Here is a 72089-nt window from a genome sequence, read left to right as displayed (position 1 = left end):
ACTCAAGGGAGCAGGGCGCGTGCAAATTTTGGCACCGTTTGGACATTCCAGCAGCTCGTGTCAAACGAAAAACTTTAAAATGTACGCTGTGAGCAGTAAATTCAAAAAACAATAGCAAGAAAATTCAAAAAAATATGAAATTTTTTGGCATCAAAGAGGCTGGGGTGTGCAATTGTTTTTTTGCATTTCGACACTGTAGGAGCTTGAGGAGAAAAAAAAATTGGCGCAGAAAAAAACTTTGAAAAAATGCACTATTTTGCTTTTTTTCTAGAGCACCTCACATGTCATTTGATCACAAAAAATTGCAAGCGCCTTGCGCACCCAAGCCTCTTTGATGCCAAAAAATTCATATTTTTAAAAAAATTCTTGCTATTTTTTTGAATTTACTGTTCACAGCGTATAGATTTAAATTTTTTCCTTTCCCACGAGTTCCTAGAATGTCCAAACAACGCGAAAATTCGCACACACCTTGCGCCCTTAAGTATCTTCGATCCCACAAAATTTCAGATTTTTTTGATTTTTTTGCTATTTTTTCGAATTTACTGTTCCCTATGTTACTATTCACCAGACGGTCAAACCCCTTTGACCGGATGGCAAGGGCATTTCTATAAGGTGAGTTGACAGAAGAGGGGTATTTTTTAGCATACCTGAAAATTAGGGGCAAATGCTAGGTGGTGGCTCAAGTTAGGGGGATAAATGGAATTGTCCCCTAATTTTAGAAGAATTGTTAAAGCACATGTGGAAAAACTCCTTCATATTCAATTCCTTTATTGGAAGAAAAGATGTACTATTAGGTACATTAAAGTGGGGGGAGAAAATACAAAGTTCTTCCATGCAATGGCTGTTGACAGACATAGGAGAAATTCAATTGCAAGTCTGAGGCTGTCTGATGGTACAGTGGTCACTGAACATTCCCAAATGGAGGGAGTGATTTAGAATTGTTTTAAGAACAGAATGGGTGTTTCTAGAGGAAATGTGATGGGGTTTGAACTCTCTGCTCTTATCATTCCTATGGAGGGACTTGATCTGCTCACCAAGCCTTTTGAGAAGGAGGAAATGGATAATGTTGTGAAGCACATGCTAGTTGATAAAGCCCCAGGACCAGATGGTTTCAATGGTCTTTTCTTTAAAAAATGTTGGCATATCATTTCCAAGGATTTTTATGAGCTAGCTTGGGCTTTTTATGATGGTACTGCTGCTCTGGAGAACATTAATGGTTCTTACATTACTCTAGTACCTAAAAAGCTTTCACCAGAGGAAGTGGGAGATTTCAGACCTATTTCTTTGACTGGGATGGGCTTGAAGTTTCTTTCAAAAATGGCAGCTAGCAGATTTCAAGATGTGATCATGGAGTGTATTCATAAGAACCAGTAAGGTTTTATCAAAAGCAGAACAATTCAGGACTGCATTGGTTGGACCTTTGAGTATTTGCACCAGTGTCATCACTCTAAGAGGCCCATTGTTATTCTCAAGCTTGATTTTGAGAAGGCTTTTGACTCTCTGGACCTTTGAGTGTGGCTGATGATCAACCAATCGATTCTAGCACCCCTCTGCAGTAGATCCCACTGTCTCCACCTCATGAAGATGAAACCATGCATCAGGCTGGCCGTGTGGAAGTTATTATTCCTACTCCTGCAGTGCATGAAGAAGTTATTGATATCTTCCTCGAGAAAGATGCTGAAGGAATGTTGTGCCAGAGTAGCAAGCCATTGATGATGATATTGATGAAGAGATTAAGGCTGAAAAGACAGACCCATCGCCTCCAAAGAAGGTGCAAGCTGAGCCCTCCGAAGTACATAAGGAGGAGAGTTAAAAGATTGAGGGGGAGCTCAATGCTTACCGAGAGAAAACTACCCCGGTCACATCGTCTGGTGCCCCTACCCAGATGGATGTTGATCCTGCTCATGTTTCCACTGAATCTCAGTTGGAAAAGGAAGAAAAGATACCTGAAGAGCCCATGGATCATGAAGTGATTGCCCCACAAGTTGTGACTCAAGCGTCCGAGCAAGAAGTTCTTGAGCGCCCCACTAAAGAAAATAAAGATAAAGAAAAGGCCCTAGCGCCCGATAGCCAGAAAGCCGCTGAAGGAGTTCCAGCAAGCAAGAAAGATGGTTAGTGCAGTTCATTAGAGAAATCTGCACATAAGTCAAGGAAGCTTCGTGCCCCACTGAAGCCTATAGAATAAAGTGTACAAGCACATGGTTATATTCGGACTAGGAATGTGAGTGTTGAACACGTGAAGAATCCTATGGGAACATTATATTTCCTCTGTTCCCAGCTGAAGATGGTCCAAATGGTCTCGCATTCAATGCGTAGTTTCACCTATCGAAACTCGCATTCTTTGGGACCAGCCCGTATGAAGGAGAGGGAACTTCCCTGTCGCCTAGGTTCTGGACAAAAGAATAGGCATTATATTATGCTCGAATCCTGTATGGAAAGAATCATGTCTTCAAGCACCAGATTCTGAACTTTGCCAAACTCGAAGATATGCCCTGCTTCCACTATCGAGCACATTGAACATGTGTTCCTGAAAGGTTTCCTGTGCTTCAGTGATGGGTGTAAACGAGAAGTAATTCATCAATTCTATGCCACTCTCTATATCAATGGAGATCTTACAGATAGCAGCACCTGGATCCTCGAATGGATGATAGGAGAGCAAAGGATTAAATGATCGGCAGATCAATTCCTGGCACTATTAAATCTTCCTCGGTGCGAGTTCGATGCCAAACATGAACATAGGCTGCACTACTCAGAAGTTTCCGAGGCCCAACTACACATGCTAATGGATCCAGCACTTGTTGGTGATGAATGCATGGAAGTAAATCCAGAGAAGTTGGCCTATGAGAATAAAGTTCTACTCTATATCATGTGCAACTCTCTCACTCCTACTAACAAGCCAGAAACAATCAATGGCATCATGGGAAATGCACTGCTTGCCATTGCTCAGGGTCTTCGCTTTGATGTCCCAGATCTTTTCATTCGAAACTTGGCCTATGTAGCTAATACCCCGCAAGCTCTGAAGCCGTATGCACCATGGATCATGTATGTTGTTGAGCAACTTCTTGAAGAAAAGTTCTTCTGCCCCTATGTCTCGAAAGTTTTCATGCCACCCGTTCGTGAGACTTTGCGAATTATAAAGGACATTGGCAAAGGAAAAATGCCTGTTGATGGTACTGCTATAGCTTCTGCGTCTGCATCTGCTCCGAAGGTGAAGAAAGCCAAGGTTGAAATCCCTCATAATGGAAATCATTCGTTGTACGAGATCTGTCTCCGCACCTAGCAGGCACTGGAAAGCCACATCAAGCTTGATCGCAAAGAGAAGATGGAGATGATGATTGAGATCAATAAGCCCCACAATTATGCTCGCCAAGCCCTTCTCTTCGAAAAGGAACAGTAGAAGCGCTCTTGGACTCTGTTGTGCAAGCATTATTCTCGGAAGCAACTATCTGCTACATGCATTGAGAAGGAATATGACCACCTGGAGCTATTTGAAGTGCCTCACATCCGAAGGCAAACACCTGTGCTGCCTCAGGGTTCTGCTTCAACTCGCCCGCTGTTTGTCGAACCTGATGATATTCTTGAGAACACAGCTGGAACACTCATTTTCAAGCCGGATGCAACTCGCTCTACAAATCCCAAAGCCAATCTCGAAGCCTAAGCTGCAACACCAACTCCTGCTTCAGCCTCAACAATTGCTCGTTTTGCTTCGCCGAACAGTTCGAGCTCTGATTCTGAGGGTTCTTCAGATGAGTAGTTCCTCGCATGCTTTCTCTTCTTTTTGACACTTGTCGACAAAAAGGGGGAGAAGAACAACGAGTGATAGGATAGCAGGTTATCTGCAGGGGTGTTTTCATTCGCCTTCTTATTTTTTCCCTCTGAACAATTTGGTTTCATCGAACTCTTTGCTTGTGGAACTTAAAGCACCGCCTGTGGTGTTGATATACTCGATTGTCATGTAACATTAATAACCCCCATGCAATGCTTTTTTGCTTTCAGCTATTTGTCTGCAGGTTCTACTGAAAACTTATCTTCCTTGAAATACTTATCTATTGTGCAGGGAAAATGAAAGCGTCTCAAGGAGGATTGAAAATCCTACATCTCTGGGAGAGATATTTTACTCCTTGAGACTATCTTGCAGGACATTAATTACAATCTTAGAACTGAGCTCTTGTAAAGGTGGGCGTTCCTATGCTCAAAGCCCATATCTCAGATGCATGCCCATTGGAATAGCTCATCACCAGGATGAACCTTTCCTAGAAGGAAGCTCTTTACTGATAGGCTAGCCTAGGCTTTGATTCGTGGTTTACTTCAACATCGATATCTATCCCTGCAGGAGAAGAGAATTGCTTTAGTTTGAAACTCTCGAGTTTCGAAAGCAAACTCTAACTATCTTTGTCTCAAGTCATTTTTTTCCTCGCACATATACTATACTTCATCCTTGTTGCAGGAAAACTTGTCTGAAGCATATCCATTCCGAGCAAATATATCTGTATTTTCTTGCTCTGATTTTCCTCGAGTATCTAACTTGCAGGGAACTTATATGTCGTGTGGATTCAGACAATGCTCTGAGAAAATACTCATGAATTATCATTCATCACAAATCATTCCAAAGTATTCACTTGATCTGACATCCTTTTCAAAGATTGTGTGACAGGAAACACCTCAGACATTGTCGAGTGTATTGAAAGAAACCATAGATGAGATCATACATCAATATCACTCGTGCGAAGACTCAGCTCGCTACATTTAGTTTATCATGAATGCATTCAATGCATATTTTCAGGGGGAGCGTGATTTATTTTCATGATTATCTCTCATCTTTTATTATCCTTCGCATTTCATTTTCATCTATCTATCCTTCAATGTGTTCTATTTTGTCAATAATCGTCCAAAAAGGGGGAGATTGTTGGTGCAATATTTGCCCTCCTATGTTTTGGAGTTTGTTGACAGAAACATGCATGGACTGATTTGTTTGCTAGTGCACAATAGAGAGAAATAGTCCATGCAGAACCGAAGAGAATGTTGTCTCCGGTATCAAGTTTGATGAACTTCACCGAAGAATATCTGCGATGCAGAGAAAAATGAGCTACAATCTGTTGAAGACATGTAGGCGAGAAGATTGGTAAGAAGGAGTTAACCCCTGTAAGGTTTATTGCTGGCGTGAAGCAATCGGTTCGGAGTTCCGGTTCTATGAAATTGACTACAGCGAATGGAAGTCGAAGACAAAGTGAAGACGTAGTATTCATTTTGTTGTTCTTCTTTCGTTTATTTGAGTCATAGCACCTCCATACTATTAAGAGGGGTATAGGTTCTCGATGCTTAGATCCGCTGTGATGCTTAGTCCAAACCTATGAAAGATGCGGGAGAAATCTCTTCATGCTTCGAATGATTACCTAGCAGCAGTAGACGTTGTTCTTCATGCTGCAGGAGATATCTTTCGTACTGAGGAGTTAGCATTACTTGCTCCGCAAATAATGTTACCATTGTGCTCAAAATCCGACTGTTGGACTCGTGTTATTTGGCCATTGGATGCTCCCGATGTCCAATTTGGTCTTTTCCCTTCAGGGAAGGCTGCGGCTATAAATAGCCACCCCGATCCAACATTGTCCGTTGGCTGCTCCGCTTAAGATTTCTGGGAAGATTGATTGAGCATCCGCTCTCTGAGTGATTTGAGTTTATGATCCACCAAGAGAAAAATCAAGAGCCCAAACTTAGACAATGGTTGAGCACCACAGTAGTTTCGAGTTAGAGTTCTTTTACCTATTACTCTTGAGAGCTACACATTCTCTAGACGGTTAGGTTTCGACTCGAGTGATTGAAGAGTTGTTGTCTTCACCGAGCTAGATCTTCAGCAACCAAGAGTCATTGTGGCTTGCGAAGGTCGTCCGAAGGTTTGGAGATCGCTGATAAGTATCTACCACAAGTGAAATCAACTGGAGTCTGATCAGCTTTGAGTTGAAGGAGAATAGGGCGAAGAGAGTTTATCTTCTGTGTAAAATCACAACCCCTCCAACCAGACGTAGTCCTTTGTCATAAGGGCGAACCGGTCTACCAAATCTCTCTGTCGCCATTGAGCACCACCGGTTCTATCTATTTTACTGCATTATCTTCAGTAGTTCTCATTCGTGCTCTAGGTCGATAGATTACTGTCGTGGGTGTCACGATCACCTATGGGGACATGAGCCCCTTGTGGTTCGGCAAAGGGGGAGATCATGTTGCACAACAAGCAGAAACCATGAGACAACACGACAGTGGTGATGCTGGTGGTTTTTACCCAGGTTCGGGCCGCTGGATAGCATAAAACCCTACTCCTGCTTTGGTGGATCAAGTGGGAGAACACAAACGGGCACGCAACACTAAAGCCCGGCATGGGTGCCTCGGGGATAGCAGCTACGCGCGCACAAGTGTGCGGGGGTTCCAATCCATTTGCTAGGTCGCTTTGGACCTCCTTCTATAGTTCAAGGGGTAACCACAATGGCAAAATAGTCTTTATCTACTGATTATATAGCCAACAGTGCTATAATACCTAACTCTGGCAGTTAGGACAAAGGGAATGAAATGCACTGCTAGGTGTCACGCAGAGGGGGGAGCACGGCAAGCCTGCTGCACCGCTTAATCACCTTTTTCTTATTATCTTGACATGCCTCTGGACAGGTGTCACTGGGAAAAATCTGGTACTCCAACAGGCCGCCACGTGCTTAGCAGAGCTCACTTAATCACTTGGGGGCTTGACACCGCACGGATAAGTGACTTGCGTCGCTGTGCGGTGGAGAGGTGGTGTCTTGGCAAGGAGCCCTGCCCCTGGCGGATCCGGCAAGCTTGTCGGGAGAAATCTTGGACTCGTCCATGGGGCGGCCTCGACCTAGCCAGGCTCTCCTGCCCGACCAGGGAGGCTTTCCCAAGGTGATATTCTTCTGTCTTGGTTATCCTTGGTCTTCTTGATCCGCTTTTTGATCTCACTAAGAGCCGTTTCTCTGGCTTGACCTTGGTTTGGGTGTTGATGCTGAACAAGTGACGCTAGTGCGTCTGTGTGTAAGTTCGGTCAATGATTGTAAATGTTCATTGCATCGACAGGAGCCCCCGTGCCTGGCCCATACGTGCTGCTGAGCATCATTGGGCTGGGCCCAACAATCACACAGGCAAGCACTCGGGCCACAGCATCACGGGTTTTACGTCTCTCCTGACGTTCTCCTTGCTTCTTCATTAACCTGTGATTGAGTCAGTTACTAGTTTTCCCGTGAGTCGTGCGGAACGATGTGGGAGCACCCAAGTAGTAACCCACGCGCTACCCACGTTCATGGGGTGGTAACTGCCATTTTACTCACCCACCACTCCAACCGTTTTCGCCACGTTCGCGGCATGCATTGTACAGGGTTGGTGGTGGACGCGAAGGGCGCGGGAATGAGTGCCATGGCAGAAATCCAGACGTCGTGGATAGGCGCAGGCGGGCGGTTGTCGATTACGGACGCCGTCAGTAGCGCAGAAAGGCAGGATTGGCGAAGTGGGGCGGCTCCCTCCCAAGAGGTGGGGAGCCAGGCCCCGGCCATGTTTCCCTATAAAAGGGGACACGGGCGAGGGGCTCACCCACACACATCTCCTCCTTTCCTGTCTGTTACCCTTCTTCCACCATGGTGAGACGAAGAGGACGCGGTCGACCTCCAATGGTGGCGACGAGAGTTTCTTCTCGACAACACCTCCCTCCTCTCGCCGGGGACGCAAGAGCAGAGTCCAGTGCGCAAGGTGGCGCTGCTGGACGTGGGCCCGGTCATTGCGGCGCTCGGGCTGGGGAGGACGCGGCGGTGCTTTGCTAGCCCCTCCTTCAGCCTTCGAAGTGGAAGGATGCGCGGTCGCGCCGGACTTCTTCTTGGGCGCCATGCACGAAGGCGATGACGACGATGGAGTTGAACACGCTGCTCACGGTTTCTGGTTCGTGCAAGCAATCACCCCCTACGTGGTGCACCAAAGATGTCGTGGGTGTCATGATCACCTATGTGGCCAGGTTCAGCAAAGGGGGAGATCACGTTGCACAAAGAGCAGAAACCATGACACAACACGACAGTGGTGACGCTAGTGGTTTTTACCCAGGTTCGGGCCACTTGATAGCGTAAAACCCTACTCCTACTTTGGTGGATTGAGTGGGAGAACACAAACGGGCACGCAACGCTCAAGCCCGGCAAGGGTGCCTCGGGGAGAGCAGCTACGCGCGTACAAGTGTGCGGGTGTTCCAATCCTTTTGCTAGGTCGCCTTGGACCTCCTTTTATAGTTCAAGGGGTAACCACAATGGCAAAACAATCTTTATCTACTGATTAGATAGCCAAGAGTGCTATCATACCTAACTCTGGCAGTTAGGACAAAGGGCATTAAATGCACTACAAGGTGTCATGCAGAGGGGGGAGCCCGGCAAGCCTGCCGCACCGCTTAATCACCTATTCCTTATTATCTTGACACGCCTCTGGGCGGGTGTCACTTGGACAAATCTGGTACTCCAACAGGACGCCACATGCTTAGCAGAGCTCACTTAATCACTTGGGGGCTTGACACCGCACGGATAAGTGACTTGCGTTGCTGTGCGGTGGAGCGGTGGTGTTTTGGCGAGGAGCCCTGCCCCTGGCGGACCCGACAAGCTTGCCGGGAGAAATCTTGGACTCGTCCATGGGGCGGCCTTGACCTAGCCAGGCTCTCCTGCCCGACCAGGGAGGCTTTCCCAAGGTGATATTCTTCTGTCTTGGTTATCCTTGGTCTTTTTGATCCGCTCTTTGATCGCACTAAGAGCTGTTTTTTTGGCTTGACGTTGGTTTGGGTGTTGATGCAGAACAAGTGACGCTAGTGCGTCTGTGTGTAACTCCGGGCAACGATTGCAAACGTTAGTTGCACCGAAAATTACCTGATCAACTATTGTTTGTCGGATATCATTTGCATTCACCGTATTATTGTTTTCCGTCCATTCTGTTCAATCCTCAACATTATGTTATCTTATTCTTTGTGCTGGTGTCCTAGTTACATATCACTCGTTTCATCTATCATGTGTTTTCTTTCGTAGTGCCTACCCTGTTTTTCCTTCATGTTACTATATCTATTCACATACTGCATCACTATCATTGTTGTCAGACCTGTGATATCCTATGCTCGAACTATCATCACTGCTTTCCTCGATAGATATGTTCCTATCTAGTGTGCACGATTGATAACTTGTCTACCGAACCTTATTTCCGATGCTGTATTTGGGATCAGTTCAAAACATTCGAAAGAATTTTTGAACCTCCCATTCACCCCCACCCCCTCTGGTCGTCTCGGTCCTAACACCCTTCCCCCATTTCTAAATGTTTTCAGAAAAATACAAAAATATTTGCCTTTTTACTTGCCTTCTTTTTGTTTGCCTTTATGTCCTACTTGGTTTGTTTGCTTGGCATAATTGTATGTTTATTCCAAATCAGAAAGCAAAAAGTTTATGGATCCTCATCCACTTGCTAATCTTTTTAAAATATCCAACTATGATGAACCAATTGCTAGTAAGTTGAGTGCACTAGATTATCTTTATGAAGTTTTGCTTGAAATTCATGAATCTAAAAATTGTGATGAAGTGTTAAAAGAAGAAATTTATTAAGTGATTCACGATAGCTCCTTTAATGAAAAGCATGATTGCAATGATGTTATTATAAATTCTATTAACTAGATAATACCCCGCGCGTTGCTGCGGAATATTAGCATGCCAAACTCTACAAATTGATAAGGTGTATTATTATAGGACAACTAAGAGATGAGAAGGAAATCAAATCTAAGAGTTTAGTAGGATATTTTTGCGCTAGCTCACAGAAACTACAGCAGCACAATGTATAAGTAACCGTCATGCTTAAATGATAGTCCTATGTTGTTTCAGTTAATCTTGCAAATAGCAGTAAGCTTATCAAACAAATGAAGCAATTGTAGTAATGCATTCATTCTTCAAAGTTTGAAAACAAGATTCCAACAATAATTAGATGTATGGCTTATGGATAATAAATTAACCTTCGTGGACTAGAACTACTTGGCCATGCAAGTACAATTACAACATGACATGCAGACAATCTGGCTAACTTTAACTACATATATAAACAATGAAATCAGATTATGTATACTTGATATATTTTACAAAGATATATATAGACCCAAATGAAAAAAATCTCTTGCAATGATCAGAAGTTGATTGTACAACCAATGGCAAAATTCAAATAAACTGAATGGGATAACAAAATTCTATACTTACAAATCAATTTAATATGCATAATATTTTGCATGGCAGGATTCACTCCAGATCCTTGGCTGTAAGTATATCTACAACATACAACCAGGACAATAGAAAAAAAAAACTACTGTCCGAGCAGACTGTACATACAAAAAAAACACCATGTTTTGCAAGGCTGCATGCACACTTCAATCTTTGTTCAAAACTGACCTATTATGTTAATGTGAAGGAGATACATGGTACATGTATAGGTTATACAAAAGAGAGATGACCTAGTACATGAACGTAAGAAGAAGATAACCGTAGATTAGCTGGAATAAGACTTAAGGAAGATCGCTGGCCTGCCTTGGTTTTCATCAAACAACTTGTTGATAGACAATGGAAAAAAATCTGCACAATCGACATGTAGATCAATAATAGAAGCATAGATAAAAGATTTTCACAACAACATCAAATAATGTATAGATCACTATTGTGGCGGTACTGACTGTTCAGTCTTAATCTCTGATGGACACTGATTCAAAATCAATAGAAATTTCATCAATACTCAAAATGACCTTCTGACTCAGTAATGTAAAAGGAATAGGGGATTAGGGATCTAAGAGAAACATAGCGGCGAAGGAGAGAGGACTGCAGTGCAATGCTATTGTATGCTAGATTTTAAGCAATTATAATGCTAAAGAAAGATTATGAGTAGCAATGGGAGTGGTGGACGCGTGGATTAGGTGAGAGTAATCCTTTTCTTGTATTAGAACGTGGAGTAGAGTGAGTGGTGTAAAACTTTGTTTTACCACATGGTGGATTTGGCGCTAAGCCCCACCCATCTTTCTATATAATATGATACGCACGCTACGTGTATTCAAGAAAAAGAGTAACAATGGGTCATACCTATCAAGATGAGACACCGGATATTATTACTACACTACTAGATAGATAACTTATAGTCCATAAGATAAATATGGATCATACACTTATTGAACTCATTATGTTCCAAATTGCAAATTATGAATTGCTATATGAGCTAACGATTTTTTTTCGAGGGATATGAACTAATGAACTTGTTATCACTCACTGCAGCAAAGGTTCAGAAAACATATTCAGTAAGCAATGGAGCATAAAGATTACCCGGAATTACTTTCAAACTGCAATTAATCTGCTTCCATTTTACTCGGACCTTGCCAACATATATTAAAAAGTCTGCACAAACAAACATCTAATGAACTTGTTAGCATTGACGCAGCAAAGTTTCAAAAAAACATAGTGTAAACAGTGGAGCATAAACATCACCAAGATTTATTTTCAAATTGTATTTTACTTCCATTTCCATCAGACCTTGCCGACATAGATTAAAAACTGTGCATATTCAAACATCAGAAGGAGACGGTATTACCATCCGCGGCAATATGAGTGGTGTGGCAAACACCCACCCATGCTGACGATCGGAGCACAATGAGGCGAGGCTGAGCAGAGACTTTAAAAGATCGTCCAGCAGTTTCTTGTGGAGAACATGGGGGCAGGAAGTGGAACGCCATCGCGAAGATTAGGAGATGAGTGTCAAACGCCAATTATTTGGTACCTGCAGGCTACACCATATGTTTTTTCTTGTTAGGAGAATCAGGTCGTTCGGCGGCTGTAAACGGCAGGAAGATAAACAGTATGGGACGGTTGGAGCAGGTTGCTGCATAAGGGCTGAAGAGGTGTGGTCTTCATATGGTGGAATACTGTGGTATTTCTTTTATAAGAGACTCGCAAAAAAAATACTGAAGAGAATAGAGTACATGACCTTCAAATTGCAGAAGTCATCGATGTAGTCTGAAACTGGATGTCCTTGCCCGCACGCCCATGACTAACAGAATGATGCACTAAATGACCATGACAGCTTACCCTCATTACAAAAGGTCAGCTTGCAGGAAAATGATCATCTCCATAGCAGAAGGTCGCGGTTGGGGCAAGACAAATTCGTCGTTGATCGACCCAGCACTTATCTGAGCAGTGCCTGTGAACGTCCATGCCATGCCATGCCTGAGGCTCTTACTGGCCAGTTCCTTCCAGACCGAAAAGGAAGATAGCCTCCTGGGCGGGAGCTAGCTTCGACCAGGTGACGACAAAAGGAAAATCAACACTACGGGTGAGGCGGAGCAGAAGTCGTACCTCACTGGGAGAGCAGTGGGAGGCGAGGACACCGGCGGTGGTGCCGAAGGAGCCCACCGGCAAGGGGATCGAAATGGCGAAGAGGAGGAGAGCTGTCAGAGGCGCGTACCCGGATAAGCTGTTGGATCGTTGGTTGTGCTTGATCCGAAGAGCGTCGGAGGTGAGCACACCAGCGGTAGGAGCCGAGGAGCCCCCTGGGGAGATCGCCATCTAGTCGCCACCATCTGGCTGTGGGGAAAAGATTGATTTCAATTCTGTTGATGAGGGGGAGAGGAGTCAATTGGTTTACAGAAAGGTCTCGAGCATTTTCTTTTTTTCAATTTTTTTTCGAGAGAAAGCCATACTACAAACGGAGGCATGACGTGGCTGCATGTGAGTGCATGGCTGGAAACGGATGCACATGTGGATGCATTGCTGAGTTGGAGTAGCTGCATGTTAAGATAAATTGGTTGATGGGGATGAACTTCTTAGGTATATAGGATTCCAATTGTGTTAATGATATGCAAAACCCCATGCTTGGGATGCCAATTTTGCTATGTCCACTACATATTGTAATGATCATGATTGGGGTGATGCATCTTATGATCTTGAATTTTGTTAAAGCCTCATGATGAATATGATATTGATAATAATGTTTGCAATAATATTGAAAGTGGGTTTGAAAGAGTGTCAACTTTAGGTAATAATGATCCCACTAATTTAGAGATTGATCAATCTTATGAATATTTTGATAAAAGTGGGCTTGGAGAAGTCATGCCTTTATTTTTATGATAATCCCACTATTTTGGAAGTGTCAACTTTGTATGCATGTGGAACAATTAGAGAATATGTTATGTGATAGCTATATTGTTGAATCTGAATATGATCCCACATGTAATTATTGTGAGAGAGGGAAATATGGTTGTAAAAAAATTCTTGTTACTAAATTACCTCTCTTCATGTTGAGATTGTCAATGTTTTATTCTTCTTCCTTGCCTATGCTAGTTTTTTCTTGTTTTGATAATTTGTTTGCTTATAAAATGCCTATGCATAGAAAGTATGTTATACTTAAATGTGTTTTTCACATGCTACATGAAGCTCTCTTTCTGTTTCAATTATTATCTTTCTCGTGAGCATCAATAAAATTTCAAGCCTATCTTAATGGCCATAAAGAAAGCGCTTGTTGGGATACAACCCGATATTTTTATTTTCCGTTTATATGTATTTATAACATTATGCTTATGTTATGATTGTGTTTTATTATTTTAATTAGTATTTGTGCCAAGTAAGACCTTTGGGGTGATTTGGAAGATTGTTAATTTGATTCTGTGAAAAAACAGAAACTTTTGCGGCCACTTCTGGAATTTTGTAAATTCGCAAAAACGTGATTTTGCTCTGAATGTTTTACAAAAGATTGATATAAAAATTGCCAACGTTGTCCTAATATTTCAGAATTGTTAGAGTTACAGAAGTATGGTCATTATTTAGATTACTACAAATTGTTCTGTTTTTCACAGATTCTGTTTTCATTGTGTTGTTCACTTATTTTGATGAATCTATAGGTAGTATCGGGGGGGTATGAACCATGGTGAAGTTAGAATACAATATATATAATACAAATATAAAATTTCTATGAGTTTACCTAAAAGTGGTGATTTGCTTTATTATACTAAAAGATCTCAGAAGTTTTCTGTTGAGTTTTGTGTTGTGAAGTTTTCAAGTTTTGAGTGAAGTTTCGATGGGCTAAGGAATAAGGTTTGGCAAGAGCGTAAGCTTGGGGATGCCCATGGCACCCCAAGTTAATATTCAAGGACAACCAAGCGTCTAAGCTTGGGGATGCCCTGGATGGCATCCCCTCTTTTGTCTACGATCCATCGGTAAATTACTTAAGGCTATATTTTTATTCACTACATGATATGTGTTTTGCTTGGAGCGTCGTGTATTATATGAGTCTTTGCTTTATTTGCTTTTTAGTTTGCCACAATCATCCTTGCTGGACACACCTTTTTGAGAGGGACACACATTAATCGTGAATTTATTAGGATACTCTTTGAGCTTCACTTATATGTTTTGAGCTGGGCAGTTGCTCTAGTGCTTCACTTAGATCTTTTAGAGCACGACGGTGGCTATATTATAAAGAAATTGATGAACTCTCATGTTCACTTATATTATTTGAGAGTCTTATAAATAATATGGCACTTTGCTTGGGTTATGAATTTAGTCCTAATATGATGGGTATTCAAGAGGGATATAATAAAAACTTTCAAGAAGATCATTGAATATATGAGAAGTTTGATTCCTTGTTGTTGTGTTGAGATATAAAGATGGTTATATTAGAGTCATGCTAGTAGTAAATTGTGGATTAGTAATAATATTGGTGTTAAGGTTTGTGATTCCCGAAGCATGCACGTATGGTCTCTCGTTATGCTATGATATTGGAGCATGATTTATTATTGATTGTCTTCCTTATGAGTGGCGGTCGGGGACGAGCGATGGTCTTTTGCTACCAATCTATCCCCCTAGGAGCATGCGTAGTAGTACTTTGCTTCAAGGGCTAATAAACTTTTGCAATAAGTATGTGAGTTCTTTATGACTAATGTTGAGTCCATTGATTATAAGCACTCTTCCCTTTCCGCATTTTACTAGCCTCTTCGGTGTCATGCATTGCCCCTTCTCACCTCGAGTTGTGGTACAAACTTCGCCGGTTCATCCAAACCCCGTGATATGATACGCTCAATCACACATAATCCTCCTTATATCTTCCTCAAAACAGCCACCATACCTACCTATTATGGCATTTCCATAGCCATTCCAAGATATATTGCCATGCAAATCCACTGTTCCGTTTTATTATGACACATATCATCAATGTCATAGTGCTTTGCATGATCATATAATTGACATAGCATTTGTGGCTTGGCCACCGTTCATATCTTTTATACATGTCACACTAGATCATTGCACATCCCGGTACACCGCCGGAGGCATTAATCTAGAGTCAAATTTTTGTTCTAGTATTGAGTTGTAAGTAAATAGAAGTGTGATAATCATTATTAATTCTTAGAGCATTTGTCCCATGTGAGGAAAGCATGATGGATACTATGATTCCCCCACAAGTTGGGATGAGACTTCGGACTTAAAAAGAGAGGCCAAAGTGCCCAACAAAAAAAGAGAGAAAAAGAGAGAAGGGACAATGTTACTATCCGTTTCCATAATTGTGCTTCAAAGTGGCACCATGTTCTTCATGATAGGGAGTCTCCTATTTTGTCACTTTCGTATATTACTAGTGGGAATTTTTCATTATAGAACTTGGCTTGTATATTCCAATGATGGGCTTCCTCAAATGCACTAGGTCTTCATGAGGAAGCAAGTTGGATACAACCACTTAGTTTTCTTTTGAGCTTTCATACAGTTATAGCTCTAGTGCATCCGTTGCATGGCAATTCCTAGTCCTCACATTGATATCAATTGATGGGCATCTCCATAGCCCGTTGATTAGCCTTGTCAATGTGAGACTTTTTTTTTCTCCACATAACCTCCAACATTATGTTCTATTCCACCCATAGTGCTATATCTGTGGATCACGCTCATGTATTGCGTGAGAGTTGAAAACCCTAAAGCGCGTTAAAAAGTATGAACCAATTGCTTGGATTGTTAGCAGGGTTATGCATGATAAATACTTTGTGTTAAGAAGATGGAGCATGACAAGACTATATGATTTTGTAAGGATAACTTTCTTTAGCCATGATATTTTGAAAAGACATGATTGCTTTCTAGTATGCTTGAAGTATTATTGTTTTTATGTCAATATTAAACTTTTGTTTTGAATCAAATGGATCTAAGCATTCATGCAACATAAAGAAAGATTACATGATAAACATGTTAGGTAGAATTCCACATCAAAAAATATGTTTTTATCATTTACCTACTCGAGGACGAGCAGGAATTAAGCTTGGGGATGATTGATACGTCTCCAACCTATCTATAATTTTTTATTGTTCCATGGTATTATATTATCAATCTTGAATGTTTTATATGCATTATTATGCTATTTTATATCATTTTTTGGGACTAACCTGTTCACCTATTGCCCAGTGCCAGTTGCTATTTTCCCTTTTTTTGTCTTTATAGAAAATCAATACCAAACGGAGTCCAAATGGAACGAAACTTTTTAACAATTTTTCTTGGACCACAAGATACCCTGGAAGCTTTAGGAGGAGGCCAGAAGAGCCACGATATGGCCACAAACTTGGAGGGCGCGCCCCCCAAGCTTGTGGGCCCCCTGTGGCACTTCCAACCCTAATATTTCTTCTATAAATACCCAAAGATTCCCCGAAGAACAGAGGGCACACAAAAAATAATTTTTTGCCGCCGCAAGCTTGTATCCTCGTGAGTTCCCATCCTGGGGCCTTTTCTGGTACTCCGCCGGAGGGGGATTCTATCACGGAGGGCTTCTACATCAACCTTGCTGCCCTTCTGATGATGTGTGAGTAGTTTACCACAGACCTATGGGTACATAGCTAGTAGCTAGATGGATTCTTTTCTCTCTTTGATCTTCAATACAATGTTCTCCTCGATGTTCTTGGAGATCTATTCAATGTAATCTCCTTTTGCGGTGCATTTGTTGAGATCCGATGAATTGTGTGTTTATGATCAGATTATCTATGAATATTATTTGTGTCTTCTCTGAACTCTTTTATGCATGATTTCTATAGCTTTGTATTTCTCTCCACTCTATTGATTTGGTTCGTCCAAGTAGATTGATTTTTCTTGCAATGGGAGAGGTGCTTTGTAGTGGGTTCAATCTTGCGGTGCTCAATCCCAGTGACAGAGAGGGACATGACACGAATTTTATTGTTGCCATTAAGGATAAAAAGATGGGGTTTGTTCATATTGATTCAAACTATCCCTCTACATCATGTCATCTTGCTTAAGGCGTTACTCCGTTCTTGTTAACTTAATACACTAGATGCATGCTGGATAGCGGTCGATGTATGGAGTATTAGTAGTAGATGCAGGCAGGAGTCGGTCTACTTGTCTCGGACGTGATGCCTATATACATGATCATTGCCGTGGATATCGTCATAACTATGTGCTTTTCTATTAATTTCTCAACAGTAATTTGTTTACCCACCGTATGCTTTCTTTCAAGAGAGAAGCCTCTAGTGAAAACTATGCCCCCCGGGTGTCTATCTTTTATCATATTATATTCAGATCTACAAAACCAAAAGCCAAAAATACTTCGCAGCAATTTATTTACCTTTATATTATTTTGCAGTTTTACTTATCTTTTATATCTATCAATTTCAGATCTCATCCTTGCAAGTAATCGTGAAGGAATTGACAACCCCTTTGTCACGTTGGGTGCAAGTATTTGTTTGTTTGTGTAGGTGCAATTATTGGAGACTTGTGTGTTCCTCCTACTAGATTGATACCTTGGTTTTCAACTGAGGGAAATATTATCTCTACTTTGCTGCATCGCCCTTTCCTCCTCAAGGGAAAAACCAAGGCAAGCTCAAGAAGTAGCAAAGACCTCGAGGCGGCGGGGACCAGGGCCGCGACGCTACGACTCGAAGGGGTTTGTGCAGCTACGGAGCGCGGGTCGGTGCAACCGCGGGGACGACCTCGGGCGGCAGAGACCATGTGCCACGTTTGCTACGGCCCGATGGGGCAATGCAGCAACAGCGCGAGGGTCGGTGCAGCCATGGAGACAACCTGGAACGGACGTCCTCGGGGTCGTGGTAGACCACGGGTTGTGGCACTACAACCCAAAGGGGCGCCGCAGCGGCAGCACGTGGGTCGATGCTTCCGTGGGGAGAACCATGGTGTGACACAGCGGCAACCCGATGCTCGATCGGTGGAGGGGTGCGCTATACTCGGGAAAATCTTCATGAGACCTGCGGAGGCACGCGCAACCAACGGGCCTGATCGGTCGCATGACGCTGGCAGGGCGAATCACGGTGGGGTAAGTGATCACTCCGATTGCGCACGAGATCGTGGATGCCACTCGGTGGAGGCGGGATGGTGGCGGAGTCTGAGTTGAAACTGGTGAGGACATCGGCGTATGATGACGGGCGGACGAGCGCGTCAGTGCCGACGCCTGGGCGGCCAACGCAACGGCGCCCGAGCGGCCAGCCCCGAGCGAAGAATGCAATGCCATGTGGAGGCGGACGTACATATGCGGCAGAGGCAGAGGCGGGATGGTGATCCAGGAATCCTGTTTGGAGTAGGGCGACGACAACCGGCGCACATGAAAACGGGCGCGCAGAGGTGCGAACGACGATCGTGATGGGCCACCTGTCACGCGAGGGCGCCAAGTCAGAGAAGTGTACCGCCGGTCGTGCTGGTGTCGGAGTAGAGGCGCGGGGTCAATGGCGGCGGCGGGCGACGCAAACCGACTGTAGATCGGAAAACCAAAAAGGAAACGCCGATCAAAGCGATCGGCAAGAGAGAAAAACCCGGATGAAGAGATTGCGAAAAAGACTCTCTAGGGAAGTTGGTCAACACGAACGGCGGACGAACCCTAGGTACATGCGGCCCGGCCCCCGGCGGCGGTCATGGAGGCAGATCGCCCCAGGGGCGGCGTGCAGGGCGAAAGCGGCGGGCAGCGGCTAGTGTCTGGATTGGTTAGGCTGATACCATGTTAGTAGGGATTAGAGAGGAATTTTGGAATCGATGTTTATTGCTTGAGCCTCGTGGGCATATATATAGGAGTACATGATCATCTTGGAGTACAAGGCAAGGTGGAATAAATCCTAAGCTATCCTATGTTTCCTAAATAAACATTATACTCAACATATATGAATGCCTCTAGCAGTCTACCAGGATGTGCGGCGTAACATGTATAACAATGATGAACAGTGGCTTTTCCACAAATATCATGTCAGCTCTATATGATCATGCAAAGCAATATGATGATGAACACACATGTCATGAGACAGAATGGTGGAAGTTGCATGGCAATATATCTCGAAATGGCTACGGAAATGTCATGATAGGTAGGTATGGTGTCTGTTTTGAGAAAGATATAAGGAGGCTTTTGTGTGATAGAGTGTACCATATCACGTGGTATGGATGCACCGGCGAAGTTTGCACCAACTCTCGAGGTGAGAAAGGGCAATGCATGGTGTCGAAGAGGCTAGCAATATGCGGAAGGGTAAGTGTGTGTATAATTCATTGACTCACATTAGTTATAAAGAACTCATATACTTATTGTGAAAGTTTATTAGCCCTCGAAGCAAGGTACTACTCGCATGAACCTAGGGAGGAGGTTGGTAGGAGTTAACCATCGCGCACCCCCGATTATGACAGCACTCAAGGATTTCAATCAGACATAAAAATGCTCAAACCTCCCCACCATGCCATGACCAATAGTTAGATGAGAAGTTAATAACAAGATTCAATACCGATATTTCTACTAACCAATGATCATGAAGCAGTACCCTTTCATGTCAATATAATTAAACCATACATTTTGTATTTAGTGATCTACATGAAAGTTTTTATTATATTCCCTTGAATACCTATCATTTTCGGACTAGTCTTATAACGCGTGCATTTTACCACCTACTATTTAAAGGACTCTCAATAAGATTTAAGTGAAGCATGAGAGTGCAATAATTTCTATAAAATATAACCACCGCCATGCTCTAACAAATATAAGTGAAGCACAAGAGCAACTGCCTAACTCAAAACATATAAGTGAAGCACATAGAGTATTCTAACAAATCGTGATAAATGTGTGTCTCTCTCAAAAGGTGTGTCTAGCAAACAATGATTGTGGCAAACTAAAAAGCAAACAAAATCAAAACTATGGTACAAGACGCTCCAACAAAACTCATATCATGTGATGAATCAAAATATTGCTCCAAGTAATATACCGATAGATTGTAGACGAAAGAGGGGATGACATCCGAGGCATCCCCAAGCTTAGATGCTTGGGTATTCCTTGAATATTACCTTGGGCTGCCTTGGGCATCCCCAAGCTTAGGGTCTTGCTGCTCCTTATTCCTTCACCCATCGTGATCTCACCCAAAACAAACTTCACTACACAAACTCAACAGAAATCTCGTGAGATCTGTTAGTATAATAGACAAATCGTAAACTTTAGGTACCGTTGTAAACTCATTCATAATTATTTTTTCATAATACCTACTGCATTCTAACTTCTCCATGACATATACCCCCTGATATAATCCATAGCATCATTGAAATAAGCACAATATGCAATAAAAACAGAATCTGTCTAAAACAGAACAGTGTGTAATGATATGAGCAAAAACTATACTTCTCTAACTCCAAAAATTCTGAAAAATGAGGATAACATGAGAAATTTGTATATCAATCATGTGTAAAAATTTGAGCTCATCACGTTCTAGTGAATAATAGTAATTCCTATCCTGAGAGCAAAAGTTTCTGTTTTTTCATGGAATCAAGTCAACTATCATTCAAATCATCCCAAAGGCTTTACTTGGCACAAACACTAATTAAAATATAAAAACAAAATCATTACAGTAGTAGTAATCATGTCATCACACAACACAAAAAACTATTGGGTTGTCTCCCAACAAGCTCTTCCTTTATAGCCATTAAGATAGGCTTTGAGATTTCAATGATGCTCACATGCAAGATAAGAATTAAAACATAAATAGAGCATCATAAAACATGTGACAAACACATTTAAGTCTAACAAACTTCTTATGCATAGGCATTTTATAAGCAAACAAATTATGAAAAACCTAGCACATGCAAGGAAGAAGAAAGAAACAATAGCAATCACAACATGTAGAGAGGTAATTTATTAACACGGAGATTTCTATTACCATATTTACCTCTCTCATAATAATTACATGTAGTATCATAATCAAACTCAACAATATAGCTATCATATAAAGTATTCTTTCTATGATCCACATACATAAAGTTTTTATTCTCTTCCAAAATAGTGGATCAACATCAACTCAAGTCATGACCTCTCTGAACACACTTTTATAAAAAAATCATAAGATTGAACACTCTTCAAATATGTGGGATTCTTTTTTCCTAAAGTTAACACCCTTACAAACCCACTTTCAATATTATTGCAAACATTATTATCAATATCATATTCATCATGAGCCTTAAATAAATTTTCAAGATCATAAGAAGCATCACCCCAATCATGATCATTACAATGAGTAGTGAGCATAACAAAATTATCATCCCCAAGCTTGTAGCTTTGCATATCATTAGCACAATTGACATTAATAGAATTTATAATAACATTATTACAATCATGCTTTTTATTCAAGGAGCTATCATGAATCACTTTATAAATTTCTTCTTTTAACACTTCATTACAATTTACAGATTCATGATTTTCAAGCTAAACTTAAGATAATCTAGTGCACTCAACCCATTAGCAATTGGCTCATCATAATTCGATATTTTGAAAAGATTAGCAAGTGGATGAGGATCCATATCAATAATTTTTAGCAAGCGAAGATGCAAGCAAATAGAAGGCATATGGCAGCACAAGCAAAGATAGCACACAATTTTTTTTTGGTATTTTTGATTTTTTTAGACAAGTGGATGGAGATGAAAAGAGAGGCAAATAAAAAGTCGAGCAAGTAATTGATCATTTGTCTGAAGGGACCTGTAGGTATTTGATGATGTCTCCCCGGTAACGGCGCCCGAAATTCTTTCTCCTACTTGTGAGTTGCATTGGGATTTTCCTTGAAGAGGAAGGTTGAAGCAATATAGTAGTGGTCAGTATTTCCCTCAGTGAGAACCAATGTTATCGAACCAATAGGAGAACCAAGTAAATCCTAGTAATCAGTACCTCTACACACAAGAGCAAATACTTGCACCCAACGCGGGTAAGAGGGTTGTCAATCCCCTTGAACTCGTTACTTGCAAGGATTAAATTTGGTAGTGACAGATAGATAAATTGAAAAGTAAAATAGAAGGAGTAAATTTGCAGCAAGGTATTTTTTGATTTCAGCAATATGATGAAAGTAGACCCGGGGGCTCCGAGCGGGAGGACGGCGGCTGAGCTCCAGCTAAGTGCAAGCCGCACCATCACGGTTAGGAGGGCGACGGTGGCACCATCATCTGCGCCTGGGTCTTCTTCCCTCGGAAGAGCGATTTTCCGGGGTGTTGGGTGTGGATGCCTCCGCCTCCTCTAGCAGTCTTCCAGCTGGGCCCCGGCAGGCTTCCTCATGGGATCTGGCTTTTGTCTGCCCTGCCGGGTTCTGCTGGTCCTAGCGGCGGTGACCAGGGCATCGCCTAGCCGCTCTCTCCGTCTGTCGTCTTCACCTCCGCCACTCTCGATCTTGTCAGGCTCCATCTCACAGGCCCTGACGGGGTCAGGCTGGGCTTCTGCCCAGGTGCTCCTTTTGCCCTCTTTGTCCCTCCCTATAGATTCTAGGAGGAGAGGGACAAGAAAGGCATTACGGGGCGTTTATCCCGTTCAATCAAAAATATGTAGGCATTTGCCAATCTTTAGTCTAGAAATATGTAGCGCTCTACCCACGCTTGTACCCTGTATGACTTGTACTTGTTTACTAGCGTATTAATGAAAAAGAGAGCTTGCCGGGTACTTTTGTGCATGTGTAATGTCCATGCTGCGGAGTGAATCCTCAATACTTTTAAGTAAACAACGTTCCCCGGCAGCACATCTTGCCGGCTCCTTCCCCTGCTACTACTACGCCTCTATGCTAAGGGTAGGAGCGGGGGTAGGAGCAAGCCCCTTGTCAGCTCTTCACGTCTGTCACTACAACCAACCCCTGATCAAAGGAACTTCGGATCAATAAAAGGTGGGAGCACAGAAGATAGAAGTGACTAGGTTTTCTCACGCCCAATTTTTTCATACAGAAACACGTGATGGGTGATGTCTACTACACAACCTCCTTCTTGTAGACGTTGTTGGGCCTCCAAGTGCAGAGGTTTGTAGGATAGTAGCAAATTTCCCTCAAGTGGATGACCTAAGGTTTATCAATCCATGGGAGGCATAGGATGAAGATGGTCTCTCTCAAACAACCCTGCAACCAAATAACAAAGAGTCTCTTGTGTCCCCAACACACCCAATACAATGGTAAATTGTATAGGTGCACTAGTTCGGCAAAGAGATGGTGATACAAGTGCAATATGGATGGTAGATATAGGTTTTTGTAATATGAAAATAAAAACAGCAAGGTAACTAATGATAAAAGTGAGCACAAACGGTATTGCAATGCTTCGAAACAAGGCCTAGGGTTCATACTTTCACTAGTGCAAGTTCTCTCAACAATAATAACATAATTGGATATATAACAATCCCTCAGCATGCAACAAAGAGTCACTCCAACGTCACTAATAGCGGAGAACAAATGAAGAGATTATTGTAGGGTACGAAACCACCTCAAAGTTATTCTATCCGATCAATCCATTGGGCTATTCCTATAAGTGTCACAAACAGCCCTAGAGTTCGTAGTAAAATAACACCTTAAGACACAAATCAACCAAAACCCTAATGTCACCTAGATACTCCAATGTCACCACAAGTATCCACGGGTATGATTATACGATTTGCATCACAAAATCTTAGATTCATCTATTCAAACCAACACAAAGAACTTCAAAGAGTGCCCCAAAATTTCTACCGGAGATTCAAGACGAAAACGTGTGCTAACCCCTATGCATAGATTCCCAAGGTCACGGAACCCGCAAGTTGATCACGAAAACATACATCAAGTGAATCAATAGAATACCCCATTGTCACCACGGGTATCCCACGCAAGACATACATCAAGTGTTCTCAAATCCTTAAAGACTCAATCCGATAAGATAACTTCAAAGGGAAAACTCAATCCATTACAAGAGATAGAGGGGGAGAAACATCATAAGATCCAACTATAATAGCAAAGCTCGTGATACATCAAGATCGTGTCGAATCAAGAACACAAGAGAGAGGTCAAACACATAGCTACTGGTACATACCCTCAGCCCCGAGGGTGAACTACTCCCTCCTCGTCTTGGAGAGCGTCGATATGATGAAGATGGCCATCGGTGATGGACCCCCCTTCGGCAGGGTGTCGGAACAGGGCCCCGATTGGTTTTTGGTGGCTATAGAGGCTTGCAGCGGCGGAACTCCCGATCTAGGTTTCTTTTCGGTGGTTTCTGTATTTATAGGAATTTTTGGCGTCGGTCTCACGTCAGGGGGGTCTCCGAGTCATCGACGAGGTAGGGGGGCGCGCCTAGGGGGTAGGGCACGCCCTCCACCCTCGTGGATGGCTCGGGACTCTTCTGGCCCAACTCTTTTACTTCAGGGGCTTCTTTTGGTCCATAAAAAATCCACAAAAATTGGCATGTCAATTGGACTCCGTTTGATATTCCTTTTCAGTAAAACTCAAAAACAAGGAAAAACAGAAATTGGCACTGGGCTCTAGGTTAATAGGTTAGTCCCAAAAATCATATAAAATAGCATATAAATGCATATAAAACATCCAAGATGGATAATATAATAGCATGAAACAATCAAAAATTATAGATACATTAAAGACGTATCAATGGGTGGTTGTTCGGACTTAGCTGTGTTTGCTGTTCTTCTTATTTTCCTTGGCAGTAATAGGCTGTCGGAAGATCAATTCACCGGCCTGCCTTTCACTTTTCCCTCTAGGAAGTTCACCTGCGGTGGAAGTTGTGAACCAAAGGAGTACTAGGAAAAACCAACGGTGCGTGATATGTTTGCAAAGGATTAATCAGCTCATGCTAAGCACTATCATAATCCTAACATATGCTCAAGTTAAATATGCATGCAAGTTTTTAGGGCGCCAACGCTTTCTTTATTATCTTTGCACAGGGTCTGCGCTTGGCTTTGTACAAAGGGTTACATGCACGTCGGCAAGGCTTGTCTAGAAGGTGGCTGCCGGGGCTAGGCCCGGCAGCCGTGCCTTATGGGTAGAACTTGCGAAGATGCTCAATGTTCCATGAGTTTTGCACCTTAATGCCATCTTTGGTCTCCAGACGGACTGCGCCAGGTCTGGTGACTCGTACTACCCGGTAAGGGCCTTCCCACTTCGGCGTCAACTTGTTGGAACCCTTGGCGGATTGAACACGCCGAAGGACAAGGTCGCCTTCCTGAAGGCTCCTGGCATGGATCCTGCAGCTATGATAGCGGTGCAAAGCTTGCTGGTAACATGCAGCACGCACAGCGGCCCGGAGATGATCTTCCTTAAGGAGCACGACATCGTCATGCCGGTGCTGCACTTGCTCTACTTCATCGTAGGAAAGTACTCGAGGTAACCCGTATGTGAGTTCCGTGGGGAGCACTGCTTCTGCCCCATATACCAGGGAGGAGTATGGCCGGTGGCTCAATTTGGTGTCATATGGAGGGACCAAAGAACCACCGACAGCTCATTGATCCATTGTCTGCCGCACCTCAACTTATCAAAAGTTCTTGTCTTGAGCCCACGCAACACTTTAGCATTCATCCTCTCAGTCTGTCCGTTGCTCCGGGGATGAGCAACGGAGGTGAAAGAAATTTTACTTCCAAGGTTTTGGACATACTGCATGAAGGCGCTACTTGTGAATTGGGTGCCGTTGTCGGTTATCACTCTGGCGGGTACTCCAAAACGACACACCAATCCTTTCAAGAAATTGATAGCTGATTGTGTGGTCACCTTTCTCAATGGCCCCTTCCTCTTCTCCAGGAAGCCGCCTCCCTTCTTCAGCTCGAGCACATTTGTCCACCAAGGTATACAACTCATTGATGGTCTTGGGCAGTCGGATGTTCGTCTTAGAACGTATCCTTCTGTTGCACACGTTCGAATGGAACGCGGCAATCACAGCTGCCAGGTGTATCTCTGGAATGTTGCGGTGCATTCGACTGAATCTCTGCATATATTTTCGCAAGCTCTCCCCTTCCTTCTATTGGAGGACTTGCAGATTACTGGGCCACCCTGGCTCTTGGTGGCCGCCTGTGAAGGCGCCAACAAACTCATTGCACAGGTCAGCCCATGATGAGATGGAGTTCTCCGACAGGTGCATCAGACACGACCTCGCGTTTGACTTGAGTGCCTAAGGGAAGTAGTTGGCAAATACCTTATCATCCCTGCCCCCGACGGCTTGAACAGCAATCATGTAGATGCTCAAGATCTCTATCGGGTTCAACTTTCCATCATATTTTTCTGGCAATTTTGGCTTAAAAACGTGGGCAGACGACCAACGGACTCGACGCAGCTCACGAGAGAAGGCAGGGCACCCAACCTCGAACGGCAAGTACCCGCCCTCACTGGGCGCGGGTTCGTCGACGTTTGGGCCATTGCGTCTGTCAGATTGACGGCAGGTCTCCTGGCGTCGCTCTATTGTGACGCGCGCATCTTCCCTCCGCCAATCTTCCCGGACATGCCGCTGATCTTGATAGGTTCGAGGATCAGACGAAGCCATCGAGGCTTCTTCGGGCTCATGGTCGCGTTGCTCTTGTTGCAGCCTCTAGGTTTGCTGTCGAGGACGGACTGCACCGTTGGTGCGGCCCTATCAACGCGGCCAGCAGCTTGAGCTGTTGTCGTTGCTTGTGGGTGCTGTGATGGCTCCGCCTGCCATGATCTTCCAGCTTCAGCAAAGCCGATGCTCGGGATGGTGGCCCTCCACTCATCCATCTGATCTGCTGCCAGAGGAAATCTTAGTAGGAGTTGGGCCCACGCCATGGCTTCCGTGGCTGTGCTTGGCATAGCCAACAAGACGGATCGCGACGTTGCCCAGCTCCTGGAAGTACCAGCAGGGGTGTTGCCGCGCTCACGTCGTCGCGGATTATTTTCCAAGGCGGGCTTATGATAAGTGGCCCGCGCTTGGGGATCAGCAACTCCGTTCAGTGCTTCAGCTCGCTCGCCTTGCTCAGGGCGAAGTACGTGTCCAGTGGCCACGCCCGTGGCGGGCACGGACGGAGGGTCATGACTCGCGCCAGAGTGGGCATTATCGCTGCGACTGCGTCCGCTAGTGTGGTGGGGTGGTGGAGGTAGCATGCCTCCCCCGCCCGCAGCTTGTGGATTAAGATTGTCCAGATTTTGTTGTTGCTGTCCTCCTCCGATGCATTCCGCTATGGCTTCGACCACGGGGGATACAATGACAGTGCCGCCTGCGCTGGTCGTGCCGCCCATGGTACCCACCTCACCCAACGCCGCTGCGGCGCCAAGGGCATCCGTGCCACGTGGGAGGGGGCCTTCGAAGTGGAAGGATGCGCGATCGCGCCGGACTTCTTCTTGGGCGCCATGCACGAAGGCGATGATGACGATGGAGTTCAACACGCTGCTCGCGGTTTCTGGTTCGCGCAAGCAATCACCCCCTACGCGGTGTGCCAAAGATGTCGTGGGTGTCACGAACACCTATGTTGCCATGAGCCCCTTGTGGTTCGGCAAAGGGGTCGATCACATTGCACAAAGAGCAGAAACCATGACACAACACGACGGTGGTGACGCTAGTGGTGTTTACCCAGGTTCGGACCACTGGATAGCATAATACCCTACTCCTTCTTTGGTGGATCGAGTGGGAGAACACAAACGGGCACGCAACGCTAAAGCTGGCAAGGGTGCCTCGGGGAGAGCAGCTACGCGCGTATAAGTGTGCGGGGGTTCCGATCCTTTTGCTAGGTTGCCTTGGACCTCCTTTTATAGTTCAAGGGGTAACCACAATGGCAAATCAATCTTTATCTACTGATTAGATAGCCAAGAGTGCTATCATACCTAACTCTAGCAGTTAGGACAAATGGCATTAAATGCACTGCAAGGTGTCATGCAGAGGGCGGAGCCCGGCAAGCCTGCCGCACCGTTTAATCACCTTTTTCTTATTATCTTGACACGCCTCTGGGCGGGTGTCACTTGGACAAATATGGTACTCCAACAGGCCGCCACGTGCTTAGCAGAGCTCACTTAATCACTTGGGGGCTTGACACCGCACGGATAAGTGACTTGCGTCGCTGTGCGGTGGAGCGGTGGTGTCTTGGCGAGGAGCCCTGCCCGTGGCGGACCTGGCACGCTTGCCGGAAGAAATCTTGGACTCGTCCATGGGCGGCCTTGACCTAGCCAGGCTCTCCTGCCCGACCAGGGAGGCTTTCCCAAGGTGATATTCTTCTGTCTTGGTTATCCTTGGTCTTCTTGATCCGCTCTTTGATCTCACTACGAGTTGTTTCTCTGGCTTGACCTTGGTTTGGGTGTTGATGCTCAACAAGTGATGCTAGTGCGTCTGTGTGTAAGTCCGGGCAACGATTGTAAAAGTTCGTTGCACCGACAATTACCTGATCAACTATTGTTTGTTGCATATCGTTTGCATTGACCGTATTACTGTTTTCCGTCCATTCTGTTCAGTCCTCAACATTATGTTATCTTATTCTTTGTGGTGGTGTCCTAGTTACATATCACTCGTTTCATCTATCATGCGTTTTCTTTCGTAGTGCCTACCCTGTTTTTCCTTCATGTTACTATATCTGTTCGCATACTGCATCACTATCATTCTTGTCAGACCTGTGATATCCTATGCTCGAACTATAATCCCAGCTTTCCTAGATAGATATGTTTCTATCTAGTGTGCATGATTGATAACTTGTCTACCGAACCTTATTTCCGCTGCTGTGTTTGGGATCAGTTCAAAACATTCAAAAGATTTTTTGAACCTCCCATTCACCCTCACCCCCCTTTGGTCGATATACTCATTCCTAACACCCTTCCCCCACTTCTAAACGTTTTCAGAAAAATACAAAAATATATGCCTTTTTACTTGTCCTCTTTCTGTTTGCCTTTGCATTTGCCTTTATGCCCGACTTGGTTTGTTTGCTTGTTTGCTTGGCATAATTGTATGTTTATTCCAAATCAGAAAGCAAAAAGTTTATGGATTCTCATCTACTTGCTAATCTTTTTAAAATATCCAACTATGATGAACCAATTGCAAGCGAGTTGAGTGCACTAGATTATCTTTATGAAGTTTTGCTTGAAATTCGTGAATCTAAAAATTGTGATGAAGTGTTAAAAGAAGAAATTTATAAAGTGATTCACGATAGCTCCTTTAATGAAAATCATGATTGCAATGATGTTATTATAAATTATATTAATTCCAATTGTGTTAATATTATGCAAAACCCCAAGCTTGGGGACGCTAATTTTGCTATGTCCACTACATATTGTAATGATCATGATTGGGGTGATGCATCTTATGATCTTGAATTTTGTTTAAACCTCATGATGAATATGATATTGATAATAATGTTTGCAATAATATTGAAAGTGGGTTTGAGAGAGTGTCAACTTTAGGTAATAATGATCCCACTACTTTGGAGATTGATCAATCTTATGATTTTTTTGATAAAAGTGGGCTTTGAGAAGTCATGCCTTTGTTTTATGATAATCCCACTATTTTGGAAGAGTGTCAACTTTGTATGCATGTGGAACAATTAGAGAATATGTTATGTGATACCTATATTGTTGAATTTAAATATGATCCCACATGTAATTATTATGAGAGAGGGAAATATGGTTGTAAAAAAGTTCATGTTACTAAATTACCTCTCTTCATGTTGAGATTGTCGATGTTTTATTTTTCTTCCTTGCCTATGCTAGTTTTTCTTGTTTTGAGAATTTTTTTGCTTATAAAATGCCTATGCATAGGAATTATGTTATACTAAAATGTGTTTTCCACATGCTACATGAAGCTCTCTTTCTGTTTCAATTATTATCTTTCTCGTGAGCATCAATAAAATTTTAAGCCTATCTTAATGGCTATAAAGAAAGCGCTTGTTGGGAGGCAACCCAATATTTTTATTTTCCGTTTATATGTGTTTATAACATTATGCTTATGTTATGATTGTGTTTTAGTATCTTAATTAGTATTTGTGCAAAGTAAGACCTTCGGGGTGATTTGGAAGATTGTTGATTTGATTATGTGAAAAAACAGGAACTTTTGCGCCCACTTCTGGAATTTTGTAAATTCACAGAAACGTGATTTTGCTCTGAATGTTTTACAAAAGATTGGTATAAAAATTTCCAACATTGTCCTGAGTTTTCAGAATTGTTAGAGTTACAGAAGTATAGTCATTATTTAGATTACTACAAATTGTTTTGTTTTTGAAAGATTCTGTTTTCATTTTGTTGTTCGCTTATTTTGATGAATCTATGGGTAGTATCGGGGGGGGGGGGTATGAACCATGGTGAAGTTAGAATACAATATATATAATGCAAATATAAAATTGGAATGAGTTTACCTAAAGTGGTGATTTGCTTTATTATACTAAAGGATCTCAGAAGTTTTCTGTTGAGTTTTGTGTTGTGAAGTTTTCATGTTTTGAGTGAAGTTTCGATGGGCTAAGGAATAAGGTTTGGCAAGAGCCTAAGCTTGGGGATAACCATGGAACCCCAAGCTAATATTCAAGGACAACCAAGCGTCTAAGCTTGCGGATGCCCCGGATGGAATCCCCTCTTTTGTCTACGATCCATCGGTAAATTACTTGAGGCTATATTTTTATTCACTACATGATATGTGTTTTGCTTGGAGCGTCGTGTATTATATGAGTCTTTTCTTTATTTTATTTTTAGTTTGCCATAATCATCCTTGCTGGACACACCTTTTTGAGAGGGACACACATTAATCGTGAATTTATTAGGATACTCTTTGAGCTTCACTTATATCTTTTGAGCTAGGGAGTTGCTCTAGTGCTTCACTTATATCTTTTAGAGCACGATGGTGGCTATATTTTAAAGAAATTGATGAATTCTCATGCTTCACTTATATTATTTTGAGAGTCTTATAAATAGTATGGCACTTTGCTTGGGTTATGAATTTAGTCCTAATATGATGGGTATTCAAGAGGGATATAATAAAAACTTTCAAGAAGATCATTCAATATATGAGAAGTTTGATTCCTTGTTGTTGTTTTGAGATATAAAGATGGTTATATTAGAGTCATGCTAGTAGTAAATTGTGGATTAGTAATAATATTGGTGTTAAGGTTTGTGATTCTTGAAGCATGCACGTATGGTCTCTCGTTATGCTATGAAATTGGAGCATGATATATTATTGATTGTCTTCCTTATGAGTGGCGGTCGGGGACGAGCGATGGTCTTTTCCTATGAACCTATCCCCCTAGGAGCATGCGTAGTAGTACTTTGCTTCGAGGGCTAATAAACTTTTGCAATAACTATGTGAGTTCTTTATGACTAATGTTGAGTCCATGGATTATAGGCACTCTTCCCTTTCCGCATTTTACTAGCCTCTTCGGTGTCGTGCATTACCCCTTCTCACCTCGAGTTGTGGTGCAAACTTCATCGGTGCATCCAAACCCCGTGATATGATACGCTCTACACATAATCCCCCTTATACCTTCCTCAAAACAGCTACCATAACTGCCTATTATGGCATTTCCATAGCCATTCCAAGATATATTGCCATGCAACTTCCACCGTTCCATTTTATTATGACACATATCATCATTGTCATAGTGCTTTGCATGATCATATAGTTGACATTGTATTTGTGGCTTGGCCACCGTTCATATCTTTTATACATGTCACACTAGATCATTGCACATCCCGGTACACCGCCGGAGGCATTAATCTAGAGTCATATTTTTGTTCTAGTATTGAGTTGTAATTTTTGAGTTGTAAGTAAATAGAAGTGTGATGATCATTATTAATTATTAGAGCATTGTCCATGTGAGGAAAGGATGATGGAGACTATGATTCCCCCACAAGTTGGGATGAGACTTCAGACTTAAAAAAGAGAGGTCAATGTGCCCAACAAAAAAAGGAGAGACAATGAGAGAAGGGACAATGTTACTATACTTTTCCACAATTGTGCTTCAAAGTGGCACCATGTTCTTCATGATAGGGAGTCTCCTATTTTATCACTTTCATATATTACTACTAGGAATTTTTCATTATAGAACTTGGCTTGTATATTCCAATGATGGGCTTCCTCAAATGCACTAGGTCTTCATGAGCAAGCAAGTTGGAAACAACCACTTAGTTTTCTTTTGAGCTTTCATACACTTATAGCTCTAGTGCATCTGTTGCATGGCAATTCCTAGTCCTCACGTTGATATCAATTGATGGGCATCTCCATAGCCCGTTGATTAGCCTCGTCAATGTGATACTTTCTTCTTTTTTCTTCTTCTCCACACAACCTCCAACATTATATTCTATTCCACCCATAGTGCTATATCCATGGCCCACGCTCATGTATTGCGTGAGAGTTGAAAAAACTAAAGCACGTTAAAAAGTATGAACCAATTTCTTGGATTGTTAGCGGGGTTGTGCATGATAAATACTTTGTGTTAAGAACATGGAGGATGACAGCACTATATGATTTTGTAAGGATAACTTTCTTTAGCCATGATATTTTGAAAACACATGATTGCTTTCTAGTATTGTTGAAGTATTATTGTTTTTATGTCAATATTAAACCTTTGTTTTGAATCAGATGGATCTGCGCATTCATGCAACATAAACAAATATTACATGATAAACATGTTAGCTAGAATTCCACATCAAAAAATATGTTTCTATCATTTACCTACTCGGGGACGAGCAGGAATTAAGCTTGGGGATGCTTGATACCTCTCCAACCTATCTATAATTTTTTATTGGCCCATGCTATTATATTATCAATATTGGATGTTTTATATGCATTAATATGCTATTTTATATCATTTTTTGGGACTAACCCACCTAGTGCCCAGTGCCAGTTGCTATTTTTTCCTTGTTTTCGTCTTTACAGAAAATCAATACCAAACGGAGTCCAAATGGAACGAAACTTTTTGACAATTATTCTTGGACCACAAGCACCCTGGAAGCTTCGGGAGGAGGCCAGAAGTGCCACGAGATGGCCACAAACTCTAAGGGCGCGCCCCCCAAGCTTGTGGGCCCCCTGTGGCACTTCCAACCCTAATATTTCTTCTATAAATACCCAAATATTCCCCGAAGAACAGAGGGCACACCAAAAATACTTTTTTGCCTCCGCAAGCTTCTATCCTCGTGAGTTCCCATCTTGGGCCTTTTCCGGTACTCCGCCGGAGGGGGATTCTATCACGGAGGGCTTCTACATCAACCTTGCTACCCTTCTGCTGATGTGTGAGTAGTTTACCACAGACCTATGGGTACATATCTAGTAGCTAGATGGATTCTTCTCTCTCTTTGATCTTCAATACAATGTTCTCCTCGATGTTCTTGGAGATCTATTCAATGTAATCTCCGTTTGCGGTGCATTTGTTGAGATCCAATGAATTGTGTGTTTATGATCAGATTATCTATGAATATTATTTGTGTCTTCTCTGAACTCTTTTATGCATGATTTCTATAGCTTTGTATTTCTCTCCACTCTATTGATTTGGTTCGTCCAACTAGATTGATTTTTCTTGCAATGGGAGAGGTGCTTTGTAGTTGGTTCAATCTTGCGGTGCTCAATCCCAGTGACAGAAAGGGACATGACACATATTTGTATTGTTGCCATTAAGGAAAAAAATATGGGGTTTGTTCATATTGATTCAATCTATCCCTCTACATCATGTCATATTGCTTAAGGCGTTACTCCGTTCTTGTTAACTTAATACACTAGATGCATGCTGGATAGCGGTCGATGTGTGGAGTATTAGTAGTAGATGCAGGCAGGAGTCGGTCTACTTGTCTCGTATGTGATGCCTATATACATGATCATTTCCTTGGATATCGTCATAACTAGCGCTTTTCTATGAATTGGTCAACAATAATTTGTTTACCCACCGTATGCTTTCTTTCAAGAGAGAAGCCTCTAGTGAAAACTATGGCCCCCGGGTCTATCTTTTATCATATTATATTCAGATCTACAAAACCAATACCCAAAAATACCTTGCTGCAATTTATTTACCTTTATATTATTTTCCACTTTTACTTATCTTTTATATCTATCAATTTCAGATCTCATCCTTGCAAGTAACCGTGAAGGGATTGACAACCCCTTTATCGCGTTGGGTGCAAGTATTTGTTTGTTTGTGTAGGTGCAATTATTGGAGACTTGTGTGTTCCTCCTACTGGATTGATACCTTGGTTCTCAACTGAGGGAAATATTATCTCTACTTTGCTGCATTGCCCTTTCCTGCTCAAGGGAAAAACCAACGCAAGCTCAAGAAGTAGCAAAGACCTCGAGGCGGCGGGGACCATGGGCCACGACGCTACGGCTCGAAGGGTTGGCACAGCTGCGGAGCGTGGGTCGGTGCAACCGCGGGGACGACCTCGGGCGGCGGAGACCCTGTGCCACGCTCGCTACGGCCCGATGGGGTGATGCAGCGGCAGCGCGAGGGTTAGTGCAGCCACGGAGACGACCTGGAACGGATGTCCTAGGGGTCGCGGTTGACCACGGGCTGCGGCACTACAACCCAAAGGGGCGCCGCAGCGGTAGCACGTGGGTCGATGTTGCCGTGGGGAGAACCATGGTGTGACACAACGGCAGCCCGATGCTCGATCGGTGGAGGGGTGCACTGTACTCGGGAAAATCTTCACGAGACCTACGGAGGCACGCACAACCAACGGGCCTGATCAGTCGCATGGCGCTGGCAGGGCGAATCACGACGCAGGCAAGTGATCACTGGGATCGCGCACGGGATCGTGGATGCTGCTCGGTGGAGGCGGGATGGTGGCGGAGTCCGAGCTGAAACTGGTGACGACGACCGTCGTGTGACGATGGGCGGATGAGCACGTCAGCGCCGGCGCCCGGGCGGCCAACGCAGCAGCGCCCGAGCAGCCAGCCCCGAGCAATGAATGCAACGCCATGTGGAGGCGGACGTACATACGCGGCGGAGGCAGAGGCGGGGTGGTGATCTAGGAATCCTATTTGGGGTAGGGCGACGATAGCTGGCGCATGACAACGGGCGCGCAGTGATGGGACGACGACCGTGACGGGCCGCCTGTCATGCGAGGGCGCCAAGTCAGAGAAGTGTCCCGCCGGTCGTGATGGTGTCAGAGTAGAGGCGCGGGGTCAATGGCGGCGGCGGGCGACGCAAACTGACCCTAGATTGGAAAACCAAAAAGGAAACGCCGATCAAAGCAACCGGCAGGAGAGAAACACCCGGATGAAGAGATTGAGAAAAAGACTCTCTAGGGTAGTTGGTCAACACGAACGGCGGACGAACCGTAGGTATAGGCGGCCCGGCCCCCGGCGGCGGTCATGGAGGCAGACCGCCCCAGGGGCGGCGTGCAGGGCGGATGCGGCGGGCGGCGGCTAGGGTTTGGATCGGTTAGGCTGATACCATGTTAGCAGGGATTAGAGAGTATTGGTGGAATCGATGTTGTTTGCTTGAGCCTCGTGGGCATATATGTAGGAGTACATGATTATCTTGGAGTACAAGGCAAGGTTGAATAAATCCTAAGCTATCCTATGTTTCCTAAATAAACATTATACTCAACATATATGAATGCCTCTAGCAGTCTACCAGGATGTGCGGCGTCACATGTATAACAATGATGAACAGTGGCTTTTCCACAAATATCATGTCAGCTCTATATTATCATGCAAAGCAATATGATGATGAACACAGATGTCATGAGACATAATGGTGGAAGTTGCATGGCAATATATCTCGGAATGGCTATGGAAATGTCATGATAGGTAGGTATGGTGTCTGTTTTGAGGAAGATATAAGGAGGCTTATGTGTGATAGAGTGTATCATATCACGTGGTTTGGATGCACCTGCGAAGTTTGCACCAACTCTCGAGGTGAGAAAGGCACTACAAAAAAATACACTTCCGTGATGATACGTGTTTGTCACAGTAGGTCACGTTTTCTGTCATGCATGTACATCCATGACAATTTTATGACAGAATCAAGATAGTCATACCTATGCTGTCGTAGAAGTATTCCATGACATTACCAAAATTATCATCACAGAAGTGTCCACTTCCATGACGATAAATCGCGCGTCACAGAAGTGCTTTCGTCAAGGGTGACCGACACGTGGTATCCACCGTAACGGAACGCCCTTAAGCTATCTGGTCCGGTTTTGGATCCGATAACCCGTTAACAGCCCCGACCAATGGCGATTTTCCACGTGTAAAATCATCATTGGCTGGAGGGAACACCTGTCGGCTCGCCATTGGGACAGATGTCATCCACTCATTGGACCGAAAGCGCCTATGATAAGTCGACACGTCTAACATCCCAAAATTCTAAATTTTGGAATGTTATAATACATAGATAGATTTGATTGATTGTGTGAAGTTGAGTGAAATTTGAAACTTTTTGAAAGTTAAATGAGAGGGAATAAAAGGACTTCCCCAAACTTTCATATTACTGTTATGATCTCCATGAATTCAAATTCTTTTCACCACAAAACCCTGGAGAGAAGATGACATGACTTCTTCCATTTATTTAAATGACAAGGGGTGTTGAAAATATTTGAATATCATTTGAAAATATTTCCAATTCAGAAACTTCAAGCAACTCAATGACTTTCATGAGAGAAGATAAAATGACTTCTTCAAAACATATGAAATATGAGTTGGGAGTTTCAAAGGATCAAATTTAAAGTTCCATGGAAATTATTTTCAAATTTGGAGTTATTTGGGTTTTATTCAAATTATTTTTCTCCAAAAATAAAATATACAGAAATTAGGGTAACATGATTCTCTAAATAAGAGAAATAAATTTGAAATCATTTTGTTATTTTTAAAATGATTTTTATTGGATTTTAGTAGGGCAGTAGCACTCTTTGAATTATTTGAATTTTTCTCGATTTTAATTGACTTGAGAAAAATGTCCACGTTGAAGAAAATCTTTTTCTGAAAATTTTGATATATTATATGCCTATATAATATTTTAATTTATTTTGTTTTCCTTTATTTTTGTTTGTCTGAAAAAAATGTTAAAAAAAAAACTTTGGACGGGCCGGCCCTGCTCGCCAAGCCACGGCCCAGCCGGCCCACATCCCAGCGCCGCTCGTCCCCGAGCTCCCGCCGCAGTCCCGCTCGGGCACGACGCCCCGCCGACCTCGATGGCCGTGCCGCCTCCGGCCTCCTCCTGCCCCCTCCCCCACGCCTCCCCTCGCCCCTCCTCTTAAAAGGCGACGCCCCGGCTCCTCTCTCCTCTTCCCCCACATCTCGCTGCCCAAGCCGCCGCCGCCGTCGGCGTTTTCGCTCGCCGCCAACGCCGCCCGTTGCCGCGGTAAGCCGCCGCCGCCCCCGTCCGTCCGATCCGGATCGGGCGATCCAGATCCTTTTGTTTTTTTCCTTTTCTAAACGTTTTCCTTTATAGAGGGAACATTCGTTGTCTAAGCCTCCGGAGCGAACGATTTCGTTCTTTAGTTCTGTGCAGCGAACGCTCGCTATTTAGACTTTTCCTTTTATTTTAGTTTTCTGTCAGGGACCTATCTGTGATGATTTATTTTACAGATTAGCCCCTGGTTTTCAAACGATCACAACTCTTCGCTCGTTTGTCCAAATACAACGAAACCAACGCCCACTTCTTCATTATGATCCCCTCTATCCAGTAATCCAACTCAAACATGTTTTTGAAAGTTCTAAAATTTTTAATTCAAACATATTTGTATTTGAATCTTCTTTTGATCGTAACTTGAGTTTCGTAGCTCCGATTTAGTTGATTCTTTTTGCAAATCGAAGCTCTTGACCTAAACTTTCTGATAAGGCCAAATTCATATAATTTTGGTACTTTTAGAAATTATTTTATGTTGCAAGAGTTATTTGCTTGGTTTTGATGTTTTCTGAACTGTCTTCTTCGTTCTTTCTGATCTTTTGAGTGATTGCTTATGTGTGGTTACTATTGCTTGCTCACGATAGATTGAACGGAGTGTGACGAGTAGAACTATCAAGAGTTATGAGTGCGAATCATCTTCATCAACATTGCAGGCAAGTTCACACTTTGATCATATCCCTTCCATACCCAGTTTTTATGCATTAGTTTCACCCTCAAACATTGCATGAGTAGGATTGAAAACATGTGGGTATTGGGAAGTAGTTGATGAGGTAGGAACCTATTGCCCTTCATTCAAACCTTGGGAGTTACTATTACGTTATGCTTATACTGCTATGCTATGCTCGTAGATGTGGATTGGGTTTGAGTGAATTTTCCATGACAGATGTGGGATTGTTAATTAATGGTTCAACTTAAGGTGGCTACTTAAATAAACAACTGGGTGGATTGAGGCACCTGGAGAACCCAGTGTTGCCTGTATTTTTGGATATCCCGGAGTACCCGTGTGATCATCCTATGGACCGCCACCCAGACTCAAAGGGATCATAAGATTATTCATGCTAGAAACTTCCGTGTGCAGCCACAAGCCATTATGGGCTCTGGCATAGTTGAGTAAGTTGTGTGAGCTCTTGAAGAGGTGGACTAGCAGATGTAGGGGGATTGTAGGTGTAACGGTCTGCCCGGAGTAGAGAGTAAATGCTTCTGAAAGACTGTGTCTCGATCATCCGTTTCTCAAACACCAAGTAGTGCGAGAAATCCAACGGAGGAGATCGAGTCTTGTGGGGAAAAGTGCGCAAACCTCTGCAGAGTGTACAAACTAATCATGATTAGCCGTGTCCCCGGTTATGGACATCTTGAGTATCTAGTACTTGGATTATCATGTGAATCTCATCATGTTACTTAATTAATATTTTTGGGTTAATGATGATACTTAATTGGGATTCAGATGCTGTCAACCATCTCAATGTTTCACAACCACCATGATAGTCAAATAAAATTTATTCCTTTGCAGTAGGGAAAAATTGGCTTTTCGCAAAAACATTATAACCATAGAGCTTTTCCACCAGCCATATATGCATGTAGTGATAGCCCTTGTTCATCATTTCTCTATGGTGTGAATTTGCCAGCATATTCCATGTGTTGACCCGTTTTCGGGCTGCAACGTTTCATGTTGCAGGATTCTTACGACGAGTAAGTGATACGTTAGGGTTACGATTTCTACACTCAACTTTGCCGTTGGTGTGGATGGGAATCCACAACCTTGTTACTTCCGCTATTTGGATTGAGGTAATAGTATTTACGTTACTTTATACATGTGATTTACCTCTGTTATAAATCCTCGAGTACTGTGTGTGTCAGCATACCGATCCAGGGATGACACTTAAGCACAGAGACTTGATCCATTCGGGTCAGGTCGCTACAAGATGGTATCAGAGCACATGTTGACTGTAGGACGTGACCCTAGAAACTGGCAAGCCCATAGGAAGGATTTTCCCTAAAACTTTCCTTTTCAAAAAGATCTTTTACCTCTCTCCTTTTCTGAGATTATTCAAATATTCCCTTTAAGTGAGACCATACCCTTTTTCCTTTTGGACCACTCGAAGATTCGACGGATAAGACCACTTCAAGAAGTACAGGATATCGGACAACTAAGACCATTCGGAATGAAGAGGATTTTACCGTGCATTATGATGGAAACTGCAACGGTTGAAGACTCCGAAGACTGGGAGAATTTGAAGGCTCTGAAGAATTGCCAGATGTGTATGACCTAGGAAGGTTACCCTTATGGAACTTGGCAGACTATGGAAGCCGTCAATGCCCGAGATCAAGGTGTATCGGAGAAAGACCGAAACATGGAGAGTTAGAAACTCAAAGTTTTTGTTAAGAAAACCCAAAGACAGGAGATATCAGTTATGGAATGAAAGCTCATGGCAGTAACATGGGCATAAACACGGCTATCCATGATGTTATCGTCCGCTTATGCTATTGTCACCGTGCCGAGTTAAGCATGCATATGCATGGAAGGATTGGATGGTAGAAGGCTGATGGAGCACCCATCAGCAAGATGAAGTTTTAACTTTAGACCGGTGTATCACCAGGATCTGGAGTATTACATCAAGAAGTTTTGACAAAGAAGTGTTTCGTGAAGAACTCAGAACCCAGAAACTGAAAGTAGCCAAGCTGGGAAAGCAAAACCTCGAGATAACGGAGACTCATCAGGAACTGAAGGACAGTAGGACTATGGTTCATGCCAAGGATGTTGAAATCTAGAAGTTTGGAACGCAATTATTAAAGGACGCCACGAGAGACTTCGCGTCAACATAGATGATATGGCAAAAGAGCTTGAGAAGGACAAGCACGATCGGAAGAAGCCATCGGAGACATGAACAAGAATCGAAGAGTTTGGCGACTTTGAAGATTTATTGACCTTTAGAAGACCAAACCCCTGTTATACACTTACGTTAGATGCAACGTTTGTGAGCTGTCATTTGTTTGATGTTTTTCCGACAGCCACAATAAAAATCTGTCTTTTCAAAACTATTGTTTGCATTGTGTGTATCCCTCTTGACCTCTCCTACCCCACCCCAAACCCATGGACCCAATAGAGGATGAATGAAGATGAGCTTATATTTTGTGGACCGATGAGTCAATTGGAGACGGACCGATGGATTCAGAACATGAAGGATCACATGGAGAATAACCTTATAGCCGGAAAGGATATGACCCAACGTACTCTTGAGTGCTTTGAAAGAGGTGCCACTACCTGGTAGAGGATGTACCAAACCATCAATGGATGGCAAGGAGTAACCACTTGGAAGGAATTTAAGTGGACTTTGTTAAAGTCTTGGCTTGTGTTCTAGAAATTGAGGCCTTATGGAAAGGATATGAAGAAACCTTGTGCATACAAGCTTTGTGGAGAAATAGGACACAACCATAAAGAAAACAAGGACAAATACCCTCATAAGCGGAGGATTGCCAAAGGAGTGAGCCGAGGATCTCAGGGAACTTCGGTTGGAGATTGTTCCCAAAGGTTTTGTTGCAGCAATGGAAGTTCAGTCTACATTGTTGGGAAAGATCCGTGAAGCTCAGAAGGATGAAAAAGAGATTGCCGAGATAAAAGTGAGAATGAGCAAAGGAAAGGCCATAGGTTTTCGTAAGGATGAACACAACACCTTATGGTTCGAGGACCGTGTATATGTGCCCAATAATGCAAAGATCAGGAAGTAAATACTTCAGGAGGCTCATGACTCACCATACTCGATTCGCCCTGGAAACACCAAGATGTATTTGGAGTTGAAGGAGCGTTTCTGGTGGACTGGTATGAAGAAGGATATTGCGGAGTATGTAGTCGTAGGTGATGTATGCCAGAGAGTAAAGGCAGAGTATCAGAAGCCAGCCGGATTACTACAGCCTATTGCCGATACCCGACTGGAAGTAGGATAAGCTTGGCATGGATTCCATTACCGGATTTCCCAGAACCCGATCGGGATATGATTCTATCTGGGTAGTAGTTGATTTGCTTGACCAAAGTGGCTCCCTTTATCCCAGTGAAAACCACCTATACAAGTGCGAAGTTGGCCAAGATATATTTGACCAGGATCGTATGTCTGCATGGAGTTCCGAGGACCATCGTATCAGATAGAGGAACACAGGTTACCTCAATGTTTTGGAATCAGCTGCACCACACTTTGGGTATTAGGCTAGAGTTAGTACAGCCTTTCATCCGCAGACAGATGGATAGACCGAGAGAGTCAATCAGATTCTGGAGGACATATAGAGAGCGTGTGCGCTAGTTTATGGATCTAGTAGGGATGATAATCTACCTTACGCGGAGTTCTCATACAACAACAGTTACCAAGCCAGTTTGAAGATGGCCCCTTTTGAAGCTTTGTATGGGAGAAGGAGCCAGACACCGTTGATGTGGGATGAAGTTGGAGACCGTCAGTTGTTTGGACCAAATATGATCAAGGAGTCAGAAGAGAATGTTAAGTTGATTCAAGATAGCCTGAAGGTAGCTCAGTCCAGGGAGAAGAGTTATGCAGACTAAAAATGCAAGGTGGTAGTCTATGAAATTGGAGACAGAGCATGTCTTCGTGTGTTCCCTCTGCGAGGAGTTAAAATATTTGGATTAAGGGAAAGTTAGCCCCGAGATTTGTAGGACCATACCGAGTTTTGGAGCGTATGGGAGAAGTGGCCAACAAGTTGGAGTCACCCGAAGGACTATCAGGAGTTCATGATGTGTTTCATGTTTCCCAGTTGAAGAAGTGCCATGCAGAGATGGCCAATATTCCCATGTAAGGACGCTTGACCCTAGAAAGGATAATGATGTTCCACGAAGTGGAGTATGGACTTCATAAGTATAATTTTTTTATCTCGGTATGTGGGATATCCCCCGAGGATGAAGAGATGAATTACTATTGGATATAAAGGAGGTATGATGTTGGAAATATGGATCAATAGAATTCGATGATGAGTCTGAGTAATCATGTCCTAGTGGTGCCAATAGAAGGAAGGAAGACAGTACAATTGGATGGATTTAAGAAATACTAGGAAGTTGGAAGTTGGAATAATGATCAGTTGCCCGATGGTAAGTTCAAGGACTACAAGTGATGAGATGGGCCATAACCCACAGGCCCCAGGACCTGCCAAGAAGCAAGCACATTCTTGCTGAAGGAAAAACCCTGGAAGAAGTTACGATTTTATCGACAGACGATTTTATAGGAGTTTACGCAAAAACCTGAGAGTTGTGAAGGAACGATAGATGTTTGTTTGGCTTGCAGAATCCATGGATTTATCCGAACTTGGTTCGTCAACAAGAGAAATTCTGCAATGCTTGTGAGGATGACCGAGTGTTAGAATGCGAGATTCGCTAAACCATATACAAGGTAATGATTTGGGTGCGGGATGGGTTGATCACCATACCGACTTACTCTTATTGTTCACCTTGTTATACGGGATGGTAAATCTGAGTGACTTGCCTATAGTAGAGAGACAACGAGCAAAACCTTGTTTGAACCTTAGAATGGTGTAAGTATTTTTCCCCTTGTACAAGGCAGCTCTTGCCAATCGTAGGTTATACGGTAAGGATCAACCCAGACCCATTTCCTGCAGGAGAAACCATAATTGGAAGACCACCATGAGATATCGATAGTTGTTTAGTATTGGCGCCTGACCTGTCAGCTAAGAAGACCCAGTCTCTGAAGGACCATACCAAGACAAAGGGACAGAAGAATTGAGAAAAAGGTTATGCCACTACCTGAAGAGCCAGAGAAGGAATTATCTCGAGAATTTGAGAAGACCGGCCCCGTCAAGAATAAGGATGGAGTATATGAGTACTGATGGGACCATGACAATGTTTCTAAGGGTGGTAGCACCCGAGACCCCCTGTGATGATTGATGGATTTTGAGAAGACCCCAAACCTAACCTATTTCTTTCTAGCCTCTCCGAATCTCGAGGACGAGATTCATTTTAAGGGTGGTAGGTTTGTAACATCCCAAAATTCTAAATTTTGGAATGTTATAATAAATAGATAGATTTGATTGATTGTTTGATTGATTGTGTGAAGTTGAGTGAAATTCGAAACTTTTTGAAAGTTAAATGAGAGGGAATCAAAGGACTTTCCCAAACTTTCATATTACTGTTATGATCTCCATGAATTCAAATTCTTTTCACCACAAAACCCTGGAGAGAAGATGACATGACTTCTTCCATTTATTTAAATGACAAGGGGTGTTGAAAATATTTGAATATCATTTGAAAATATTTCCAATTCAGAAACTTCAAGCAACTCAATGACTTTCATGAGAGAAGATAAAATGACTTCTTCAAAACATATGAAATATGAGTTGGGAGTTTCAAAGGATCAAATTTAAAGTTCCTTGGAAATTATTTTCAAATTTGGAGTTATTTGGGTTTTATTCAAATTATTTTTCTCCAAAAATAAAATATACAGAAATTAGGGTAACATGATTCCCTACAACAGAAAATTGGAGAGAAATAAATTTGGAATCATTTTGGTATTTTTAAAATGATTTTTATTGGATTTTAGTAGGGCAGTAGCACTCTTTGAATTATTTGAATTTTTCTCGATTTTAATTGACTTGAGAAAACTGTCCACGTTGAAGAAAATCTTTTTCTGAAAATTTTGATATATTATATGCCTATATAATATTTTAATTTATTTTTTTTTTCTTTTATTTTTGTTTGTCTGAAAAAAATGTTAAAAAAAAACTTTGGACCGACCGGACCGGGCCGGCCCTGCCTGCCAAGCCACGGCCCAGCCGGCCCACGTCCCAGCGCCGCTCGTCCCCGAGCTCCCGCCGCAGTCCCGCTCGGGCACGACGCCCCGCCGACCTCGATGGCCGTGCCGCCTCCGGCCTCCTCCTGCCCCCTCCCCCACGCCTCTCCTCGCCCCTCCTCTTAAAAGGCGACGCCCCGGCTCCTCTCTCCTCTTCCCCCACATCTCGCCGCCCAAGCCGCCGCTGTCGCCGGCGTTTTCGCTCGCCGCCAACGCCACCCGTTGCCGCGGTAAGCCGCCGCTGCCCCCGTCCGTCCGATCCAGATCCTTTTGTTTTTTCCTTTTCTAAACGTTTTCCTTTATAGAGGGAACGTTCGTTGTCTAAGCCTCCGGAGCGAACGATTTCGTTCTTTAGTTCTCTGCAGCGAACGTTCGCTATTTAGACTTTTCCTTTTATTTTAGTTTTCTATCAGGGACCTATCTGTGATGATTTATTTTACAGATTAGCCCCTGGTTTTCAAACGATCACAACTCTTCGCTCGTTTGTCCAAATCCAACGAACCCAACGCCCACTTCTTCGTTATGATCTCCTCTATATATTAATCCAACTCAAACATGTTTTTGAAAGTTCTAAAAATTTGAATTCAAACAGATTTGTATTTGAATCTTCTCTTGATCGTAACTTGAGTTTCGTAGCTTCGATTTAGTTGATTCTTTTTGCAAATCGAAGCTCTTGACCTAAACTTTCTGATAAGGCCAAATTCATATAATTTTGGTACTGTTAGAAATTGTTTTATGTTGCAAGAGTTATTTGCTTGGTTTTGATGTTTTCTGAACTGTCTTCTTCGTTCTTTCTGATCTTTTGAGTGATTGCTTATGTGTGGTTACTATTGCTTGCTCATGATAGATTGAATGGAGTGTGACGAGTAGAACTATCAAGAGTTATGAGTGCGAATCATCTTCATCAACATTGCAGGCAAGTTCACACTTTGATCATATCCCTTCCATACCCAGTTTTTATGCATTAGTTTCACCCTCAAACATTGCATGAGTAGGAACCTATTGCCCTGCATTCAAACCTTGGGAGTTACTATTACGTTATGCTTATACTGCTATGCTATGCTCGTAGACGTGGATTGGGTTTGAGTGAATTTTCCATGACAGATGTGAGATTGTTAATTAATGGTTCAACTTAAGGTGGCTACTTAAATCAACAACTGGGTGGACTGAGGCACCTGGAGAACCCAGTGTTGCATGTATTTTTGGATATCCCGGAGTACCCGTGTGATCATCCTATGGACCGCCACCCAGACTCAAAGGGATCATAAGATTATTCATGCTAGAAACTTCCGTGTGCAGCCACAAGCCATTATGGGCTCTGGCATAGTTGAGTAAGTTGTGTGAGCTCTTGAAGAGGTGGACTAGCAGATGTAGGGGGATTGTAGGTGTAACAGTCTGCCCGGAGTAGAGAGTAAATGCTTCTGAAAGACTGTGTCTCGATCATCCGTTTCTCAAACACCAAGTAGTGCGAGAAATCCAACGGAGGAGATCGAGTCTTGTGGGGAAAAGTGCGCAAACCTCTGCAGAGTGTACAAACTAATCATGATTAGCCGTGTCCCCGGTTATGGACATCTTGAGTATCTAGTACTTGGATTATCATGTGAATCTCATCATGTTACTTAATTAATATTGTTGGGTTAATGATGATACTTAATTGGGATTCAGATGCTGTCAACCATCTCAATGTTTCACAACCACCATGATAGTCAAATAAAATTTATTCCTTCGTATTAGGGAAAAATTGGCTTTTCGCAAAAACATTATAACCATAGAGCTTTTCCACCAGCCATATATGCATGTAGTGATAGCCCTTGTTCATCATTTCTCTATGGTGTGAATTTGCCAGCATATTCCATGTGCTGACCCGTTTTCGGGCTGCAACGTTTCATGTTGCAGGATTCTTACGACGAGTAAGTGATACGTTAGGGTTACGATTTCTACACTCAACTTTGCTGTTGGTGTGGATGGGAATCCACAACCTTGTTACTTCCGCTATTTGGATTAAGGTAATAGTATTTACGTTACTTTATACATGTGATTTACCTCTGTTATAAATCCTCGAGTACTGTGTGTGTCAGCATACCGATCCAGGGATGACACTTAAGCACAGAGACTTGATCCATTCGGGTCGAGTCGCTACAACACGTGCACGGCCTAATAGAGGCCCATTCCTGTGAAAAGGCCGGCCCGTTTGACTTGGTCAAAAGGTGGCGGGCCGGCCCACGGCAAGCCTGTTAACGACATGTTCGCATATATCCCATTTACAGCCCCCTAACCCAGGGCCCGTTTACGGCCTATCCAAATTAGGCCCAGTAGCGTCATCTGGGCCGCCCAATATAATTCCAGTCCGTTTTAACATCCGGCCCATGTATGTCCCATGACATCTTTCGGCCTATATGAGGCCCTTAGTAACCCTCAGCCCATTAACGGCCCGTGGTAAAACTGGCCCATAATGAACAGTGTATCACTTTATACCCATTAACGGCCCATTATTCCGTTGGGCCGTTTCCAGCACATGTTATCTTTCGGCCTTCTCAGGGCCCATTTATTCTTGGGCTCATTTCCAGCATTCGTTTACTTTCGGCCCGTTACTGTTATTTTCTGCTTGTGGGCCAAATTCAGCCCGTGGTTACAGTCGGCCCATTTGTGGCCCGTTAATACGTTGGGCCGTTTTCATAGCGTCATCAAATACGGCCGATTAACGACGGCCCGTTTGTTGGGGAACGTAGCAGAAATTCAAAATTTTCTACGCATCACCAAGATCAATCTGTGGAGTAATCTAGCAACGAAGGGAAGGGGAGTGCATCTACATACCATTGTAGATCGCGATGCGGAAGCGTTGCAAGAACGCGGATGAGGGAGTCGTACTCGTAGCAATTCAGATCGCGGTTGATTCCGATCTAAGCACCGAAGAACGGTGCCTCCGCGTTCAACACACGTGCAGCCCGGTGACGTCTCCCATGCCTTGATCCAGCAAGGAGAGAGGGAGAGGTTGGGGAAGACTCTGTCCAGCAGCAGCACGACGGCGTGGTGGTGATGGAGGAGCGTGGCAATCCCGCAGGGCTTCGCCACGCACCGCGGGAGAGGAGGAGGAGGGAGAGGGGTAGGGCTGCATCGAAAGAGAGACGTTCTCGTGTGTTGGGCTGCCCCTTTGCCTCCACTATATATAGGGGGAGAGGGAGGGCTGCGCCCCCACCTAGGGTTCCCTCCCCAGGGGTGGCGGCAGCCCCCAAACCCATCTAGGGTGCGGCCAAGGGGAGGAGAGGGGGGGGGCGCCACTAGGGTGGGCCTTAAGGCCCATCTGGACCTAGGGTTTGCCCCCTCCCACTCTCCCATGTGCCTTGGGCCTTGGTGGGGGGGCGCACCAGCCCACCTGGGGCTGGTCCCCTCCCACACTTGGCCCACGCAGCCTTCTGGGGCTGGTGGCCCCACTTGGTGGACCCCCGGGACCCTCCCGGTGGTCCCGGTACATTACCGATATCACCCGAAACTTTTCCGGTGACCAAAACAGGACTTCCCATATATAAATCTTTACCTCCGGACCATTCCGGAACTCCTCGTGACGTCCGGGATCTCATCCGGGACTCCGAACAACATTTGGTAACCACGTATATCTATTCCCTAAAACCCTAGCATCATCGAACCTTAAGTGTGTAGACCCTACGGGTTCGGGAACCATGCAGACATGACCGAGACGTTCTCCGGTCAATAACCAACAGCGGGATCTAGATACCCATGTTGGCTCCCACATGTTCCACGATGATCTCATCGGATGAACCACGATGTCGGGGATTCAATCAATCCCGTATGCAATTCCCTTTGTCTATCGGTATGTTACTTGCCCGAGATTCGATCGTCGGTATCCCGATACCTTGTTCAATCTCGTTACCGGCAAGTCTCTTTACTTGTTCCGTAACTCACATCATCCCGTGATCAACTCCTTGGTCACATTGTGCACATTATGATGATGTCCTACCGAGTGGGCCCAGACATACCTCTCCGTTTACACGGAGTGACAAATCCCAGTCTCGATTCGTGCCAACCCAACAGACACTTTCGGAGATACCTGTAGTGCACCTTTATAGCCACCCAGTTACGTTGTGACGTTTGGTACACCCAAAGCATTCCTACAGTATCCGGGAGTTGCACAATCTCATGGTCTAAGGAAATGATACTTGACATTAGAAAAGCTCTGAGCAAACGAACTACACGATCTTGTCCTAGGCTTAGGATTGGGTCTTGTCCATCACATCATTCTCCTAATGATGTGATCCCATTATCAACGACATCCAATGTCCATGGTCAGGAAACCGTAACCATCTATTGATCAACGAGCTAGTCAACTAGAGGCTTACTAGGGACATGGTGTTGTCTATGTATCCACACATGTATCTGAGTTTCCTATCAATACAATTCTAGCATGGATAACAAATGATTATCATGAACAAGGAAATATAATAATAACTTATTTATTATTGCCTCTAGGGCATATTTCCAACAGTCTCCCACTTGCACTAGAGTCAATAATCTAGTCCACATCACCATGTGATTAACACTCATAGGTCACATCACCATGTGACCAACATCCAAAGAGTTTACTAGAGCCAACAATCTAGTTCACATCACTGTGTGATTAACACTCAATGAGTTCTGGTTTGATCATGTTATGCTTGTGAGAGAGGTTATTAGTCAACGGGTCTGAACCTTTCAGATCCGTGTGTGCTTTACGAATATCTATGTCATCTTGTGGATGCTACCACGCGCTATTTGGAGCCATTTCAAATAATTGCTCTACTAAACGAATCCGGTTTACTACTCAGAGTCATCCGGATTAGTGTCAAAGTTCGCATCGACGTAACCCTTTACGACGAACTCCTTTTCACCTCCATAATCGAGAAAATTCCTTAGTCCACTAGATACTAAGGATAAGTTTGACCGCTGTCATGTGATCCATTCCCGGGTCACTATTGTACCCCTTGACCAACTCATGGCAAGGCACACTTCATGTGCGGTACACAGCATAGCATACTGTAGAGCCTACGTCTAAAGCATAGGGGACGACCTTCGTCCTTTCTCTCTCTTCTGCTGTGGTCAGGTCTTGAGTCTTACTCAATACCCACACCTTGTAACACAGCCAAGAACCCCTTTCTTTGCTGATCTATTTTGAACTCTTTCAAAATCATGTCAAGGTGTGCGTTCTTTGAAAGTATCATCAGGCGTCTTGATCTATCTCTATAGATCTTGATGCCCAATATGTAAGCAGCTTTATCCAGGTCTTCCTTTGAAAAACTCCGTTCAATCAACCCTTTATGCTTTCCAAAAATTTTACATCATTTCGGATCAACAATATGTCATTCACATATACTTATCAGAAATGTTGTAGCGCTCCCACTCACTTTATTGTAAATACAAGTTTCTAACAAACTTTGTATAAACCCAAAAACTTTGATCACTCCATCAAAGCGTATATTCTGACTCCGAGATGCTTGCTCTAGTCCATGGAAGGATCGCTGGAGCTAGCATACCTTTTAGCATCCTTAGGATCGACAAAACCTTTCTGATTGTATCACATACAACCTTTCCTTACGAAAACTGGTAAGGAAACTTGTTTTGACATCCATCTGCCAGATTTCATAAATGCAGCTAATGCTAACATGATTCCGACGGACTTAAGCATCGCTACGGATGAGAAAATCTCATCGTAGTCAACTCCTTGAACTTGTGGAAATACTCTTTGCCACAAGTCGAGCTTCATAGACGGTAACATTACCGTCCATGTCCGTCTTATTCTTAAAGATCCATTTATCTCGGATTTCATGGCTTCTAACCATTTGTCGGAATATGGGCCCACCATCGCTTCTCCATAGCTCATAGGTTCATTGTTGTCTAACAACATGACTTTCAAGACAGGATCACGTACCACTCTGAAGTAGCATGCATCCTCGTCGTCCTACGAGGTTTGGTAGTGACTTGATCCGAAGTTTCATGATCACTATCATAAGCTTCCACTTCAATTGGTGTAGGTGCCACAGGAAACAACTTCTTGTGCCCTGCTATACACTAGTCGAAGTGACGGTTCAATAACCTTATCAAGTCTCCACCATCCTCCCACTCAATTCTTTCGAGAGAAACTTTTCCTCGAGAAAGGACCTGTTTCTAGAAGTAATTACTTTTGCTTCCAGATCTGAAATAGGAGGTATACCCAACTGTTTTGGGTATTCTATGAAGACGCATTTATCCGCTTTGGGTTCGAGCTTATCAGCCTGAAACTTTTTCACATAAGCATCGCAGCCCCAAACTTTTAAGAAACGACAACTCGGGTTTCTCTAAACGGTGTCGTCTCAACGGAATTGCGTGGTGCCCCTTTTAAAGTGAATGCGGTTGTCTCTAATGCCTAACCCATAAATGATAGTGGTAATTCGATAAGAAACATCATGGTATGCACCATATCCAATAGGGTGCAGTTATGATGTTCGGACACACCATCACACTATGGTGTTCCAGGCGGTATTAATTGTGAAACACTTTCCACAATGTCTTAATTGTGTGCCAAACTCGTAACTCAGATACTCATCTCTATGATCATATCACAGACATTTTATCCTCTTGTCACGACGATCTTCAACTTCACTCTGAAATTACTTGAACCTTTCAATAATTCAGACTTGTGTTTCATCAAGTAGGTACACTCAACATCTACTCAAATCATCTGTGAAGTAAGAACATAATGATATCCACTGCATGCCTCAGCACTCATTGGACTGCACACATCAAATGTATTACTTCCAACAAGTTGCTCTCTTGTTCCATCTTACTGAAAACGTGGCCTTTCAGTCATCTTGCCCATGTGGTATGATTTGCATGTCTCAAGTGATTCAAAATCAAGTGAGTCCAAACGATCCATCTGTATGGAGTTTCTTCATGCATATATATATATACCAATAGACATGGTTCGCATGTCTCAATCTTTTCAAAAATGACTGAGTCCAAAGATCCATCTACATGGAGCTTCTTCATGCGTTTTATCCCAATATGACTCAAATAGCAGTGCCACAAGTATGTGGTACTATCATTACTTTTGGCATGAACATGTGTATCACTACGATCGAGATTCATTTTAGGTGCAAGACCATTGAAGGTATTATTCAAATAAATGGAGTAACCATTATTCTCCTTAAATGAATAACCGTATTGCGATAAACATAATCCAATCATGCTCAACGCAAACACCAAATCTCGATGGTAGAGGGAGCATGCGATGCTTGATCACATCAACCTTGGAAACACTTCCAACACATATCGTCATCTCACCTTTAGCTAGTCTCCGTTTATTCCGCAGCTTTTATTACGAGTTACTAACACTTAGCAACCGAACCGGTATCTAATACCCTAGTGCTGCTAGGAGTACTAGTAAAGTACACATTCATATAACATATATCCAATATACTTCTGTCGACCTTGCCTGCCTTCTCATCTACCAAGTATCTAGGGTAGTACTGCTTCAGTGACCGTTCCCCTCATTACATAAGCACTTAGTCTCGGGTTTGGGTTCAATCTTGGGATTCTTCACTAGAGCAGCAAACGATTTGCTGTTTCATGAAGTATCCCTTTTGCCCGTGCCCTTCTAGAAACTAGTGGTTTTACTAACCATCAACAATTGATGCTCCTTCTTGATTTCTACTTTCGCGGTGTCAAACATCGTGAATAGCTCAAGGATCATCATAACTATCCCTGATATGTTATAGTTCATCACGAAGCTCTACTAGCTTGGTGGCAGTGACTATGGAGAACCATCACTATCTCATCTGGGAGATTAACTCCCACTCGATTCAAGCGATTGTGGTACTCAGACAATCTGAGCACATGCTCAACGATTGAGCTTTTCTCCCTTAGTTTGCAGGCTTAAGAAACTTGTCAGAGGTCTCATACCTCTTGACGTGGGCACTAGTCTAAAATCCCAATTTCAGTCTTCGGAACATCTCATATGTTCTGCGACGTTTCAAAACCGTCTTTGGTGCCACAATTCTAAACCGTTAGCAATACGCACTGAACTATCACGTAGTCATCAAAACGTGTATGTCAGATGTTTCGCAACATCTACAGACGACGCTGAGGTTCAACACACCGAGCGGTGCATTAAGGACATAAGCCTTCTGTGCAGCAATGAGGACAATCCTCAGTTTACGGACCCAGTCCGCATAATTGCTATTACCAACTTTCAACTAAATTTTCTCTAGGAACATATCTTAAACAGTAGAACTAAAGCGCATGACATAATTTGCAAAGACCTTTTGACTATGTTAATGATAATGAAGTTCATCTGATTATTTAATGAACTCCCACTCAGATAGACATCCCTCTAGTCATCTAAGTGACACATGATCCGAGTCAAACTAGGCCGTGTCCGATCATCACGTGAGACGGACTAGTCATCATCGGTGAACATCTCCATGTTGATCGTATCTGCTATACGACTCATGTTCGACCTTTCGGTCTCTTGTGTTCCGAGGCCATGTCTGTACATGCTAGGCTCGTCAAGTCAACCTAAGTGTTTCGCATGTGTTCCGAGGCCATGTCTGTACATGCTAGGCTCGTCAACACCCGTTGTATTCGAACGTTAGAATCTATCACACCCGATCATCACGTGGTGCTTCAAAACAACGAACCTTCGCAACGGTGCACAGTTAGGGGGAACACGTCTCTTGAAATTTTTAGTGAGGGATCATCTTATTTATGCTAGCGTCGTTCTAAGCAAATAAGATGCATAACATGATAAACATCACATGCAATCAAATAGTGACATGATATGGCCAATATCATTTTGCTCCTTTGATCTCCATCTTCGGGGCACCATGATCATCTTTGTCACCGGCATGACACCACGATCTCCATCATCATGATCTCCATCATTGTGTCTTCATGAAGTTGTCACACCAACGATTACTTCTACTTCTATGGCTAACGCGCTTAGCAATAAAGTAAAGTAATTTACATGGCGTTATTCAATGACACGCAGGTCATACAAAAAATAAAGACAACTCCTATGGCTCCTGCCGGTTGTCATACTCATCGACATGCAAGTCGTGATTCCTATTACAAGAATATGATCAATCTCATACATCACATATATCATTCATCATATCTTCTGGCCATATCACATCACATAGCACATGCTGCAAAAACAAGTTAGACGTCCTCTAATTGTTGTTGCAAGTTTTTATGTGGTTTGTATAGGTTTCTAGCAAGAACGTTTTTACCTACTTTTTTTGAAACCACAATGTGATATGCCAATTTCTATTTACCCTTCATAAGGACCCTTTTCATCGAATCCGTTCCGACTAAAGTGGGAGAGACAGACACCCGCTAGCCACCTTATGCAACTAGTGCATGTCAGTCGGTGGAACCTGTCTCACGTAAGCGTACGTGTAAGGTCGGTCCGGGCCGCTTCATCCCACAATGCCGCCGAAACAAGATAAGACTAGTAGCGGCAAGAAGAATTGGCAACATCTACACCCACAACTACTTTGTGTTCTACTCGTGCATAGAAACTACGCATAGACCTAGCTCATGATGCCACTGATTGGGGAACGTAGCAGAAATTCAAAATTTTCTACGCATCACCAAGATCAATCTATGGAGTAATCTAGCAACGAAGGGAAGGTGAGTGCATCTACATACCATTGTAGATCGCGATGCGGAAGCGTTGCAAGAACGTGGATGAGGGAGTCGTACTCGTAGCGATTCAGATCGCGGTTGATTCCAATCTAAGCACCGAAGAACGGTGCCTCCGCGTTCAACACACGTGCAGCCCGGTGACGTCTCCCACGCCTTGATCCAGCAAGGAGAGAGGGAGAGGTTGGGGAAGACTCCATCCAGCAGCAGCACGATGGCGTGGTGGTGATGGAGGAGCGTGGCAATCCCGCAGGGCTTCACCAAGCACCGCGGGAGAGGAGGAGGAGGGAGAGGGGTAGGGCTGCACCGAAAGAGAGACGTTCTCGTGTGTTGGGCTGCCCCTTTGCCTCCACTATATATAGGGGGAGAGGGAGGGCTGCGCCCCCACCTAGGGTTCCCTCCCCAGGGGTGGCGGCAGCCCCCAAACCCATCTAGGGTGCGGCCAAGGGGAGGAGAGGGGGGGGCGCCACTAGGGTGGGCCTTAAGGCCCATCTGGACCTAGGGTTTGCCCCCTCCCACTCTCCCATGCGCCTTGGGACTTGGTGGGGGGGCGCACCAGCCCACCTGGGGCTGGTCCCCTCCCACACTTGGCCCACGCAGCCTTCTGGGGCTGGTGGCCCCACTTGGTGGACCCCCGGGACCCTCCCGGTGGTCCCGGTACATTACCGATATCACCCGAAACTTTTCCGGTGACCAAAACAGGACTTCCCATATATAAATCTTTACCTTCGGACCATTCCGGAACTCCTCGTGACGTCCGGGATCTCATCCGGGACTCCGAACAACATTCGGTAACCACGTATATCTATTCCCTATAACCCTAGCGTCATCGAACCTTAAGTGTGTAGACCCTACGGGTTCGGGAACCATGCAGACATGACCGAGACGTTCTCCGGTCAATAACCAACAGCGGGATCTGGATACCCATGTTGGCTCCCACATGTTCCACGATGATCTCATCGGATGAACCACGATGTCGGGGATTCAATCAATCCCGTATGCAATTCCCTTTGTCTATCGGTATGTTACTTGCCCGAGATTCGATCGTCGGTATCCCGATACCTTGTTCAATCTCGTTACCGGCAAGTCTCTTTACTCGTTCCATAACTCACATCATCCCGTGATCAACTCCTTGGTCACATTGTGCACATTATGATGATGTCCTACCGAGTGGGCCCAGAGATACCTCTCCGTTTACACGGAGTGACAAATCCCAGTCTCGATTCGTGCCAACCCAACAGACACTTTCGGAGATACCTGTAGTGCACCTTTATAGCCACCCAGTTACGTTGTGACGTTTGGTACACCCAAAGCATTCCTACGGTATCCGGGAGTTGCACAATCTCATGGTCTAAGGAAATGATACTTGACATTAGAAAAGCTCTGAGCAAACGAACTACACGATCTTGTCCTAGGCTTAGGATTGGGTCTTGTCCATCACATCATTCTCCTAATGATGTGATCCCGTTATCAACAACATCCAATGTCCATGGTCAGGAAACCGTAACCATCTATTGATCAACGAGCTAGTCAACTAGAGGCTTACTAGGGACATGGTGTTGTCTATGTATCCACACATGTATCTGAGTTTCCTATCAATACAATTCTAGCATGGATAATAAACGATTATCATGAACAAGGAAATATAATAATAACTTATTTATTATTGCCTCTAGGGCATATTTCCAACACCGTTATGGTCGGCCCATGAACGGATGATTTCAACTCTAGCCCATTTACGACCATAATGTGGTCTGTTATTGGCCCATGTTTGGCCAACCGATCATACGGCCCGTAGAAGGCCCATTGATGATACGACCCGTAGAAGGCCCATTGTGTCAACGACCCGTATAAGGCCCATGGGGTCTACGCCCCGTAGAAGGCCCATTGTTTCTACGGCCCTTAGAAGGCCCATTGTTTCTACGGCCCGTAGGAGGCCCATGTTAACTACAGTAAATATGTAGCCCATGGTTAATGTGGCCTAGTTTTAAAAAATAGGTTATTGCGGCCACTAGCAAACCGCGGAAAAAGAACTGCACTGACTACAAGAAAACAAATAAACAAGACAATAAGGAAATAAATAGGCAAGCAACTTACGCTAGGCTATCACGGCTATTACACATATTACATCCACTGAGCATCAAAGTTCGCCACCAGTGCAAATATAGGGAACAAAGCAGCATATAAACGCCGCAGCAAAACAAGTCCAGAACTGTAACCACTTCAGAAGAGCTCAAGAAACAATATCCTGGGTAACCATAATGCTGGCAAGATGCTTAGCAAGCTAATTAATTTTCTCTTGTTTGGCGCTTAAATCCTCCAGCACTTGCTGTTGCACCAGAAAGTATGCATCTGAATTCTGCAGGGACTTCCTCAGTCCTTCGGCTTCCTGTCGCATAACATCTGATCGATGTCTTTCAACTTGAAGTTGAGACTCAAGAAGCTGAACTGATTCAGGCAGCGAGTTCGAAGAGCTGGTGCCAGCAGTAGTAGCCAGTAACTCGAACACTACATCAAGACAGGACTTTGGGGTTGTCTCAGTGTCTTCAATATAGTTTTTATCAGCTTTCTTGGAGACCAACAGGGATGTCTCACTATCTGGAACCTTATCTGCATTACTTCCTGTACCATTGCATAACGGGGTACTCTTCTCCAATATTTTATCCGCATTCTAAAAGAGAAACAAACAAACACATCACAGGTTTACAATGTAGTATATGAAACTCATTTTGGTAAACCAGTTCAGTAGTAAGGTGGACAGGATAACAGTATGAGACAAACATATATCTATGTAGTATGGTCACTATATGGTCTATATCATTCTAGTTTATGTTGCCAAATCAAGATAGATACCGTTCGAATCATATCTATTTAAGACAACGCAGCTTAGACAGAATATAAGTGTGGGAAACTACACAACAATAACAACACTTGTAAGGTGCATGGCATGAGAATATAACTATTTATTCAATTGAAACTGAAATCAACATAGAGCAACTTACAACAACTAACACGTTAAAGAAACAGGTTTAAAACATACATGTTGCGCCATTGAAGTTTCAATTGCATCCTTCAAATTTGAAATTAGTTGGTATGAGTAAATACAGTGATGCAAGAGCAAAGTAGTATGAACCATAGCTACAGAACCTGACCTGAGAACAATTCTTCTTCTGCTTTAAGCGTTAACTTGGGGTTCGGAGTGGTGGTCCTCGTGCTTTGGGCACTGCAGTTGCCTTACTAATTGCTCGTGTTTGCGTGCTCTATGGTGGAGACGGTGCAGTGTCAACGGGAACTGGGTTACTATCTGCTGGGGTTGGGGTTAGAAGGGGTGTAGCTGGTTCTCTGTCCAACTGGGTAGGGGTACAATCTGCCTGAGTCTGGGTTATGTGTGGTGGGGCTGGTTCTTGGGCAAGTACAGCCGTGGTTCTATCTCCATCGACAGGTAGCACAATCTTTTCTTAAGACCGTGTTTTTACTCCCACAGATACTGCCATCACCCCCTCCAATTGAAATGGATGATAAACAAGAAAAGTAATTGAGTATACATACATTGTAAGATAGACAGGTGCAATGGATAGTAGGGAAGAAAACAGGGCATGAAATAATTCACATTTATGTTGTCTAATCAAACAGAATAGCAGGACATAATTTCACATATATGATGGCTAATTAAACAGGATAGCATGACACAATTTCACATGTATGATGGCTAACTAAACATGATAGAATGACATACTTCAAAATATGATGACTATGTAAACAGGATGACATGATATAACTATATGATGTATCTATTAAAGTGGTTGGCATGCCATAAATCACAAACATGCCGTCGATGGAAACATGATGGCATGATATAATTCACGGATAGAATTACGTAATTCAAAATATGATGACTATGTGAAGTGTGAACAGGATGAGATGATATAACTATATTATGTCTTTAGAAGATGGGTTGGCATGCCATAATTCAGATACATGCTGTCTATGTAAACATCATGGCATGATATAATTCAAATATATGATTTATATACTAAGGAAGTGAGTAGAAGGCAATCGCATATATGATGTGTCAACTAAGGAGATGGCATTCAATATCATGTATATGATGTAAAAAATAAGCATTGCAATACAACATATGCAAGATATGAGTAATATAACCCTGCCAAGTTTGAGCATACACCTTAGGGGATAATAGGACTGGTCATCTGCCTCTGAATCCTCCTCTGAAGAGATATCTGTAACCAGCAAGATATCTACTTCACCAGGTAGCATTGTCTGCTCTGAAGACCTTGTTTTCACTCCAGATTTCTCCATCACCAATTCAAATGGCCGATGCACAGGAACAACAGTTGAATATACAAACATTGTCGACAAAAGCAATGAGAAATACAAAAAAAGGACGGCATGATATAATTCACATATATGACGCTTGACTAAACAACATGGCATTGCATAATTCACATATATAATACCTTGCAACAAGATAGCATTGCATAATTCACATATATAATATCTTGCAACAAGATGGCATTGCATAATTCACATATATGGTAATTAGACACTAAACAGGTGGCATTCACACAAATCATGTCTAAACTAAGCAAATGACATAGCAATGCAAGATACCATACATACGATACGAGCAACATAACCCTGCCAAGTTAGAGGATGCACCTCCGGGGGGGGGGGGATAGGACTGGTCATCTGTCTCTGAATCCTCCTCTGAGGAGCTATCTGTAACCAACAAGACATGCACTTCGTCAGATAGCATTGTCTGCTCTGAAGACCTAGTTTCCAGTCCAGATTTTTCCATGACCGTGCCGAATGGCTGATGCACAGGAAGAGTAATTGAATGTACTAAAATTGTTGACAAATTTAACACGTAATAAAAAAATGATGTCATGATATAATTCACATATAAGATGACTAGCTAACCAAAGTGGCATTGCAAAATTCACATATATGATGCCTGGCTAAACAAGATGGCATTGCATGATTCACATATACGATAAAGAAACTAAATAGATGGCATTGACACAAAGCATGTCTAAACAAAGCAGATGACATCTTTGATGTATACAGTAAGCAATGCAAGGCACCATATGCATGATTTTACCAACATCAGCATGCCAAGTTAGAGCGAAGACCTCATGGGGTAAATAGGAGTGGTCTTCTGCTTCTGAATACCCCTCAGAACAGTTATCTTCCTCTTGATTACGATCCGAAATGGGTGGAGGGGGGCGGCCTTTGCGCCCACCGTGGAGCGACGTCTGCATGAAATTTTATTGCCACACAAGGCTCGTCTCTTTTGCTCTACATGTTCAGTTCCATTGTGTACAATAACTGACATGCATAGGAATAAAACATAGTGAGATTATGTAAGGAGTGCATGCACAAATCCAGAGTGATGGTAGCAAACTGTGGATAGACCCAAAACAAATGATAGCAGGCAGATAATAGCTTTAGTTAAAAAATACAGATAATGGCTCCTTTAATGTTTGTTTGCACCCAACATGAAACTCATAGTAGACACCCGAGATTAACCAGATAGTAGACAGATAGTACTGATTGCTGCCCCAATATGTACCCCACAACCATTTAAAAACTCAAGTTTCAGCATAAGTTTGGACCTGAGTTGGAGTCTAATAGGTGAACACGACGATAAAGTAGCATGTCATCATATTAAGCAATGCATAACATAAGCAGACACGAAAGAGTGCGACCTCTCTTGCGGACCCGTGTAGTCCTCAAGGTCATCTACTCAGTTGATGATGGTAATGCAGTTGTCGTGGCTGCCGGCGGCGGGGAAGAAGATCTGAGGCAGCGAAAGACAGTCTGGAGAGCGGATCCCTGCTGTGGTGAACCCTTCCGTCGTTGGAGCAGCTGAGTTGGGGGGAACACAGCACCGCAGGAGCAGGACAAACCAGACAAGGTTTTCTTTGACACATATCTGTAACAGAAGTAATTGTGTAAGGGCTTGTTTGAATTTGAGGATTCTAACAATGCGGGGATAGGAAATAGACAGGAATATGATAGGAATGCACGTGCAAAACAGAGAATTTAAAAACACAGGATTTCTGCCAATCTGGGTGTTTGGTTCACAAGAATTGGAAGATCACGGGATGCAAAGAAGCATGGTGAGATTAAGTCAAACCACAAGAAGTGTACAACCTCTTTGGCGAAGCCATGTCGATCTCAGCGTGATTGGGTTGGCCGGTGAGGATGCTCCGGCTGACTTGGCTGTCGGAGAAGGGGAAGAAGATCTTAGGCGTCTGGAGATGGAGCCCGAGGTACTGCTCCGCTGTGATGGAGGGTTTCGTCGTTGGAGCAGCTCCGATGAGTTGTACGACGCCGAGGCTGAAGCAGGACAAGAGAGACAATGTTAACCTGAGTGGAATTCTAATAACATCTCCAATAGATGACGTAAAATACATAACCACAAAGTGCTAGATGTATACATCAGCCACTCATCTCTGAACTTAACCGTCGAAACTGAATTTAACTATCGAAACTGAACTTAACTGTCGAAACTGAATTTTGCTGTCGAAACTGAGTTTTACTGTCGAAACTGAACGCACTAGAGGTGAGGCTACACGTCAGTCGACTGACTTTTTCATCTCTGGTCAGTCGATTTTGCAGCCATTGGATACGAAATCAAGGGCCTGCAGTTCATCTTCAACCTCCACCCCCTGAGCCGCCAGCCACCATCGGCCAAATAGCCGCCCCCGCCGCCCGCGGCCGGCGGTGCGCCACCCCGCCCGCCCCGAAAACACTCCCCACCGCCGGTCCGCCGCTGCCCCGGCCATCCCTCTAGGCCCCCTCGTGACGAGTTTTTTCTCCGGCGATCCCCACGCCACCGCCCCACCACCGCCGGCGACCACCGCCCCCACCCTGAACCCTAATATAGATAGTGGGGTACCTCTCCGGCGAGCCCCCCTCCCTGTTATGGCTGGTTCTTCCTTAACTCCGGCGAGCCCCCCCACCCCCTGAAAATCGACTGACCCAAAAGTCGATTCAGTCGACTTAAGTGTAGCTAAATCGGAGCAGCGTCGCAATCAAGAGCAAGAGCGAGAGCAGCAGCGCGAGCAAGAGCAGACCAGGCAGGGGACTGAGAGCAAGAGCAGAGCAGCAGCGCGAGCGAGAGCTAAAGTAGCAGTAGCTCCTACTGATGTGGACGTCGCCGCCGAGGGAGCGACACCATGGAGGAAGTGGCCTACGACGCCGCCGTGGATGGAGCCGCGCCGTGTCGGCTCGTGACCGAGCGCCAGCAGCACCGTGAGATCGAATCAAGAAGAAAATGCGGCGATTAGTGTACAACCTCTTTGGTGGCGCCGATTAGGCCGCAGCTTCATCCGAGGAAACGGTGATGATGATGCTCTTCCGGTGGTGCAGGTGAAGACGGGGGTGTGGGAATGGAGGTGGCACAAAAGACGAGGGGAACGTCTGGGCAGCTCCTTGGAGGTGGAGGACGGGGTGGCTTAACTGGCGGGACGACCAGATCGACGACCGATCCTCATCCGGTACAGTGGATGAGGGACGTCGAGGTGTTGCTGTGGACGATGTCGTCGGGGAAGAGGCTCCGGCTGGGTGGCGGACGGAGGAGGGTGTGGGGCTTCGCGGGTTTTGCCGGCCTTGGTGTACGAATGGGTGGGCGGATGGGATGGGAGTGGGGAACCATGGCTTAGGGACGCGCGTGTCCAAAATGTGGGGTAAGTTACAAAAGTACCCCCACCGATTTGAGGCGGTTCTTTCAGTTCAGGGGTATCACGGGCATTTCGCGTGTCGGGATTTCACAGGAGGTGGGAGTTTTCGCGCTCGTTGTAATTTTGGAATAGCAAGGCGCGGGTTGAGATGGAGGGAGTTGTCGGAGCACAACGAGACAAAGATTTATCTTAAATATTTCGAGGTAACAAGGCGGGTTGAAGAGGCGGGAGTTTCGCAGCACGATAGACAGAGACGCTAGCTTGAAATTTCGGCATAACAAGGCGCGGCTTGAAATTTCGGGAGAACAAGCTTAACGTGTACCCAAAAGAAAAAAGACAAATTATACTAGTATGATATACTACGTACAATGTGTTTAACACGCACAACACACACACAGACACCATTTAGACTAGTAAGGTACACGTGCATTGCACGCATGAGATTTGGCAACCAAATTATGAATAAATACAACATTATAGCATGTCAGCTTTGAGTCATATATGCATGATGTAGATGTTCGTTTAATTCTTATAGTTCATTTCATTCAAAATCATCTAGTTTTTATAAGAAAGCTAATCTATTTTAAGATTCATGGAATTGTGCGTTGTAAGGCATAAAGTAAAAACCAATCATGTAGAAAAACATTTGGGCAATTCTGATACGCAAGATTCTAGAACAAAGAAGAAGTGCTTGTGTTTTGAGGTTTGTGCATTATGCTTAAGTTCAACCATAGAGTCTTCTAGATTGTACATGTGGCAAAATCTGGTGGAATCTAGATGATATCCAACGGCCAGTAGTGCTCAAATTTTCCAGCTCTGCACCATCGGATTGGCCTCATCCAACGACCATCTTTCAAAGTTAAAGTTATCCGCACACTATATAAAAAATAAAAAATATAATATATATATAGGGGTATATATATAGATATGTGATGTGAAAGCCACCCATCATCTCCAATTAGAATAGTGTGCCCATGCACGGATGCAATGTGGCCAAACGATGTCTGCCATCGGTATCTGAAATTCAAACCAGTCTGACCTTGTTCAATGTGTATACATTAAAACATGCTCGTTTCCAAACCACACTGTGCAGATCTCCGTTATATTCATGCATGCATGGGTTTCAAACATCATGATCTCTTATTCAAATATTTGAATTCAACTTTACATTGATTATGACCTCACCTAGTCTTTTACACCCACACATTGGTCTTCTCTTCATAATTGTACCACTAACTTTGTCTCGTGCATGCATGCACACACACTACCAGTCGGCATTATCCATCGCACACATGCAATCTTTTTCTTCAGGTCGGTCTCCCATGAAGGCACACACACACACATCCCCCTCTCCATCATATCGGGCATTCTTTATCTCTCACGTGCATGTGCAACAATCGATGTTCCTCTATGTGTGTGTGTATATAGCTAGGTCTTTCATAGTTTTCTACATAAACCGATCAATCTTTATATCTAGTGAGGTCTCACCCTCTTTCCCACGTCCACATCGATCAATCTATACCTCTCTATATAGGATTACATATATAGCTAATACACCCACATTAATTATATATCCAACGCCCCCCTCTCATCATCCATGCCTTCTGCTTCATCTCTCAAACGCGCGCACAATGGCGAAGACAGGGGGCAGCAAGGGCCCTACCCCCCCTAACATCACTATATATGGAGGCTAATATGAATGTGATCGTTAGACAATTGCTGGTAAAAATGGTTTAGGTTGATGAATTGGCCCTCCTCGTAAAGGATTAGCAATGCTTGGCCCCCTAGCTCATGGGACATTTTTCATGGCTCCGCCACTGCGCCCAACAGCGTACATTCTCGCCCCCTCTCTCTAAATATCGATCTCGCAGTTGTGCACTCCTTCATAGTCTCCCTCCACTCGGCCCCTCGCACCATCTTCTAGCCCCCCAACGGATTTTGCGACATGTACAATCTAGCAGACTCCATGGTTGAACTTAAGCATAATGCACAAATCTCAAAACAACAGTGGTTCTCCTTTGTTCTATAATCTTCTGTATCATAACTGCCCAAACTTTTTTCCAGTTGAATTGCCATTATTTGTTTTTACTTTATGCTTTACAATGCACAATTCCATGAATCATAAAATAGATTAAGGGCTTCTTTGATTCAAAGGATTCTCGAAGGAATTTTGGAGGATTCTAATCCTTAGGAATTTTTCCTATCTTGGTTGTTTGATTCGTAGGATTGTAAACCATAGGAATTTTTCCATATGATTCATTTGCACTAGATTTCATAGGAAACATCCCATCCACTCAAACCTCTTTGAAAGAATTCTGCGTTTTTTCTATGCACAATCAAACACTCATACCATCCTATAGGATTCAAGACGACATTCCACTCTAATCCCATGTTCTTCCTATTCCCGCGTTTTGGAAATCCTACAAATCAAAGAGGCCCTAGGTTTTTTATAAAAACTAATTGATTTTGAATGAGATGAACTATAAGAATTAAACGAAGGTCTACATCAGGCATATATGATTCAGAGCTTCCATGCTATAGCGTGGTATTTATTCATAATTTGGTTGCAAAATCTGACGCGTGCAATGCACGTGTACCTTACTAGTACTTCGAGTATGTGCAAAACACAAAGGCACGCTACACAGTGTCTCTCTTACAGTTCATGAAGCCATGTGGCACATGTGGAGGCGTTGTCGCGACATCCTTGTGTGGATTGATCATAGTGACGTGCTACTGGTTCCAGAAGAATGTACTCGTCCTCCCTGAGCCGCACTGGCGGTACATGCACGAAGCGAAGATGTGCACGCACGCCACGCACGCACTCATTCCCTCACACGCACACGCGGGTACACGGGCGGACGGATTTTTGTACCAAGATCCACCCCATGTGATAATTTGACGCGTGTAAACCTTCACTTCATTGATGGTCAACTAATACAGCGCATGCAAATTGAGTGGACGTGAGGGCGGAAGAAATACATTACTACTCCACTGCGCGCATGTGAGTAGTTAAATCATGGGTTGCTAGTAGTACTTCCATTGGTCTCCTTCATATTTTGTGCCAATTTTTGACAGTAACATAATATTTACGCATCTGAGCAGTGTAGTCTACTTGAAATTTATGTTCCACTAAACTCATCGGGAGCCGTTTCGGGCCTCGAAACCAAAAACCATCAATTAATCTTTACCTTGTTCCCATCACATTTGAAAGTACTAGTGCTACAATTAAGTGCAAGCCTGCTCACACCTACCAGTATGTACCAAACCTGAACATGTTCCCACTATGCAGGTTTTAGTACTAGTGCTAGTACTTAGGTTATAAAAAGGGGAACTACCTAACCGAAAATTACTCTACCTTCCTCCTCATAAGTCCTCCTTCTTCGTCCGTCCTTGCCATGGCCGGTGTGCAGAGATCTAGGTCGAGAACTACTCGTAACAAGGGAGAGGCACCAGGGCTGCGGAAAAAAAGAGAGGGCTCGCCGCCACGCAGAGACCTCGAAAGATCTCTCACGGGTAGGCGATGGCTCCCAGGAGCGCCCTAGACGCGGAGGCGAACATGCCGAGCTGGCGGCGCTAGAGTCGTTATCCCTCGACGGCATGCCCGATCAGCTCAATAAGCAAAAGGAGTTCATCCACGGCTTGGTGGAGCTGCTGAAGGAGAGCCTCGACGACATGCCCGCTGAGCTCAATGAGCAGGGGGAGTTGACTACCGGCTTGGTGATGCTGCTGAAGAAGAGCATTGCCTCGGAGAAAAAGGCGACCGGGGAAATCCTGCAACTTCAGGAGGACAAGGCGAAGCTCTGCCACGAGCTCGACCTACTGAAGGAGGAGAACGCCGGCTGGAAGAAGCTGCATGAGAATAGTAGTTCCTCGATGAAGATGTTGTAGGCCCTCGTCATGGAACAGAAGGAGGAGTTGGCAAAGCTCCGCATCGAGCACCCAGCTGCTGTCAAGGTACGTAATGCGGCCGTGGAACAGATGATGAAGGCTCGCATCGAGAAATCCCGCGTCATGGACACAGTGATGAAGATGGCGGAGGAGACGCGCAAGGAGATGGAGGTCGTGGAGGCGATGAAGAAGTAGTTACGACTCCACGGCCAGCAACCCTTCATGTAGTGAGAGCAGCGCCCCAGACTTGTGTGTGCGTCTTCCTTCTTTTTTGGGGTGATAATCCTCCTTTTTCTTTTGCTCCTGTGTTTCTTATTTTGCTTCAGGTGTTTGGCCGCACGTGTCAACTTCTCCGCGAGGCATGAATACAACAATGCTAAAAATGAGATGACTAGCAAATTAGATCATTCTTTATCGCCAATAGAAAAATGCCTCTTGCTAGTAATATATAATAAGAGTAGAGAGTAGAGGATATGGCACTGGGTTGCCGTGTTTCGTGCTCCTTCGTCGTACTCCAGTGGAAAACTTGAGTATACTGCATGGTTCTTTGCTCCTCCTCAGGTCATCGGCACATTTATACGAGCAGTCAAATCACAAGGCCCCGCCTTCCAGCAGTAATGAGCCATCAAATCACAAAGGCCCTCGCCTCTCGTGTAAAGGACCAAGCTAGACTGCCCCGCCCTCTAGCCTTTTAAAAAATGTATACATTTGTACAGTAGTAGTATCGATGGATTACGCCATGGAGCAAAACTAACAAGATGTAATTAAAGAAAAGATGTGGTACATATAGAGAGCGCTCGTCGCCAAATTATGCATATACTATATGACACTACCCACTATGAAGGTACTAGTAACATAGACTAGTAACTAGTCTATTCTACTCTCCACTATGACCAACCAAAGTTGAGGCACGGATACCAACGAGGGCCTGGTTGTGTCTATACTTGGACAACTCACCCGACTGCAGGTGCACCAGGCAGACGAAGCTCGTGTCGTGTTGGTGCCGTGTGCGGCCCTCACATTAACCAAAACCTCGCGCCTCCATCTTAGCCTCCGCGTTTTAAACTTCTCAATCTCAAGGCCAAGGAGCAACGTGAAACCTATGATAGAGCCAATCGGATGGTTGAGAACACTACAATTCATAGCTACAGATGCGTGCGTGAGAGAGGACGAGTGCGTGCGTGCACCTCTTCTCAGAGTACAACTGTATGTGGGTGGCATCGACCTAGGGAGCAGTGATGGTGCGTGCGAGAAGTCCCGAGAGATAGGTGTAATGTGTCTGAAAAAAAGACTAGTCTATAGCTCGCCACGAGGCTATTCCTGTCGAACGCCAAGCGTAAGATATGTATCCGACGGTGCCAGTTTTTGCACGTACACAGCAGTAGAAAAAGAACTAGTACCATGGCATATGCTACACCACGGCAGAGAAAACGTGCCGACATTACGCCATCCAGGAATAGTGCCGCACTTTGAAACTAGAACCGTCAATAAATTTTGAGCGCGCCTCGTCACATTCCAAATTACTACTACTACCACGCTATATTTAATTGCAAACCTGTTCACACCGATCACAACCTAAACGGTTTCCCACTTAGGAGAGTATTAGTAGTACTCAGTTATAAATACTACTTGCTAAGATGACTGCACATTCCTCCTCAACTCCTCATCCACAAAAAACAATCAAGTCAATCATCAAGCCATAGCCAGCGTGAGTTCTGGGTCGAGAGATTTCCACCAGGGAGAGGTGAGCATGGAAGAGGAAGCACGAGAGATGTCCCGCCTTGCCGCGAAAGCAACCGACATGTCCAGCCGCGCAGCAGTAGCAGCATAGAGGTCCCGCCCCGCCGCCAAAGCAGCACGGAGGTCCCGCCGCGCCGTCGATGTAGCAGACTGGTCCAGCCACGCCGCGGAAGCAGCATAGATGTCCCGCCGCACCGTCGAAGCAGCAGGGAGGTCCCGCCGCGCCGCGGCGGCCTGGGAAAATTTCTCGCGGGCAGGCGGGGACTCTTACAGGCGCATGCATGCGATAGTCCATAGCCAGATGGATCAGATCTCCGGTTGGGCGAGGATGCAGGACGAGGCTACCAGCATCATCCGGCAACTAGGGGAGGGCAATGTGAAGCTTCGGGGCGAGCGCGACCTGCGGAGGGCGAAGATCGCCGGAAGGGCGAAGGAGGAGGAGGAGACCGCTGCCTTGTTGCAGAGGACGGGCGTCATCATCAAGAAACTTATGGACGAGAATGCCATGCTCGGCATCGAGCGCAACAGGCTGGTGGAGGAATCCATGGATGCTGCCAAGCAGCGTATTAAGGACATGAAACTGATGAAAGAGATCATCGCCCGCCGCGAGAACTAGTCTCCGCGACCTGCAGCGCATAAAGAAAGTAGAGACCAGCGAGCCAGATCGTTGTATGCGTCTTCCTTCTTCTTTTGCCCTTGTGTATTTCGGGCGTAGCCGCATGTGGCTTTTTAAATCATCTTCCTAATTATGTAAGACAATTATTATCCACTCTCGTCGTCCTTATATATATTCATCAGTCTTGCTATAAGTCGCAGTAGATTCTATATAGGTCCGTCGGATCTCACATCAAGATCCGTGCAAAATTTTCTTTTCAGATTTTCTTTTCTCTCTCTTAAATCTCAGTCGAGTGAGACATTTCCACGCCATTAAACAAAGGCTTGGGCGCCATTAATGGAGACCTTGGGAGAGAGGTGGACGACAGATGGAGGTCAAAGGGCTCTCCTCCCGATAAGCACGCGCAGGGGTCTGATCGCACGCCTCCCGTACTCAAATAGCTACCCTGCACGGCGCCTCCTAGCTAATAAAAAAAGGGACGCGTGGCGGCACGTAAATGGTAAATAGAACGCCCACGGTTTCAATAATACTTGTGTTTCCGATTGTAACGTGACATCACTTGTTTCAAAATGACTTTGTTGATTGTTAATGTGTGCGCCTTCGCAATTCGGACAGCAAAATTACCACAACATGTTGGTGCCATGTCATGACACCAAGCCAAGTTTCATGATTTTCATGCGTGTTTTGGATTTACAGGAATTAAAAAACCAAGTTCCTGAATGTTTCTAGCCGAGCCATGACGCCCAGATGTTTGAATTTCATTCCCATTTCTGGCATGGGACCTAGAAATTTACCTGAGGACACACATGTGATTTTTCAAACAGCTTTGGTGCACTAGAGCATGTGCTTGTATTTAAAATTTGAATTATGCACACAAAGGTGACACGTTCCCTCTCAGAACCACGAGCCTTCTTGAGAGAAGCTCTAGTTTGCAAGAAACTTATACCAAAACTTGTTCCTATTCTGCAATTTTTTTACCACAACATGGTAGTACCATGACATGACACCATGCCAAGTTTCATGATTTTCAGGCGTGTTTTGGATTTACAAGAATTTTAAAACCAAGCTTCTCAATGTTCTCGGTCGAACCACGATGCCCAGATGTTTGAATTTCATTCCTATTTCTTGCGTGGGACCTAGAAATTCACCCGAGGACACACATGTGATTTTTCAGTCAACTTTGGTGCACGGGAGCATGTGCTTGTAGTTCCAATTTGAATTATGCACATTAAATGACCAGAAACTCAATTAATGTATAAAAAGGCCAAACGAACCCAGAATAATTCCAAAATTTAACAGGGCACTCATATAGTTCTATGTTTCCTCTGTAAAGAAAATCTGGGGGGAGGCAGCGTATATTGTTTCGCACACAAAGGTATAAAGAAATAAAGAAATAAAGAAGTTACAACTACTCAAAAATGCCATCGATCCGTGAGATGCCTGCTCAAAAATGCAATTAGATATCTAAAAAATGCCATCGTTAAGTTAGATGTTTGCTCAGAAATGCCATTAGACATTGTTATTTTCACGTCAAACCGGTTGACCATGTTACATGACAAAAATAAGCCGATTCTCACAATGATAAGTTAATAGTGTCCAGCACAACACACCCCTCAAATAAAACTAAGCACCCTGGAATTCTTTGACAAAACTAAGCACCCTGAAATTCTTTGACAACTAAACTGCTGGCTATATGATGTTGGCCATATATATTGTACGTATATAATGTCAAGAAACGAGTGGTAGTACTATACCAACTAAAAGATGAAATGTATGAAATATAACAAGAAGAAACATAACATAGTTCTGCTGGGGGCTCAGCACAACACACCCCTCAAATAAAACTAAGCACACCAGAAATTAAACTAAGCAACTAATCCGGTAGACACTGCATTAGAACCACCATGAGCAACGACACTGCCACCTTACTCGGAGTCCTCGTCCACGTCCTCGACTTCGTCCTTGTCCCTCTTCCTCTTGGGCGATACTTCTTTGCTTGAACCACACACTTGGCTCTTGCTCTTCATCCAATCCTTGTAGATATTGAAACAAAGGTAGCCATCCATTGCAGTGTAGTAGATGTGGTCTATATCTAGTACAGTCCACTGCCATGCACGATGAAACATGTGTGGAGGTTTCTTAAGTTCACCGTACGAAGGATGAACCATGGCTCCTGCCAGGGTCAGCATTGAAGGCTGATCAAGGGAGGGCACTAGCCCTTCCTTCTGGAGGTCAAAGGGGTCACCTACAATGAGGCCTATCCGACCCAGGATTTCCTTGTCGTTCCTGAAGTCTATAGTAACGAATTTGACTCGGCCGCCCTTGAGGAACTTCTCTCAACGTCGGCATGGCATATGTGGTAGATCAAGCATAAGTCATGCACGCAAACCAGGATCACGGCGAGCTTCTTCTTCTCTGCCTCCTTTAGTTTCTTCTCGCTTCCCAGGACTATGGTGTACTCAACATCTAGCCCAGCGACGCACTCATCATTTGAGTTTTCGAACATGCGTTTGAAGCGAGCAAGGCATTCTTACACCGTTGCGGAAGAACGGGTTTAGATGACGTCGAACTCATTGCCGGTGATGGTTCTAACCTTGTACTCACCACCGATCATGGAGATTTGGGATGCCATGGATTTGGGAGGAGGGTTAGGATTAGTGGAACTGCCGTAATCTGAAAGGACGGGACGACTAGGAGCGGTTTATCGATTGTAAAATGTCGAGTGGGAGGGGGGGGGGCGTGCGAATGGCAGGGTAGTGGCTTGCCTGGTGGATAAATGGATTCATGCACAGTACTATGGGGGCCCAATTAGATGTCATGTCTACTCGACGCCCAATTAAATGGCTTTCGATGTCATGTCAAGCGTCGGGAAAATTACAGGTGATACGAAGCTTTCCATTCTCCCATGATACGGGCTTCTGAGAGCCCTTGGATCTGAGATCGAACGGTTGCATGGCGTGATACTAGACCTATGGGTGAATATCCTATCCTGGAGGGTTATTCTCCAAATTTTCAGCAACTTAGCATGCGACCGTTCGATCTCAGATCCAAGGGCTGCCAGCAGCCCGTATCATGGTCGCGCCTACCACGACCGTCGCCTCGCTCGCGCGATCGCGCCCTTGGAGATTTAACACGATGCGTTAGGCTATCTGATGTTGGCATGTCATACATAGTCATCACTTAGTCACTCATACAACAAGGTTAGCTATAAGGTTGGCTATAAGAGTATTTTTTGTTTACTTCTCTCTATCTCTTTCTTCGTAGTATTTATTGCATTTGCCAAGGAGTGACCTCTGCCAATGAAATGGTGCTTAGATGTGGTGCTATGGGCATTAAATGGCTTAGCAACTCAAGTCCCCAATGCATAGGTGCTTAGTTTTTTGTTGCTAAGTTTGCTTCATCTAGGTACACACACTTATCTCCATTTCTTCCTGGGGTCACCAAACTAGTCTTTCTCTTCTTAATTAACTTGCCACATCAGACTTTATGCCTATGTGGCAGGCTTAGCACCTGTAGGATCAAGTACAATAGTGGGCTATAAGCACGCTTTACATGGCATTTTTGCATATGTGGGGGAAAGAGGCAAGGAAAAAGTGGAGGAGTGGGCTCTCAAGCAAGAGCCAGCCTCTACATGGTGGAGCATCGGGAGAGGCACCTATATGGAGGTGGTCAGGAATCGGGAGACTGAAGCCGGTCGTAGCGCCGCAGTTAAAATGATAATGGCAAGTCAAATCACCGGGGCCCACCTGTCCAGCAGTAAATCACGGTTAAATCACACAGCCCTATGTTTGCAGCAGCCTACTCCCTCATCTTCTCGCGTCTCTGTCGAACCGACTAGGTGGAACTGCCCCACCTACCGCGCGGGAAAAGCCCCGCCCTCGACTTTTAAATAGTACAGTATACTAATTTTGTATCCATGGATTGCGCCATGGAGCAAAGCCTCACGAAAAGTATATAGCACGCCCGTCGCACCCCAGATGGACGGTCGGTCTGGCACGCCGCTCTCCGAATGGAACAAGCGTCATATTGCGTTTGCACACACATGTGGGACCACAATTGAGAACCGACCATAGGCACACTCCCCGGCCCCGCAAGTCGGGTGAGTTAATAGATGTACATACGTTGGTACCTGGACGATCC

The sequence above is a fragment of the Triticum aestivum genome, chromosome 7D, assembly GCF_018294505.1.
Source record: "Triticum aestivum cultivar Chinese Spring chromosome 7D, IWGSC CS RefSeq v2.1, whole genome shotgun sequence".
In the NCBI taxonomy this organism is placed as follows: Eukaryota; Viridiplantae; Streptophyta; class Magnoliopsida; order Poales; family Poaceae; genus Triticum; species Triticum aestivum.
This window is presented reverse-complemented; position numbering follows the sequence as displayed.